Source organism: Eurytemora carolleeae, unplaced genomic scaffold, assembly GCF_000591075.1.
Source record: "Eurytemora carolleeae unplaced genomic scaffold, Eaff_2.0 scaffold37, whole genome shotgun sequence".
In the NCBI taxonomy this organism is placed as follows: Eukaryota; Metazoa; Arthropoda; class Copepoda; order Calanoida; family Temoridae; genus Eurytemora; species Eurytemora carolleeae.
In genome coordinates, this window is record NW_019396242.1 from 228,753 (window position 1) to 300,841 (window position 72,089).

The 72,089-nt window shown below is 31.7% G+C and overlaps 4 protein-coding genes and 1 long non-coding RNA gene across 10 annotated transcripts in view; 3 read left to right on the top strand and 2 right to left on the bottom strand.

Moving 5' to 3' along the window:
- Positions 1-19,374: 19,374 nt before the first annotated feature.
- LOC111699146 (uncharacterized) lies at positions 19,375-21,184 on the top strand. Its single transcript, XR_002764692.1, has 3 exons — positions 19,375-19,736; positions 20,358-20,484; positions 20,898-21,184. It is a non-coding gene; the product is annotated as an uncharacterized LOC111699146 (long non-coding RNA).
- A 1,821-nt stretch (positions 21,185-23,005) lies between these two features.
- Positions 23,006-32,955, top strand: LOC111699142 (histone-lysine N-methyltransferase SETD7). Of its 3 annotated transcripts, none has more exons than XM_023469728.1 (15): positions 23,007-23,111; positions 23,177-23,247; positions 23,300-23,344; positions 23,786-23,859; positions 24,383-24,503; positions 24,803-24,888; positions 26,443-26,484; positions 27,035-27,168; positions 27,828-27,890; positions 28,536-28,626; positions 29,331-29,361; positions 29,688-29,790; positions 30,075-30,235; positions 30,684-30,802; positions 32,492-32,955. In XM_023469728.1, the coding sequence occupies exons 1-15, from the start codon at positions 23,060-23,062 to the stop codon at positions 32,607-32,609; spliced, it is 1,311 nt and encodes a 436-aa protein (XP_023325496.1). In that variant the 5' UTR covers positions 23,007-23,059; the 3' UTR covers positions 32,610-32,955. The 3 variants fall into 3 exon arrangements, with proteins under 3 accessions (XP_023325498.1, XP_023325496.1, XP_023325497.1); XM_023469729.1 differs by lacking the exon at positions 32,492-32,955 and adding an exon at positions 31,299-31,365; XM_023469730.1 differs by lacking the exons at positions 30,684-30,802; positions 32,492-32,955 and having other exon boundaries at positions 23,006-23,111; positions 30,011-30,103.
- Positions 32,956-34,574: 1,619 nt separating this feature from the next.
- LOC111699144 (uncharacterized) lies at positions 34,575-44,425 on the bottom strand. 3 transcript variants are annotated; one of them, XM_023469734.1, is made up of 16 exons: positions 44,308-44,425; positions 43,597-43,653; positions 43,353-43,402; positions 42,838-42,905; positions 42,689-42,777; positions 41,162-41,250; positions 40,286-40,358; positions 40,143-40,187; positions 39,041-39,118; positions 38,319-38,372; positions 37,543-37,647; positions 36,861-36,927; positions 35,924-35,971; positions 35,627-35,706; positions 34,981-35,037; positions 34,575-34,717 (listed from the first exon to the last, which is right to left on the bottom strand). In XM_023469734.1, the coding sequence occupies exons 2-16, from the start codon at positions 43,647-43,649 to the stop codon at positions 34,645-34,647; spliced, it is 1,029 nt and encodes a 342-aa protein (XP_023325502.1). In that variant the 5' UTR covers positions 43,650-43,653; positions 44,308-44,425; the 3' UTR covers positions 34,575-34,644. The 3 variants fall into 3 exon arrangements, with proteins under 3 accessions (XP_023325502.1, XP_023325501.1, XP_023325499.1); XM_023469733.1 differs by having other exon boundaries at positions 44,314-44,424; XM_023469731.1 differs by lacking the exon at positions 44,308-44,425 and having other exon boundaries at positions 43,597-43,982.
- Positions 44,426-45,936: 1,511 nt separating this feature from the next.
- LOC111699145 (iodotyrosine deiodinase 1) lies at positions 45,937-55,634 on the top strand. The gene is made up of 10 exons (XM_023469735.1): positions 45,937-46,046; positions 47,773-47,833; positions 48,421-48,615; positions 49,877-49,953; positions 50,568-50,643; positions 51,280-51,372; positions 51,855-51,947; positions 53,763-53,828; positions 54,955-55,027; positions 55,498-55,634. The coding sequence occupies exons 1-10, from the start codon at positions 45,961-45,963 to the stop codon at positions 55,602-55,604; spliced, it is 927 nt and encodes a 308-aa protein (XP_023325503.1). The 5' UTR covers positions 45,937-45,960; the 3' UTR covers positions 55,605-55,634.
- A 12,270-nt stretch (positions 55,635-67,904) lies between these two features.
- LOC111699140 (uncharacterized) overlaps positions 67,905-72,089 on the bottom strand; it is a 22,425-nt gene continuing 18,240 nt past the window's right edge. For both annotated transcript variants that reach the window (XM_023469725.1, XM_023469726.1), the window contains exons 12-14: positions 72,087-72,089; positions 71,587-71,648; positions 67,905-69,272 (exon numbers count right to left, since the gene is read on the bottom strand). The exon at positions 72,087-72,089 is cut by the window's right edge and continues 199 nt beyond it. In XM_023469725.1, the coding sequence (XP_023325493.1) occupies positions 69,203-69,272; positions 71,587-71,648; positions 72,087-72,089 (135 nt within the window). In that variant the 3' untranslated portion in view covers positions 67,905-69,202. The remainder of the gene's footprint in view (positions 69,273-71,586; positions 71,649-72,086) is intronic.

Here is a 72,089-nt window from a genome sequence, read left to right on the forward strand (position 1 = left end):
TTATTTTTTAAGTTCAAGGAAAGGAATGAAGTGAAATAAAACGATTAATATCTGCAATAACTAACCCAAAAATTGTGTTATAGTACGTTCTGAGGAAGGGATTTACTGGAGGTTGGGCTGATTTATTTTGTGAACATAATTTCAAATATGGCAGTAAAATCATGATGTTTAAGGTAATATCGCCATAGATGAATAACTGATTTTAGATTGTGCTGTAAATCATAAAAGTAAGAAAACAATTTATTTAAAAGGTATTTGTTTTAAAAAGGGGTAAATTGAAGATTAAATTTTAATGAAAAAATTTTTTAATTTAACAATGAATTGAACATGACATCATTAAATGCATAATAATTACCACAATTTATCTTAATTACATTCTTGTTTTAAGAAGCAATAAATATTTAACTAAATTATTATCTCAAAATTAAAAATTTAGGAAAGTGTTGCAGACCACGCTGATCTAAGGTTAAGCCTCTATCGTTTACCAGGTTTAAATGCAGTGACATAACATTAATTACAGGACATAATGTTAATAATTGGGCTTCGTATGATTTTCATAAACTTTGACATAATTTGAAGGGTACACAGAAATGTAATGGTTAGGCAAAACATATAACAGTAATAGTATAACCACCACAAATATTACTGACAAAAAAGTACAAGTAACCATCATTATAACCATTTTTTACTATTAATATAACCATTTCTACTATAAATATAACTGTTTTTAACAATATAAAATCCATCACAGAGAAATTGAAGAATTTAATTTTTGAGAAACTTAATAAGTCAAATTTTTGCCTAAAAAACATCCATAGGTTTTATTTACATCATTGAAATGGTTTTCTTTTTTTTGAAACTTTGTTATATTTTGAATATATATATATATCTAGTTAAAAATGTTTATTTGTTCTATGGTTATACATATGTATGTGCTTTTTTTAGTAGTTAGAATTTTTGATGTTTAATATTTGTAATAAATATTCGATCATGTTTTCCCTTATGGTAGCACTGTTTACAAACTAATAGAAATAAAAGAATTTAATTCTTTTATCCTAAAGAAATTAAAGGCCTTTCAAAATAAAGAAATATACAAATAAACAAAGTTTTAATGGGGTTAACGGTGGTATCATTTAAATATATCCTAGACTAAATTAAATTTGTTTAGGAATGCACATACATGACGATCCATGCACATTAGTTAGGTAAGAATACTTTTCTGTGTTACTGATATGGATTTTTTTATAAAAAAATTCAAATTCCAAAATGTGCTTATTTTAATTCTGTATTTGATAACAACAGTATTGAGACATTTAGATTTTAAGTAAGAAATAGATATAAAGTTAACCAAGAATGACCATGCTAATACTTGATACTTTACCTAAATTTACTAGTAAATTTATTTTGTGATAACAGTGTAATTAAACATTGTTTTTCTTTTATTGGGTTCATATCTGTTATTTTTAACAAAAATGGGAATTGCAATAAAAAATATCCTTCTTTTTAAGGGATATTTTCTAAATCAATTTTTGCAATTGTTTGTTTGATTTTGACATTTTGTATTAAACCAGTTACCCCTTCTAACTGTTCCTTTCTCGTGTTTATCCTCTAGTTTGCTCTTAATACATCCTTACTCATTTTTTCCTCTCAATCTGTCCTTGCAAAATTTTTCTCTCAATCTGTACTTGCCAAGTTTTCCTCACAATCTGTCATTGCAAAGTTTTCCTCTCAATCATGTATTGCTCAGTTAATTTTCTCAATAAATCCTTAAGCAGTTTCTCCTCTCAATCCATCCTTGCTCAATTTCTCCTCTAAATTCATACATGTTAACAGCTTGGTTTCTTATCTCAATCATGTATTGATCGGTTAATTTTCTCACTTAATCCTTGAGCAGTTTCTCCTCTCCACCCATTCTTGCCAAATATATGATGAGGCACAAGGACACGGTTATAAAATGTTGTTACTGAAATAATGACAATAACATATGAATGTAGTTATTTATCAAATGTTTTTGTAATAATTTACCAGGGAGGATGTTTTTTGTATTTGCACACCTAGTTTGTGGCAAAGCACTGGTCTTGAGGATTCTAAAATGCTAAGTCTTGATCCTAACTCATTTGTAAATTTAGATAAAGGACAACTGTGAAGATTTATGCTTTATTTATTTTTCTAACTAGCTAATAAAAGAGATTGTAGATTTAACATATTTTTATATGTAATGTTTAAATATGACCAAATATTATAGAAGTTACGATTATTTTTTTTAGACATGAAATTCTGAGATCAGAAGAAGCACGAGAAGTGCTTGGTACAACTCGGCTTGGTTGTTTCAAGATCCCAGATTGTGAAAAAGAACCCAATTCAAATATTGATTGTCCTCAATGTGTAACAGTTACAAAGCAAAATACAGGAGACCCCAGGAGAGCTTTTGTAATGGGTCTCAGACTACAATTTAAGGGATGATATAAATTTCTTGAATTTTGTCAATAAGCAATAATTGATTATAAACCAGTGTAACAAAATGAATTATTCATTTTTTTAAATTTAAACCGAGAAATAACATATTTTTTTAATCATCAATAAGAATAAAATTGCATAGCTTTTAAAAAATAAGTAAGAATATCATTAATTTAAGGGAAAATCGTTTCATAATGTGGATCTGGCTAAGCAGGGTAATCAAGTAAAAACTCTTTTACAGGAAGCACAACAGAACCACAGAAAAAATAAGCGGTAATTACAAGTATTGTACAAGAAAAATAGGTTGAATGTTGTCATATTTGTGTCTAATAATAATACAGAGGTGTATATTTTTTGCAGGGACGGCCCCCCCCCCCCTCAAGATAGGAGGTGTAAACAAATATATGAGCTTTTTTTTGGTTTAGTCAAAAGAAATGAAGGAAATGGGTAAGTAAATGTGAAAATTGAAGGAAATGAAAAGGTGAAAGAGTGTTGTGGCCAAAAAATAATCTCAGAAGAAATATACAACCCTGCTATGAGCGGGGAAGGCAGGCGGCCATGAGCCACCACTATTTCCCCTTCCGTGCCACAAATTAGCTTTTTTCTCTTCTGGCAGCCATGAGCCACCACTATTTCCCCTTCCGTACCAGCACATTTGACTCTTCCAGGCAAAACTACTTTTTTAAATGGTACATTTAGGGCCTTTACAGTATGATTTTAAAAAAAACCAGCCGCGTCACTCAAAAAAGCACAGCTCAAACCATTTTTTCAATTCTACTTAAGATTAATATTTTGTGTATTGAATTCTTATACTGTTTTACAATGAAATTTTTGACAAATTTGCTTGAGTATTGCATCTTGAAATATCACAAAGTTGGTTAATGAATGATTTTAAGATGGATTTATTATAATGAGTCAGTAATTAAATAATCATTAGTGCTTAGGATCAGGATCCGTTTACATTTATTACACAAGATTTTTGCTTCCTGGATCCTGATCGTGCTCCGCAAAAATATGCGGATTCACGGAATCGGATCCAAGAACCCAAACCTGATGGAAACAAATTTACTCGTGTATGTTCGCAAAAAATAAAAGTGGGTTAAAGGTTTATGCCGATAATTTCTTGCAAACACTCTGTTAAACACAAAATCTGAACTACTGAAAGAAATAGATTATAAATTTTCCACATTCTCAAAGGTTGATCAAGTTTGAGCAGAAAAATAAGAAAATGAAATAGAAAAAAAAATTGAAAATTCTGTTATATTAAATTTTTAAAATTATTAGTTAATCCTAAAGAACTGAACTGGATCCGAATCATTGCTTTCCAGTGCGGATCAAGAATCCGAATCCGCAAAAAAATGAAGTTTATCCTAAGCAATGTTCAGAATTATACGGACACCCTGTAGAACTAATGATTAAAAATATAAGTTTGATATCAAGACATTATGTACTTGATTAAGTCATGTCAAAAGTAATTGTAATATTCAGTAATTGCACTATTTTTATTCTCATAAGGAAATGTATACGTTAAAAATAGCTTATATACTTCTATTACTTTGTAAGCTTATTTTTATTTCAGGGTTCCCAAGGACAGAAAACACAAGATAGAGACATCTTTTGTGTTCAACTTCCTCATGGACTTCAATTTAAACCTATAGAAATATAATGCATTCGTAGCAAATACAAAGAAAAGAGGTGTAAAGATTAAGTGTAGAAATGAAGAAACATGGATGATAATGTACGAGTAATTTAATGATAACTGTGCACCTGATATCCATATGCCTGATTATCGTTAAAGTCACCATTCCTTATTTAACTTATTTAACTTGTTCGATTGAATTTAATGAAGGTTTTAAATCTGCCAGAACCAAGTAAAAAATTTATTTTTATTTCAGTAATTTTTTTTTCTCAATAGCTTATTTTAATTCCAATCGCTTTTTAATGTACATTTCTTAGAATATAGAACAGTGAACCTCTTTTTATATTTTTATATTTAAATAACTGCCAATTTCTGTAACATTTTATATTTGATCATTTTTAAATAACTGCCAAATTCTTCAATTTTGTAAATTAGATCATTTCTAAATAACTGAAATTTATCCAACATGACCAATTTAATCTTTTTTAAATTATTGTAAATTTTTCAAAAATTGTCCATTTGATCATCTTATAACTGTAAATTTCACAGACAATGCCAATTAGATCATTTTCAAATAACTTGTCAATTTCATAATTTTAAATAACTTTAAATTTTTAAAACATTGTCAATTTGATTATTTGCAAAAAATTAAAAAATTTTCAAACATTGTTAATTTGATATTATTAAAAGAACTGAAAATTTTACAAACATTGTTAATTTGAAAATTTTTAAATAGCTTAAAATTTGTGAAACATTGTTAATTTGATTATTTTTAAATTACTATAAATTTCTAAAACATTGATAATTTTCAATTTTGTTTTACATCTAATATGTTTTTGTCAAATTTAAGTTAATATTTAAGTTATTTAATTTGATTTGTTTATTTTATTAAATCGAAATACTTAACCCTATTCCTGTTGGGGTACTTGAAAACTAGGATACAAAAAGGGGGAAAGGTATGTTTAAACCCCTCCCACTCTCTCTAAATGCAAATTAACAAAATATGACAAATGCTACAGCACTGGAAAGCTCTTGTACTCTACTTAGAGAATCTGCAAAATAAACTGAAAATTTTCAAATATTTAAGTTTGTTTTCTAAATCTAAACGTATTACTCTCCAGGGAATTTAAACAGTGTATAAACATAGCTTAGTATTGTCCTATAGGAGGCTGATTTTTTGCATGCGACCTTAAACTAATGTATATTACATGCATTCAAAATACGCCGGTCAGAATGTCTATTTTGACCTCTGAAATGTAATAATTTTCCCACTTTTGCTATAATTTGATAAAATCCCATTTTAATTTAACCCCCTGTGGCAGTAGGGGGTAATGTTAACACAAATTCAAATTTTAAGGAAGACGATTTTACCGACTCAGATGCCGTTGACTATTTTCAAGACGTGTGAATAGCTGTTTCCGCTGGTCCGCCCACATGTCACCCTGGCTCCTTCGTTCCCCCCTCCACCCCTATACACATCCCAGCCCCTCAGTCAGGTTAAGGAGAGTTGGGCTGGTAACAGCTCCGACACATGGAGCCTCTTGACTCCTTTCATGATGATGATACAGATACTCAGCTAACAGCAGGCGTGCTTATGCCTCTGATCTCCCTACTAGTTTCTCCAGAAGCTTACTTAGGAAACATGTACCCGGCTCCGACTGAAGTTTCCGCTATCTTGAGTTGCATAGCCTTAGTTCCATTGATAAGCCCTGTTGTTCCAGTTCCTGTTGATCTGCTCCACCAACATGAAGCTCTACACCACTCCCATGAAATGCACACAAATATTCATCATTAATTCTTTTGTTAATTTCTAAACTAACCAATTTTAACTCCGTATCATGCAAATATTTCCAAACTTCCATTTTTTTAAAAAAAATGTTAGAATTATCCATTTCAGATATTTTTGTTTTATTTTAGTGACTTTTAAAGTCAACAAGGGTAAATTTACAAATTTTTATTACTAAGTGGTGTTAAATATCTATATTTTTGACATCTTTTTAGTTAACACTAATTTTTCTGGGGGGGGGAGGGAAGACCAATAAAAGATTATTTAATTATTGGAGTGATTTCGACAAATTTTGAATTTTAGGGAGGAAATAACAGAAAAAGTGAAATATATTGCTAGTTTTTAAAATTTTCTTCTTTCCTGTGGGAAATCGTGAAATATAAAAAATCCTATCATTTTTTCTTCTTGGAACGGATGCCATCAACATCTCCATGGATGCGAAGAGGAGAGGAGGCCCTAAAAATTCATTGGTTAGTTTTAAGATTTTTCTTTCATTTTTTATTTAATCATTCCATTTCAAATAAAATCTTACTATTTTTATTGCTTCTGATAGTTTTACTACTTCTATAATGCTATATTAACTTAAACCAGAATTGTGGTTAAAAATGATTAAATTTCCGACTCAAAAAAATTAAATTATTTTTAAAAAACACATATTTTCTTAGTCTTTTTTTTCAGTTGGGACCTTAACCTCCGATGCCAACTCTGCCAACTAGAAGGAAATCAAGATGGCCCTCCGAAAAGCAAAGAAAAGAAAGAAGATACCTAAGGAAGTTGAACTTGAAACTGAGCCGGAACCTGGACCAGAAGCTGAAGCTGCTTCAGCTAATCTGAATCTGAATCTGAGCTTGAAGGTGAACCTGAACCTGCACTTGAAGCTGAATCTGAATTTGAAGCCAAATCTGATTCTGAATTTGAAGCTGAACCTGAATCTGAACTTGAAGTAGTGGATCAAGCTAAAGACATAGAGAAAGATTATGAGGAAGATGACAAAGAAGATGATGAGGAAGATGAAGAGGGAGAAGAAGAAAATATAACTCTTCAATGTGATCAAAATTTCAGTGATATGGAATTATTAGACATCTTAAAAACTGCTTCAAGCAAGGAGACCAAAGAAAGTGATGTGAACAAATTTGGTTCAGTAAAAACTAAAAATGAACCTTATACTTGGAATTGTGCAGCACAAGATAAACTTTGACAAACTTGGCTTCAAAATTGCGGCATCTTTCTTAAGGAGACGGGTCTTAAGGTCTTCCAGAATGAGATATACGGCAGATGAAAAATTATTTTGGAATTTTGTTAGTCTTTGCCATGGAGATGGTGTTCTCCGAACCCTTCAAGGGAAAGCAAACCAGGGGACAAACAAGCTAGGAACCCAGCCATCAGAGGAGTGTATGATAAACCTTGCCATACCATCAAAGTTCACAAGGAAAAAGGTAAGGTTGTATATATGTTTATATTTATTTTTATTTATTTTTCACGCTATCTTTAAGGTATTTTTTTCCTCAAATTCCTGCTTATTTTATAAAGTAAAAGTTAAACAATCAAAAACTTCCAGCAAGTATTTATTTTAATTGCCATTTGTTACCTCATAAACTAAAATTCAAAAATGGTATAAAATTTTCGCTGTACTAAAATAAGTCCAAATAAACATGGGAATTCAATGACATCATATTCGATCTTTAACACCTATTAAAGGATACGATGTGCTTTTAAAAAAAAATAATATTGAGATAATTGCAATAAAGACATTTGTTCTATTTTTAATAAATTCTCAATATCGCTCAAAATTTTAATGGTTAAACACATTTTGAAAATCCCTTTATAATTAGAATGTAGTTTTTATTGTTTGACTGTGTTATTAGCATTAATGAATAGATAAATGAATTCATAGTTAATTGATTTTAAAGAATGAATTTCCATATTCCTGGGACAACCTATAATACAATTATGGGGGGGGGGGGGGTTATTTTTTAAAGATTTAAAATCAATTACTCAAACAACACAAAATATACAACCTTGTTACAGGATAAATCTGCCAAACATCACTTCAAAACAGACCCTGGTTTCATATCAATTGGAGTTGAATCACTCAAAGCAGCCAATATTTGAAATCTAAATATTTATTGTCTTTTTAAATTGTACAAAATAGTTTACGTGTAATCGACAAATTCGTTTACATTTTTTTAGATTTGTGAAACAAATACAAAATTGTTTACATGTGTTTACATTTTTTTTGATAGATCTGTATACGGGTTAAATACGTACATTTCTTAAATTAGAAATTTTGGACTTAAGGATACTTGGATCCTGCAAGACATATAAATTGAAGAGTGCAACAGTGAAGTCGTAGAGAATTAAATGCATATAATAAGTCATTGACGATAAGAGTATGCGAATAGAATAGAAATTTTTAATATGAGAATCGTCTGCATATAATTTGGGCATTTTATGAAGAAAATCAATTTGCGCAAGCACTATACAGTTTTTATGAAACAATGGTATAAAGTCAATGTACACTATATGGAAAAAACGATTGTACTAACGAAGAACATTGAAAGTTCTACGTTGGTATGGCATTACATTAGATAAACTATGTAGTCTTGATGCTAATTAGCCAACATAGATATAGAAAACGATATATTTAAGATACATACTGGCAAGGAACATTGATGGTTCCTTCCTGCATGTTCCTTTCTCTCTGTGGTCAAGAATCTACACCACCGACGTGAAGATAGCTGACACCAAAATTAAGCAGTGTTAAATGTGAAATAGCATATTGGAGAATCATTTAGTTTCAATTGGAAGAAAACACATTATACTTAAGAACTAGACTCACGTAGAACATTGATGGTTCTGCGCTATTGTCTAGGGCATTGAAATAAGATTAGGGCTTAATCTCTTCATTTTTCTTAAATCATCAAGGTTTAGCGGATAGATATAGATAGAGCAGATATGGTGCTCGTTTATATTGTGCTACGAATTAGGGATATCGATGTAGCGTAGTTATCCCCTTTTCTTGAGACATCATGGTTTCTCGGCGGTGAGGTTTGTCAGTTCAGGAGGCGTTACAGTTTACTCAGACGTTATTATCTGCTGAGTGATGAAGCTATAGGATCCGCCAGGTCCTCTGAGGTTCTCCGCTCATTCGTCTTCCAGGTTTCAGTTTAACGTTATTTTCTGATGAGAGGTGCAGCTATGGGATCGGCTAGATCCTCTGAGGTTCGCTGCTCATTCATCCTCCGGGTTTCAGTTTAACGTTATTTTCCGCTGAGAGGTGTAGCTATGGGATCCGTCGGATTGTCTGAGGTTCGCTGCTCATTCATCTTCCAGGTCTCAGTTTAACTAGGTAAAGAGAGACCCATGAAGAAAGGAAGAAAAGAAATCTTTCATATCCCTTTGAAATTAAGGCATTCCAGGTTATAAATTCATTTTTTTTGCGATTTAAGCCATATAAAAAGGCGCTTGAAAGAAGTATTTAAATTACATATACTTGATATTACATAACTTCAAGTCTTACTTTCAGAGGCGTGATATTTAAATTGCATATACTTGATGTTACATAATTTCAGAGACATGATATTCCAGATTAAAATTTTAACAGTCAGAGATTAATTAAATTAGATTTTCGCAGTGAAAGAATTTTTAAATTTGATTTTCGTATTTCAGTCATGGCATGAAGATTCTTGGAATATTAATTAGGCATAGCTAAGTGAGACTAGTGAAAAACTTTAAATTCAAATTTAATTATGAAGATAGTAGGGATTCTTGCAACACTATTAGAGAGTTATTAGTTTAGAGTCTTTAAGTCTATTCATGTACAACTTTCTTGACCTCAGAAAGAAAAAATGTATATAGAGCACACTGACATAGAACAAGGTTGGCACGTATTCCCACAGCATCCTGTTAATTCCTATTTAATCTTTTTTACCGTTATTATCTGCATTGTGACTTGCAAATCTGAGATCTGCCGAGATATAGATCCGCATGTCAGCGATCGAGCGATTCCCTGTCTCAACCAGCTCCAGCGATCAGGGTCAGATGGTTTCTCGTCTATCTATATTACAAAAATTGGGATTTAACAATATATATGTGAAAGTTTAAAAATTTTGCAACGCCGGAAAGTATAAAATTATTTTCAATAATGAAAGAACAGTTCTTTTTTTGTTTAGTTCCCTTTTCTTTTTTTTTCCTTCTTAAAAAATAGAAACGCCCAATAATGCTATGAGGAGTATTCGCAACTGGATTAATTAGAGGCATCAAAAATGTGCAGTTAAAGTTGTCAGACATATGTCGGACATTTTATTTTTGGAAGAAATCATTACATTACATTACAATTTTTACAAAATGAAAGGAAGGTAAAAATCTTTTTTTTCCTTTCTCAAAAGAGACTGTATTTTGTGAGGTCTGTTCTTACAGTTTTCCTCAAGCCATTTAGCCAGAATTCAATCCTCATGTGTGAGAAAGTTGAAATATTAAGGCAGTAGGATTACATTGAAAAATAGGATAGTTTTAAGAGCTTTAATACTGACAGATAGTAACATAAGTCAGCAAAAATAGGAAATATTTTAATTTTATGACTATCACTGACAAATAATCAGATAAGTCAGCAAAAATAGGAAATATTTTTGTGTTTAGGAGTTAAAAAAGTAAACAACACTGATAGTTAATGACATGAGTCAGTATTGAATGGAGTAAGTGCTGAAAAATGTATACATAAGTCAGCAAAAATAGGAAATATTTTTATTTTAAGGAATTTCAAGGTAAAATTTAGATTGATTGATTGAAAGAAAAGTATTGGGATTGCGAAAAAGTGATGGTTTGAAGGTAAAGGATAGGAGTAGGAATAATATTGGAATCTAGGATAGGAATAGGGTGAGTTAGGGGATTTAGGATAAGGAGTTGGAAGATGGATGAGGTGTAGAAAAAGAGACAAAAACTGCAAGATTAACCAGGGCTTTGCTGGAAAGGCGGGGGTACCCATGAGAGGGGGGGGGGAAACTGTGCAGGGTTTCAATTTTGTGTTGTGCACATTCAGAAAAATTAGCGTTTTGCTTGTCTCTGATATGACATGGGCGGCTGCGGGCGTTTCGCAGCCCCTGAGGGCTTCAGGTCCTCGAACCCACAGGACTCTCTGTGAGCCTCAACCCATTGGGAGAATCTGGTGCCGCATGGGATGGAGGGGCCCAGGGTTGGTTTAGGTCTGTCCATTACCGGCCTGAAGAAGTGCACGCACTTCTGGACCATTGACCGGACCACTTGGACTCCCTTATCAGTCTGGTGTACACGGTCATCCTTCAACATCTTCCCTCTCGAGACCCGGTCATCACGATGACAAAAGTCTTCGGGGGTAAGCACGAATGCATCCTTGAGGGAATGCATCCGTGAGATGTAAGTCCCCAGTCTTACTACCTCCGTGTTAAAGAGGTTCCTGTCGTATCCCCCGCACAAAAATGGCCTGACTGTGTACAACATGCTGTAGGGTACCTTGGAAAGGGTGGTATGAAAATTGTCCTGGCACCAGTCTGGTTAACAAATCCCATGATTTTGTCAATGAAAACCCCGAAGTTGTCAAGATACTCAGGGTCGTAAGATGCAACGTTGTGAGCATGGAAGACTCTGGATCTACCAGCTCCAAACGTTGAGAAACCTGCAGGTAAGCCGGACGGTGAGTGTTTCTTGAACTTGGGAGTTGACATCCCTTGCAATAGGGAGTTCCCCTGACCTCCGAGTACTAAGACGTCGGCTTTCGTCAATTTGAGGTTGTCAACAAATTCAGAAATTTCAGAAGAATTGGCAAAAATGTTGAAAGGATATTTGACGAAGACAACGGTGTCTTTAAAGGTATTTGCATCGCAATTTAAATCATCCTCCGGTGAGGTGAGCTGGCCGTCGGGGCTAGCAGGAAATGCACTCTCAATTTCTACAGGCAGGGAAAAGCAACCAATATTGACATTGTCAATATTAACTTTGACAAGAAGTCTTTGGCAGGGGCTGTTACCATGGAGGAAGTTGATGGAAACTTTTCAGTGAAAGGAGATATTGATTATGGTTTGCCTGAAATCAACAAAGACAAAATTGAGTTAATCTCAAATCTGAACTACTGGTATAATTGTACCGAGATAGTTAAACCTAGTGTTACATATGAAAGAAAAATGAATCAATACAACTACTCATTAGATCTAATATTCGACGAGTCGGTTTTCTTACAATTTATTATTATTTACAAAGATACAAATACTTTAGGAAAATACTATACGAATCAAATTGCCTAGAGCTTAACCCTAGTTCCCTGGGAGCTGGCCGGCCATCCCACCAGCGCCCGGGCCTCTGGAATAACGGAACAATTGGCGTGGCTTCGGTTATCGGCGTGCCTTGGGTTATTTATAGAATTCACATGCAAACTCAAATAAATCCGTTAGGATTCAAACTAGGATTCAAAAGTCCATCCAAAGGGTAAAAGGGGGGGGGGGCATGATACCCCTAGATAGCTATGATCTCAGCGATCTAAAAAATCCTTGAATCGCTGATCGTAAAAGATCAACAAAATCACACATTGTTACACTAGTGCTTATATTTTTCTTACTGACCTACATGAAAAGCTATGTGAACAGTTGGGAATAATAACAAAATCCCTACAAAGTCTCAGGGGGAAATATTCTATAAACAAAGTTTCAATTGCAAAGGAGACGTCAAACTTTGCAACCACTCAATCCTCTTTAAAAGAGGTAGAGAAGGTTTTTAAGACATTGATAATTATATTAAATCAGTGTCGGAGACAGAGGAAGCTTCACTTGATAACAATGAAAAGGTCACTGTCCAAATAAAGAATATTATTCAATATACTGGTGAAACACAGCAAGCTGGATAACCAATTCAGATAAACTTTATATCTTAGCAGGATTTAGAGGTGTCGCGGACATGAGGAAAGAATGGAAAAAAATGAATTCAGTATCTCAGCTATCTAGGAGCTCAGTCAGTCGTTCAGTAAAGGATCTGGAAAATCTTAAAGAAATCTCTTTATTTCTTCAATTGTATGATGCCACATTGAAGATTAGCAGAAAGGGCAATGATGCTGGTTTACTCTCTGGTCATATGTTTTTAATCACAGATTTAACATACATACAGTCAGATCTAATATCCCAGTATGTTTACTGTATTTTAAAGAACATGGAAGGTTCCAATCTGCTCAATGTGTTCTGCCAAATGTGTATGAATCAAAAACCAGCCATGGTTTCCATAAAGAGAGAAGACTTAGTCTACATATATTTTTGAATACACTGATGTCATCATTAATTTGATAAATATTATTCTTTCAAACCTTCTTGCTCAAAAGCAGTCATCAAAAAGAATATCCGCAATGGTAAACTCTAAACATGAACTCAACTCATTTCCGATTCCTTCTTGTTTGGCAAAAGTTCCTTGTAGTTTAAGTTCTGTGGAGACTCGGGATGCTGTTGAAAAAATTATAATCCATGTACCCAAGCACATGATGCTGCTAGATATTGAAGAAAGGGTGAAAGAAGTTATACCAAAAGCTGTGATATCTCTGCACCAACCTGCTCTACACGTATTAGAAGTAGTAGCTAATTCAGTTTTTGTCAAAGAGAAAGGGCATGTATCAGACATTCCTATCTTTTACTGCCAAACCAGTCGAGGCTGCTGTGTAAAACAAGAGATTTTTTATATTATAAAGTCCTGTATACAGTACCTTGCGAATCAATCTATCAAAGTTGTTTGCATGTCAGCTGACACTGCAAATCATAACATAACTCATGTGAATTGGGATGGCTAGTCAAACAACATAGTTGGATTGAAATTTGCAGGAAGATCAAAGTATTTTTTATCTTCCAAATATGCTGTTGATGAGTTATTAAAAGTATTGCCTAAGTCTGCGGAGGAATTTATAGCTTCAAACATTCCAGGAACATGGACATTTAAACCTAAGGAGCCTGAGGATTGGTCTGATGCACTTAACATAGAAATTTGTCAAATGGGGGATTTCACTGATGAAGAAGTTATAGAGGTCCTGAATGTACCACTGTCAGAACTAGAGGTTCCCCCTCAGTACATGGAGAAATTGTTTCAGGAGAGGACAATCAAACCTATTTCAGTTGATACTAGAGAGGTAATTATATTTCATATGTGTACATTGAACAATAGTAGGGATAATCAACTCTTTAAAATGGAGAGGCCGGTTACTTTTCCTTACTTTGTGTATCTTGAGCACCAATCTAAATTTGTATTTCAATATTTTTAAAATTTAGGACACTAAACTTTTTAATTGAAGGGTACAATTAAACTTTGAATTTGAATGATTTTAGACTTATTTCTGTTTAGTCCTCAAAAGTCTTCGAACGTAAATTTACTTTTATGAAATAGAAAATAAATTCACAGATTTTATAAGACATTCTAAATTATGTCTTTGTTCTAGGTTTCTGTTAAGTCTGTAAAGAAAGTGGAAACATTGCTCACTCTTTCAACGGCAGCTGTATTAAGCATCAAGAATTTGGCTGGAACAATCATGGCTTCAATGAAATTAAGAGAAAAAATACAGAAGTTTGAAGATCTTCATGAGCTAGTTCTGCCTTTTCATGAGTTTGGAGGAAAGAAATTGCTTGTCTTGGGAAAAGTTAGTTGCTCTTCACATGGAAATTATGCAGGTATTTGAAAGAAATATTTTAACCTTCAATTAATTTACAGAAACTCTATTCAAATTTTCTAACCCAGTAAACATTTAAATTTCTAGTTCACTTATCGAATTCCCAAAACCTTTGTTTTCATCATATACTTCTTTATTATGATCATTTAATAAATAAATAAAGGACGAGGAGTTGATCCAACACACAGTGCTTCGCGATCTTGATCAAATGGTCTCTCAAGGGACATTCTTGGAGGAGATTTGGTATGTAAATTCTGATTTTGAACATTTTGGAAACATATGTAGAAATCATAGATATAGTTGGTCTCTAATACAAAATTATCTCACCAGGGGGGCATGCAGTGCTAAGACAGGATCTAAATTTTGAAATTGATCCACTGGATCCCAAAATTTGTTTACTTCTTTTATCCGGATCCCGAAAATCATAGGGAGTGGGGATCCATAAATCTGGATCTAAGAGACAAAATATCAGCCAAAACTTTTATAGAGAACAGTGCACAATAAACTTGATAATTTTTCAGTTGTGCTTCAAGGATGCTGCCTTGTCCCAGACTACTGCCCTAACACTTTCCAATTTTGAGGATAGAAATGATATGCAGGTACTCATAACATTAAAAACATTTCATAACATTTTGGCTTTCTTGAACAAATATTCCAACCCCAAACTCAAAATAATTTTCTCCCAAATACGGTTTTTTAGTTTTTTAGTACTGAATCAAGACTCAAAATAAAGGACTTTCAAAATGACCGCCTAGGTGGTGCGGATGGGGGTAATTATTCATTTAAAAAAAAATCCAATGATTTTCTAAATTATAAGCATTGAACATTAGAATAATAACTACAACACTACAACATTTGATAGACATTTGAAATTGATAACTAAATTTGCGTTGTGAACATTCAAAGTTTAAACTCTGATCTGGTTAATTTTTTTGTTCAGTGAGACCAGAAGGCAGCTCAAATGTTCAGCCCCCAAGTTGAGGCATTTATGCGGCATTTGCTCAATTCAAACCAGTGAGAGGGCTTGTATTTCAAATAAATACCGCTCCTCTGCAGAGGTACAATTTACAACTGTTAACAACAATCTACAATTTTTTGGATTATTTAATAAAAATAATTAATTCAAGCAATATCCCAACTATAGGTTCCGTTCCGGTTTTCTTATTATGTAAACTTTAATGATTTTTTTATAGTAACTCATTGGAGAATGTAATAGCACAATTAGAATTAGAAAATTTCAAGGATTTACGTTTAAACATAATATAAATTGTCTTGTGATAAAATTCAGAATTATTTACGATTATTTTTTCAATATGATATTTTAGGTTTGTAGGCTCATGTGACTCTACCTAACCTGTTTGCAAGAAACTGGTGTTTCCTCAGAGACTAAGATGAAAGCACTTGGATTTCTTTGTATCAAGATACACAAGATGCTAAATATTTACGACATGAGAAATTCCCAGTACGTATTAGGAATACATCGTCATACCTTTGAGGGAGTTAAAATTGAAATAAGGATATTTAAATAAAACATTTTGATATTTTGAAATCAAACAAATGTATGAATGTTTTTGATTTTTATTTACAAATTTGTCAACCATGAAAATTTCTTTTTTCCTTTCTTTAAACTCACTATTAACTCCTATTAACCCAGCGTATAGTTATAAACATATGGAACGCTCTTGTTATTCCTCAGACAATCAGTAATCCTCTTCACCCAAGATGTTTTCTAACATCGCAAATATTGTGAATATTTCTTCTCTTGGGTAATTTTTTTTTAAAGCATCTAAATTTATTTTTGTGATTAGCACCCTGTATGTCAATATTTTCTATTTCAAGGGGGGGGGGGCGAGATTTCTAGTAAAATATGTACGATTATGTTATATTTAACTGAAGTTCTTGAATACAAAATACACATAGTACATACACAACTTACCTCCGGACAAGGCCTACCGTAACAATTATGTACACTCTACCCTAATTCTTCACCCTGAATGCAATTTGTGTGTTCTAATTATGTAAATTCACAATTTTTAATTAAATTTTATTTTTAAATTGTGCAAGTTAAACAATATTTTTTTTAGTTACGATGCTGTCTGATTCTCCAACCGGGGTGCCTCCAGGGTCGAAGATTGATCTGATTGTCGCGAAAGCAATTTTAACAAGAACTTTTCAAATTAAACTTGTCAAGAATTTTTCGTTTACACACTCAGATAACCCTATCTATACTTAGGTAAAAGAAAATCAGGGGTGAAAATTATTTCTTAGAGTTGATTACCCCCCAGCCCCTCCCCTCATGTAGTGATTACTGTCGTGGGGTCAGAGGTCATTAATGAGATTTTTGAATTTTTGTTTTCAAGCATTCGTTTTAATGTTTTAAATCTCATTTTGGGTTTTTTAAATTTAATTTTCTCCAAAACAGAAAAGTTTTTAATGTGGGAAAGCATATGGTCCCCCTCCCCCCTGAAAGGTTATGCATAGTTTCCTGTGTGAGCCAAAATTACCAGATAAAAAATCCTTCCCTATTTCCTTTTTAAGTCCACCATTTAAAATGAAATTGATATGAAATCTATTTAGGCTGTCATGGAAGATTGTGAAGAAGACTCTGATCTAGCTTGTGTAAATTACAACTTAACAAATGTTGTTATTCCTCAAAGGCATCGAGTGGATAAGCTTAAGGTTTGTAACAAGTTAAAAATACTGACCAAATAATTTATTTTCTAAAAACTAGTGCTTGCATCTATTTCATTAATATTCCTTACGCTTACACCTAATTTTTCAAATTTTTTTTTCGTAGTTTACATATTAAAACTCGATGGACTGTTGGACGTCTTAACAGGGGCGGATACAGGGGGGTGGCGGGGGACATTCGCCACCCCCTGAAAGATTCAGGGAGGCCCTGAGATTTTGAGGCAAAAAATGTTCCCAATTTTATATATTGTATGTGTTTTTCAATTTCAAGCTATTTTTATTTAATGGAAATCTTGAATTTCTTTTGTTCAGTTTAATTTAAAAATCAACGACAACAAGTAAATGTTATTGTTAACAATAAATTTAGAATTAGAAATTTGTAAGAAACTAGACTTAAGTTATAATATTGTGCATATCTAGTAATGTTCCTTTATCAATACTCATTTATCATAATTATAATATTGGTCCTAATTTTGATGCATTTAAGTATAAATAGTAATTTCTTTTTGTTTTTAATTTGCTAATGTTCCTCTTATTGTTCCTGTTGCTAATACTGTGTCCGACCCAACTTAAATCCCTGTCCTAATCCAATATTTATGTTCCTAATTCCTGAACAATCTTTTTACTATTCCTAAATCCCTGTCCTAATCCATTATTTTTGTTCCTAATTCCTGAACAATCTTTTTATTGTTCCTAAATTCCTGTCCTAATCCTTTAATTTTGTTCCTAATTCCTGAACAATCTTTTTATTGTTCCTAAATCCCTGTCCGAATCCTTTAATTTTGTTCCTAATTCCTAAACAATCTTTTAATTGTTCCTAAATTCCTGTTCTAATCTGTTAATTTTGTTCCTTAAAGTTAAAAATCTAGTTTTTTAGTCTTTAGTCATTAATTTTGACTCTTTTTGAGTCTTTTAAGTCAAAAAAAATTTCGCCTGCGGCACGATTTTTTGTTCCTAATTATTCATTTTTTTGTTCCTAAAAAATCTTGCCCCCCCCCTCACTTAAATCCTGTATCCGCCCCTGCATCTTAAATAATCTTGCATACAGCATAAGTCAGCAAATTTGAGCTTTGCATTTTTAAAGTAAAAATATTTTGTATTAACCCTTTACCCCTTATACCTAATTAACTTAAAAATTAATGTAATATTATTCCCTAGGAGCAGGATATGAAGTCTGATTGTCGAAATCTCATTCCGGAGACTTGGAACCTCTGAAAGGTGACCTCCGTCGGCTTGATTTTTGATCTCCGGCCTTGCTGGAAATAAATAGCCCATTTTTTAATATAGACTCTCAATGACACCCAGAATACACTAAAAACAGAGAAAAAAATTACTCAAGTTTTTGATGCCAAAACAAAGTGTCAAAAATTGGATTTTTTGATTTTTTATGTTTATGTTTATGTCCAAGGAGGCCGGAGATCAGAGCCGACTGAGGTCACTTTTCAGAGGTTCTAAGTCTCAGGAAAGAGATTTTGACAATCGGACTTCATTTCCAGCTCCTAGGCAATTAAATGAGTCTACATTCAAAAATTCAACCAGCTGCTAATAAAATTTATATAGATATTACAAAATGTCTTACTTTTTACGGTTCTTTGAAAAATTTGGGTTTTTTGTTGTTAAATTCTATAAAGTAAAAAAGTTTGCAAAAGATGTCCATAAAACATTAAAAGTTACATTTTGAAAAGCCTTTGACCATACCATTAAAAAATTTGAAAACATTTTGCAAATTTTAATAATTAATATGGACATAATTTGCAAAGTTTCTTTGCAAAACTTGTCCAATCTGCTTTCCAATAGGCTTTCCAAAAAGCTAGAAATTATCAAAATCTGACAACTTCTTTCACAGTTCCTAGGTTTTATTTTTAAGATTTATTTTATCACAAAAACAAGATTTTGTAATAAATGCATTTATATTTTACCTGTAACTAGCTCATGCTTCTATTTATATTTCAGTTCAAATCAAAATTTGATAAGCCACGGGGTCGGGTTCAGGATCCATGCTTTCAGATCTGACACAGTGACCCTGTTAGGAAAGGATTTATAAATATACTTTGATATATTTTAGCAATTTACTCAAAAACAAGCAATCAAGAAATAAAGTTATTTTTCCTGATTTTATATATCCCATTATACAGATATTACTACAGAATAACAATCTCCAGCCAGCATGCTGAGAGGGCTGGAACCTCAGTGTTCCAATTGATGAAAAATTAAAGGAGTGTGCTGTACTGCTCTCAATATATACTATGCTGTGTTTCTCTGTATTTTACTACTCTTACTATGTGTTGCGATATACTTCCTGTACTTTTATAATACTCTGATTTTTTCCCCGTGTATATAGTTTTCTTTCTTTTCGAGATATCTTCTAACTGTTGAACCAGGAAGGAATGACTGAGAACGTTGAAGTGCTGGTGGCGTAACACGTGGTGGATGAGGGATTGGACAAGAAAGAGCAGAAGGGCCACCTGGTGAACGTGATGGACCTGGTTGGGAATACGGATGTAAGTATATATGGAAGCAAGTACGGTTACTCAAGAACCTAAGTTTTTTTTTCATCTAACATTTGAAACTTAAATTATTAGAGTTTTGAAATTAAGTTTTTTTACACTATACAGTTAGTAGATGTATGTGTCCAGTAAATACATACTATACGGTAGATATATACAAAAACATTCTTCAAAATTATTGACAAACTATCATAAAATGTTAACCAGTAAGAGTAAAATTTCTGATATAACTGCAGTGCTTGCGATTAAATTATTAAATTTTGATTCAGATACGGATCAGGTCATTAGTTTAAGATTCACTGAAAGTTTTTAACGACGCAAAATTTAAATTTTTTTTTCTTATTTTTTTCGCTTATTTTTATGCTAACATTTGATGAACCATTAAGAAAGCAGGAAATTTTCATATTCTCTCTTTTTTAAAAGTTCCGATTTGGGGTTTGAGAGTTAAAAAGTAGCTTTTGCAATTTTTGGTTGATATTTTATTTCTTGGATCCGGATTCATGGATCCCCATACTTTCGCAGATCCAGAACCAGGAAGCCAAAATCTTTCTAAGCACTTATTAACTGAGATGAAAACTGTCTAAATTTTTGTTATTTAACTAGTTTTTTTTGCAGGTTTCTTGTGCAATGTTTGTTTTAAAAGTTTCAAACATAAGCAAGCTTTAAACAGGAATAAGAAATCTTGTGGAGAAGTCGAAGATATGTACGTTTGTTCCATCCTTAACTGTGGAAAATGTTTTGGGTAAGTTATTAAAATTTACAAAAGTCAGGGGTGTATGTTTTTAAAATTTTTTTATCTGAAGTGATGTTTTTCTCTTCTTATTGATACTTTTTACCAAAAAAACAAACATTTATATTCCCCAATTCAGCAAGTAAAATTTTTTTTTTTTAAATGCGTCCTGCTCATGCGTACAATTTTTGGTTCAACATTGAAAGGAATGAGTTTTTGATTAATATATACCCCTGACAGTTGTCTGTACACTTTTCTTATATTTCATAAGGATTTTTATTTTAAACTGTAGATAAATTCGATGACACTTTCAAACAAACATGAAAGGCTTAAAAATGACTAACGTGATATTATATCGAAGATGACACATTAAAAAAATGTAATTACGTTAACAGTCGGAAATTATATAAAGTTTATGTTTTTAGAAGAAGAGATTCTCTAAAACGGCACATAATCACAAATCACAAAGAGGGAGGAGAGGGAGGAACGAAGTTCTCTAAATACACAGAGTTCGTATGTCTTGAGTGCAACAAAGTATTCAAATGTAAATAAGCTTAAACTTTCAAAAAAAAAAAAACAATAAAAACAAAAGTGTTTTTAATGGATAAAATCTCATAAGTAGTAACTCTTACTACTTATATTTGAATGGGTCAAATCATTAAAATGACAATATTTGCTTTTTTAAGTGTTTGAAATAAGAAATAAAAATACTTTTAAAACTTTATTTTTTTTATTAAGAAAATTTTTAAGAAATTGATAAAAAGAATTGATGAAAAGAATTGATAAAAAGAATTGATGAAAAATATAGAATGCACCAAGCCAGTTCCTAAGTTAATGTACCTAGTCACAAGTCAGCAATAATGTGGAAAGGTTCGGTTAAATTCGAGTTTATTTCTGCACATCAAGCCGTATACATTTACACGGATTAAAGGTGTATAAAGAAACATTCATTTTTTCAATAAAAAAATTCTAATTTTTGTCAATAATAAATTTTGATTAGCTTGACAAAATTCAGAGCTAATTGTTAATTTTACAAATATTAAAATATAAATCTGTGTCTTAATTTTGTTTTACTCTCATTTTGTAATAAGAATTCCTTTAGAGAAACATTGAAGAACTTTGAGGATTTTCTAGATATATAGTAAAAGGGACTATAGAGTGCAGACATAATTCTACTATCTTATATTTCAATTTTTAATTGTGGCCTACTGTGAGCATCTTCTCTTTGTACAAATTAATGGAGTTACAAAATCCTATTCAGCTGGCCGGTACAGTACAAAATCCTATACAGCTGGCCATGGTAAAGTACAAAATCCTGTCCAGCTGGCCAGTACAGCACAAAATCCTATCTAGCTGGTTGGTACGGTACAAAACCTATCCAGCTGTCCGGTACGGTACAAAATCCTATCCAGCTGGTCGGTAAAGTACAAAATCCTATACATCTGGCCGGTACGGTACAAAATTCTATCCAGCTGACTGGTACGGTACAAAATCCTATCCAGCTGGCTCGTATGCGTATATATAGCTAACAAATATCTAGTACTAGTACAGCTGTACATTCTTTAAGATTCAGGGTTACCCACAAAAGAATGAGACTGTAAAGACGACTTAAAACTCTCAAAATATGGGTCTACAAATTGTTTATTTAAAAATTTGACAAAGAAAGAAAGAAGTTTTTAGTTGCAGGAAATTATGAATTTAAGGAAACAGACAGCAAAAATTACGTTCAATCGTCTCTGAATACTCATCCTTATTCCTTGTGGGTAACCCTGTATATAATGTTATGCCCGGACCCCAGAAAAGGCAGGGAGGCTTGGCACAACACTTATATGCGTTGTTATATAACTTATATTAACTGTGTTTTCACTGGTCAGTTTTCCGACTATCTAGGACAAGAAAGCTCAGTGTATGCGTATATAAAATGTTATTTAACAATTCTCCGCAAATGCCGAAGACAGCAAATGTAACTGCAACAAACTAGATACAAATGGGAGGGGTAGCAACAAACTACAAAGGGAGGGGGATACATTGATAATTATTATTAAAAATGGGCAATTAAACATATCAATATCTAGGAAAATTTACAAATAGAGAGATATATTTAAATTGTGGTGACGGTCCATTTTCTATAAACCTCAGTCTTTTTTACGCTCAATGAAACAGAGAGGACAATATATCTTAATAAACGTCATAAAAGCTTAAAAATCACAAGATGTTATAAAACACAGAAGATTATATACGTGTAAAAAGTAGAGCCGCAGAGCGTCAAAATTGTATGTATTTATGTTACCAATTAGCTGATCGCTGATTACAAACCGTACTATACTTAATAGAGAGTCGACACAAACATAAAAAATGTCATATTGACGCCCCTGGACTGGGTGACATATCCCTAAGATTAACCGTTTGTGCGAATGAGGTCGTTTAGTGCAGAGTGTTGGATGATTTTGAAAATCCCCGGGCAACGCCGGGTAGCTTCAGATATTATTAATTTTTCAGATGTTATCAATTTTTCAGATATAATCACTTTTTTAGATAAAACGAATTTTCAGATAAAACGAATTTTTCAGATATAATAAAAAAGTAAATGGCAATCACAACTGAGATTAAAGAACATGAAGATAAAACTACAAAAATAGGTAAAAAGATAAAAAAATGTTGTTTCAAGAATTTTTTCAACAATTAAAAAAATATTCTTTTGTAGAGGGGGAGATAAAAAAGTGGTTGGAGAAAATATCAAAAACTTTGGATTTTATCTACAATAACGAACCTGAGGTAAAAATAAATAGTTCCAAACTAAAACTAAAAACTAAACATTTTTCTGTAGGAACTTTCTGTATCTGACGCCCTTTCCGGAAATCCTAAATTTAAGGTAAAAAAAATATCAAATAAATATCGAGTAATAAATTGAGTCTGTGCCAAAATCTCAAATCTACTAATTACTATATCTTTGCAACTTGATGAACTTAGATATTCAAACTAAAATTATTTGATCTAACAGAATTCATAGTTTGAAATATCTAAGGTCTAAAACATTGTGTTGCAAAGATATGAAAATTATGAAACCATCCAAGGAAAATAAACCAGAATGGGATCCCAATATATTTGTTTACAAAAAAGTTTTTTTTTCAGTTTTTTCGGAGGAATAAAAACAAACCTAGTGCTGCTAAAACTGTTAAGATTTAAATATTTTATTTTTTAAAACGGTTTAAATGTTTGCCAAAGTTTTTATTTATTACTATTTAAATTCATACAATCTCATCAATTATTCACAAACCTAATAAAACTAGTTTATTTTATATTTCTGTTGTAGGTTTGTGACCCGTATGGTGCTGTGTATGAACCTCCGTTAAAAGACAAGATTGAATATATAGAAAACTGTTCCAGGAAAACCATAGTACTATTAATTAGAAATTTTAAAAATCAAACCAAATCACCCTTCTCGTTTTTGTACGTTCTGATTAAAATATGCACAAAATATTCATATTTAAATTGCAAAAATTTCTTTTGCGCTATTTTTTTGTATGTTATTGAATTAGACTTTATTTAATTTAATTTTAATTTTAATTTTAATTTTAAATTAAATTTTAATTTTAATTTTAAATTAAATTTTAATTTTAATTTTAATTTTATTTTTTTCATTTTAAATTATGAGTTATTAATCTGTTCAGGTAGTGTAACATAAGTCAAAGGAACTGAACACTTGCCACAAACATAAACTTAATAATCTTGATATCTACATAGCTATCTTTGCAATCTTTTGTTGTAGACCTTTGTAATTTCAAACGTTGACTATTGGAGGTCTTTACTAAAATGTTAAAGATCTACGCTATCAGATTGCGAATATATGGAAATTTCCGGTTTGGTGTAGTCAGGTACAACCCTGAAAACAACCATGGACTATGGTAAGGCCGGAGAAACTTTACGGACAGACCTATATAAAACTGAAGAACGGAGAGGAGATCCAAGCTTTCTGGAGAGGAGGGAGAAGAGAAGGATGGGGAACCATCCTGGGACCAAGGTTTGAACAGGTACACGGATTTCTAGTTCGGAGTAATCCCTCCCTTGTTTCTAGTTCGGAATAATCCCTCTCTGTTTCTAGTTCGGAGTAATCCCTCCCTTGTTTCTAGTTCGTAGTAATCCCTATCTTGTTTCTAGTTCGGAGTAATCCCTATCTTGTTTCTAGTTCGGAGTAATCCCTCCCTTGTTTCTAGTTCAGAGTAACCCATCATTCCTTGTTTCTAGTTCGGAGTAATCCCTTATCTTGTTTCTTGTTCCGAGTAATCTCTATCTTGTTTCTAGTTCGGAGTAATCCCTATCTTGTTTCTAGTTCGGAGTAACCCATCTGACTGGAGAATACAAGGACGGAATATTGTCCGGGCGTGGGAAGATTTTCATGCTAAATGCATCTTTAAGGAAATTCAAGATTATGAAATTATTAAAATTAATATTTTGATTCTTAAAGGCCTTTCCAACCTTTCTAATATTTGCATACTGAACTGTACAGGAAAACCAAAGTATTCTATTTGAGCATGTTTATCAATATGACACACAGCTTTTTCCCATCGCTTACACAATTCCATCCTCTTCCTATCCTATCTCCTTTCAACCCTTTTTGGTGGATTACATGCATATTTCGAGAAAGATATTACAACTTTATTATTTTTAAATTGAATAAAAAACGACCATGATGATCTTGAAGATGTGAAAAATTATATAGGTTTCCTTAATAAAAACGAGCAATAATGATTATCTAGATCCAACAAATATGATGGGTCCCGATTTTTTTTTTGCAAACATTGAGCTTAGAAATACATATCAAAGTGAAAACAATTTCGTATCAAACATTAGAAATTTTACCGGATTAAATGTCCTTAGTTTAAACATTCAAAGTCTGCCATCAACATTTGAGGAATTGAAAATATTTCTTGATAGAATCGAAAAATCAGGAGGTAATGTATCAGTTTTAGTTTTACAAGAACTATGGGATGTCTCTATACCTAACTTATTTTTTATCAAAGCTTTCAAACTATTTACAAATTCACGAAAAACCTCAAAAGGGGGAGGTGTTGCAATATATTGGAAAAAAAATTTGAATCGTAGATACTTGGCTTGGTTAGACAAAATACTTTTAATTGGGTCTTATTACAGATCTAACAAATATTTCAGTATCACTTTGAACCATTTTTTAACGAGTTATTATCTTTCTTAGAAATTTTCAATAACAGTAATTACAAATCCTATATTTTCTCAGACACTAACATAGATCTTCTTAAGCAAAACAATGATGTCAATGAGTATAATATGCATATATTATCTTCAGGCTTGTTCCCTTTAAACTTCGCGGCCTCGCGATTTGTAAATATACAAAGTTTTGCATTTCTAGACCATATTATAACCAATGATAACCCAAAAGATACAAACATTTTCCAAAATATCCAATCCATTTCAGACAAAAATACAATATTTCTACCAATTATTCTTGATTTAAAACACAACGAAAAGGACAACTTGTTTTCGAACATTCCTAGAAAATATGAAAATGTCGTCTTCATTACCAAAAATCCTCGAAATAGGAATAAATGTTTTTAAAAGTAACTCTCAGATCATAACAATTAAAACATATTATGAAATATCAAATATATATAAATGCGGCGAAAGATAATCGATGACTATAGGTTGTAATATCTGAATGATTTGTTTGAAATTAAATTGATTTTTTACGGTCTAAGTCGTATGTTGAAATTTTCTAAATTTATATGGGCGCTAAGTTATTCGGTATTAGACGTCTTTAACAATTTTCTCCTTATAGACGCAACAGATACAAGTAAGATTAGTAGTGATCAAAAGCGCTTTTTTATCGCGTTGAGCCTATACCCCCTTTCATTTTTCGCTTACACTCCCTTTAAGTCGGTTTCCTATTCCAGAGTTTTCTAGTTCGTAATGTTAATTTGAAATCTTGTATTTAAGAGAGGGTTGGTTCCAACATGGATACTTTCATGGTCCTGCCAGGTAAATATTTATTCAAAACAACGACCCTTTATTTCAATCATAAATACAATTCTTTTCAATTAAGGTATTTAAATATTAAACTTGAAATTAGAGATGTGTTTCAAAGGACTCTGAAGTGACTCTCCATTTATAGAGTAGTCTGTCTGATTTACAACCGTACAAAGCGTTGTCTGATTAAACATGAATGAGGTATTAATATTTAAATCTTTAAAATCAAATATTTTCAATTGTGGTTTCTCTACAAAAATAACTTGCGTCTTACTGCTGCAGCTAAAATGGGAAGAAATCATCAGAATTAAACATTTTTAGATAGAAGAAGGCGATATATTTCACATTATTGATCAGATAAAGAAAAAAAGGGTAGCCTTTATAAATATGGCATCTCCCTTCTTTAAATGGATTGTTATTTACAAAACCCTTCAGTAAACCTTTAAATTCGAATGAATGAACACAAAACAGATTATAGGATTTTATGATATAATTTTACAACGACTTTCAATTTTATGAATAGTTCTCTTCGATCTGTCAGTCTATCTCTGATAATATCTAGAGGAGTAACACTGGATGGAAATCTAGATTATATTGGTTGGTATAGAGCTGGAACTCCTGCAGGGTTCACCTGGAAGAAAATACGTGGAGATGGCTGGCTTGTCGGTAACCTGGATAGTACTGGACAGTTTACAGGTAGCTGGAGGCCAACTGGATAGTACAGGACAGTTTACAGGTAGCTGGAGAAAAACTGGATAGTTCAGGACAGTTTAGATATATCTGGAGGTCAACTTGATAGTACAGAACAGTTTGTAGGAAGCTGGAGGTCAACTGGATAGTACAGGATAGTTTACAGGTAGCTGGAGGTCAACTATATATTCCAGACGGTTTATAGATAGCTGGAGGTCAACTAGAGAGTTAATTGGACAGTTTACAGTTACCTAGAGGCCCTCTGGAGAGTACATGACAGTTTACAGGTAACTGGAGGTCAACTAGATAATACAGTACAGTTTACAGGTAGCTGGAGGTCAACTAGATAATACAGGACAGTTTAAAGGTAGCTGGAGGTGAACTTGATATTTCAGGACAGTTAGGAGATAACTGGAGGTCAACCGGATAGTACAGTACAGTTTACCGGTAGCTGGAGGTCAACCGGATAGTACAGTACAATTTACCGGTAGCTGGAGGTCAATTGGAGAGTACAGGAAAATTTACAGGTAGCGGGAGGTCAACTGGAAAGTGCAGGTCAGTTAGAAGATAGCTGGAGGTCAAGTGGATAGTACATAAAAAAAGCTTAATAATAAAGAACACGGATTTAGGAGATAAAAGCATAATTTTATTATTTTATTTTAAAGGAACTGATATTGCTTATCTCTTCCCCGATCTCAAAACTGCTCTGCTGGGAGAATTTATCCAAGGTGAGAAGAAAAAAAATTAAATAATATTTTTCAATAAATGAATTGTATCGGTACTACTCCAAAAACAAAATATCTTCCTGAAGGTTAAAAACAAAGCCAAGATAGCAATTTGTAATTCCTAAAGTTTGTTAAAGCAATTGTGTTCAATGATCTGAGCAATTGCAAGTCCGTTTTTTCCTACTGTACTACACTGTATACAGTGTCCAAAACTTAAGGCAGGGAATCGTTATGAAAACCAGTTTTGAAACCCGGGTTTCCCGAATGGGGTTAGGTAATTTTGTGGATATCAATACTTTTTTATGAAACATTATTTAACTTTAGTTTCTTCATATTCTTCACTCTTTTAAAATTTCTTAAATCAAAATCTACACAAATGTTATGACCCCAAAAAAGAAACTCTGGAGTTTCGTTCAACGATACTCTTTTAAATTTCGGCTCTGAACCCAAAACTTAAGACAGGGTATCGTTATGAAAACCAGTTTTGGAACCAAGGTTTCAGAAATGGGGTTAGGCAGTTTTGTGTTTAGCAATATTTTTATTATGGACTATTATTTTATTTAGTTTGTTTATATTCTCAATTTTTTTCAAATCTTATAAATAAAATCTACACAAATGTTAAGATACTATTTTGAATTTCGGGCCCAGGTGAACTAGTATCTGCGCATCCTGCTGAAATAAACGGTTTCAAATACATCAATGATGTCTTGGTTCCATCCTTTGAGTCAACATCAGATAAGTAAGAATATTTTATTATTTTATTTAGGTACAGCGGGACCCATAAAACTGTGGAATAGAAAAACCACATTTTAGCATATTTCTTTTGTTGGCGTTGAAAATCCCCTAAACAATTACAATTTTTATACTCATTGGACCATTCAAACTCATGATTTAAATCTGAAAGTCGGTTCTCATATATTACAGTCCCACTCTTCTAAGTCTGAAAGTCGGTTCTCATATTTTACAGTCCCACTCTTCTAAAAGTCTGAAAGCGACTGTATAAGCGTGATTTCAAGTGATGGTAATGCCAGATTTACGACTGTACTCTTGAAATCTTGATCTGATCAAAAATGTGGAAAATACCGTCGTTTTCCTGATTCCAAAAATGCTTAACTCTGATAATTTTCCATTTTTTCTTAAAAGCATAAAAATGCAAAAATTACTCATGCAGAGAAGTTACAAATGAAAATAAATCGTTTAAAGCCGAATATTTCTGACAAGTTAGGATATAGTCATCTTTTATTATCTTCTTCCATGAAAATTTGAGTTAAAGAAACAAAAACATGTTTTGAATCTGTGCACATTAAAGGATAAAATTGTCGTTGTAAAGTAAAAAAACCTTTCAAATTCTCTGAAAATAAAAAAATCGTTTTAAGAATATGATAATTTTCTTTTCTTTTATAAAATTAATTTTTTTATATTGAATCTAAATCCCTTTTTCAGGATTTACAAAAGATGGATATCCACAAACAAGGAATCAGTTTATAGTACAATAAAAGCATAAGCATTTTTTTAATTCTTTGATCAAAGATTGTGTATGTGTACTCACAGTACATTGTATTTAAAATTAGCTATCAATAACTTAGACTTGAACATGCCAACCTACAATAAACATGTTTTAGGGTTGACTGTTAAAAGATACAGTTTAAGATTATTTCTGTTATATATATTTTTAGTTTTAAAGAACTGTCTAATGTCTGGCAAAATCCTGTAAGATTTTCGCGTTAGAGGGTGCACTGGCCATATTTTAGTAGAAACTCAGAGTGTAATTTTTAATTTAATAAACTGGTTTTCCTGAAGGATTTTAGCTGTCCATATCACCTAGTTGACCCATACGAATCCAAGGTTGTTACGGTCAAGGCATCAGGGATGGAAGGGGCAGGGGAAGGACTCTTTGCCAAAGGTAAATAGTTTCGTGTTTATTCACTGAAATTCACTATAAAAGTTTTTAATCATGCAATCTATCTAAGAGATAGTGATAAAATATCTATCTATCTAGTTAATATTGATGCTGGAACTATAGTGAGCTACTATAACAGACTAAACTATCTATCTATCTAGTTGATTTTGATGCTGGAACTATAGTGAGCTACTATAACGGACTAAACTATCTATCTATCTAGTTGATATTGATGCTGGAACTACAGTGAGCTACGTTATAACGGGCTAAACCATCTATCTATATAGTTGATATTGATGCTGGAACTATAGTGAGCTACTATAACGGACTAAGGCTCTGTGTTGGTGAAAGTATTGATGGGGAACTGGATGAGACCGGATATGCAATATACCTTGAATCTAATCTAAGGAAGGATAAAGATGCGAAACATCTAGATATACCAACTAAGGTACAATGCAGCGGAATTTTTTTTTTTTTTGTTAATATGGAAAACATTAAATGATAAATAGATAAAATAGAACAAAAATCGTTTTTTGTAGGGATAAATTTGTTCTTGCAGAAAAACTCGGTTTTTTTTTTGCAAAAAGAACAGTGAGAACCAAAAAACTCTGAAGTAGAAAGACGACTTTTAGGCACAAATTATGTTTTAAATGGTCTAACGAATGTGAGACATAACGATGTGCACGTCAACAGACCCATTTCACTAAATAAGTGAAAATATAAGTTATTAGTCAAACTATTTGCTTTGTAACTGCATCAAAACCACTAAAATATTACTTTAATGCCGTCTTCCTTTTGCAGTGTTTTATGGTTCTCAATGTAGATTCTTTAAATCTTATTTTTTGCAAAGAAATCCCAATAAGTTGAAGAGTTGAAAAATAATATTAATATATTAGTATCAGAGCTGTAAAACCTACACCGCCTCATTAGCACACAAACTAAACCATAGTTTTAATCCAAACTGTGCATGGGATAATGCAGAACATCCTGTACATGGACTTGTACCAGCTGTCAGGTAAATCAACTGTATTTGTTTGCGTATATTTTGTAAATTTTTAACAAAAAAAGACCAGAAAAATTTTAAAATATAAAAAGTTTTTTAAGTTGTCGATATCTTTAAAACGTCTTAATGAAGTTCTAAGAAATTATATGATTACTACAATGTACACTGTACAGTGTACAGAACACAGTGTACAGCACCTTTGAACCTGTACATGATAACTACTATGTACACTGTACAGAACCCTTGAACCTAAACATTATTACTAATATGTACACTGTACAGTACCCTTGAACATGTAAATAATATCTACTATGTACACTGTACAGGACCCTTAAATCTGTACATAATTACTAATTAGAACACTGTACAATGTAAATCCTTGCACATATAAATAATATCTACTATGTACACGTACTGTACAGGATCCTTACACATGTACATAATTACTAATATGAACACAGTACAGGACCCTTTAATCTGTACATAATTACTACTGTACACTGTACAGGACCCTTAAACCTGTACATAATAACTACTATGTACACTGTACAGGACCCTAAAATCTGTACATAATTACTGCTATGTAGACAGTACAGGACCCTTGAACCTGTGCATAATTACTACTATTTACACTGTACAGGACGCTTGAACCTGTACATAAAATCTACTATGTACACTATACAGGAACCTTGAACCTGTATATAATATCTATTGAGTACACTGTCAAGGAACCTTGAACCTGTACATAATTACAAATATGAATACTTTACAGGAATCTTGAACCTGTATTTGATATTTGCTATGTACACTGTACAGGACCCTTGCAAATGTACATAATTACCACAGTACACTGTACAGGACCCTTAAACCTGTACATAATAACTACTATGTACACTGTACAGGACCCTTAAATCTGTACATAATTACTACTATTTATACTATACAAGACCCTGGAACCTTTACATATTATCTACAATGTACACTGTACAGGAACCTTGAACCTGTATGTAATATCTACTATGTACACTGTACAGGAACCTTGAACCTGTATATAATATCTACTATGTACACTGTACAGAAACCTTGAACCTGTATATAATATCTATTATGTACACTGTACAGGACCCTTGAACCTGTATGTAATATCTACTATCTACACTGTACAGGACCCTTGAACCTGTACATAATATCTACTGTGTACACTGTTCATGACACTTGAACTTGTACATAATATCTTCTATGTACGCTGTACAGGACCCTTGAACCTGTACATAATAAGTGCTATGCACACTGTACACTGTACAGGACAATTGAACTTGTACATAATATCTACTATGTACACTGTACAGAAACCTTGAACCTGTATATAATATTTACTATGTACACTGTATAGGACCCTTGAACCTGTATATAATATCTACTATTTACACTGTATAGGACCCTTGAACCTGTATATAATATCTACTATGTACACTGTACAGGACCCTTGAACCTGTATTTACTATCTACTATATACACTGTACAGGACCCTTGAACCTGTCTGTAATATTTACTATGTACACTGTACAGGACCTTTAAACCTGTTTTTAATATTTACTATGTACACTGTACAGGACCGTTGAACCTGTACATACTATTTATTATGTACACTGTACAGGAACCTTAAACCTGTACATAATATTTATTATGTACACTGTACAGGACCCTTAAACCTGTTCAAGCTGGTGATGAGCTAACTATCCACTATAACCTGGATATGGAGAAAGCTTCTGAATGGTATAAAGACGAATGGGAGAGACACAGTCTTCTTTATCTCTAAATCTCGGATTCTAAGATACAGGGTGTCCCATAAAATATGACGGTTTAGGGACGACTAAAAGGTCGTCGTTTATCGAAAAAAAATCGCACTTTATTAAAAGCTTTAATACAAATGTTGTCATTTAACAGCTACCATGGATTGAAGACGACCTTCGTGTCGTCCTTCAAATGTCATGTTTATTGAGACACCCTGTATAAAATATTTTGATGAAGGAACATGTTTTAGTTTTAACTTTTGTGATAATCATTTAATAACAATATAAAAGAAAGAACACCTTTTCTAAACTATAGATAATTATGATAAAAATGTTAATCTCTGGTCGGTATTTACAATAATTATGAAAATATACAAAAAATAAAAAAAAAGTTGTTTTACTATGATTTTAAGATCTTTTAAGAGTTTCGAATATTCAAAGATCAATTTCTTGATTTTACACTTGATTTAAACCTAGTTTTGTAACGGTGTTGGGACATATCATCATAGATAATTTCATTAACAGAGAAGAATTTTTAAAGGAAAGGTTAGGGTTAATAAGAATTATGAAATGTCCTATCTATGAAATGTCTTACCATGAGATCCGCAACATTTTAGCTCCCTGGATTTTAAAAATCACGTGGATCTAGTGACAACATAGCAACCAAATCATACAAATGAGCTGTTTGTTTTCAAAACAAAACCGTGAAAACGTATTGAGAAATTGTTAAAACCATTTGATCCATGATATAACGAGTTTTTCCATAAAACAAAGCTAAAAAAGGAAAAAAATGTCCGAAATTTTTATGTTGAAAACGAAATATAGTTTACTTTTATGTAAAAAAGTCTAATATAACATGTTCCTAAGTTGAAAGATTGTTGAACTAAAACGCGAATGAATTCAAATATCAAGAAATCGAACAGAAACATATCGCCCTGGTATAGTTGAGGGTGAGCTAGAGCTCAGAGGACAGATATCGAGATCTAGCATTGATATCTCTATCTTGTGCAGATCCCGTGGTAATTGTACCCCACAGGAATCTGAAATGAAGAGATAAAGCATCAATACTCAAGTTAAAAGTGCCCAAAGTGGATATCGAGATCAAGCGATCGGGACAATAGGTATTTAACACAATAGTTTCCATCTCTGGTCCCATTTTAAATGAGGTGTTAACATCTTTGCAGATTAATTAATAACTTAGTTATGATTCATTTTTCATGAACACTCCCTTTAAATATCAACCAAAAAGCGGGATAAGGCTAATAACTTTTATCTTGCTCTACCAGAATTCATAATGTTTTCTTGAAACAAGATTTAAACAAAAAAATCCTTTTTTAAATTTATTGTTTCACCGAATCACCATATCAACATCTTTTGAAATCATTATGTATCTTCTGAAATTATGAATTTGGCAATTATCATTATCATCATTTATTTACTACAGAGTGTCCTAAGAAACATGACAGTAGCAAGACGATTTGAAAGTCGTCTTTGATCTTTGGATTTCTTTGAGACCTTCTTTCAAATGTACGATTTTTAAAATAATAACCACAAAATTTGTCCAATTCTGAGATTTCCAAAAAGTCTTTTATTGTGCTGACAATATTACCAAAGTTATTGAGAATTTCGTTCAGATTTTAATTTTGTTGAAAACCAAAATTTTTGAAATCTGAACAAAACTAAACATATCTCCGGTTATATTGTGAGCACAAAAAAGACAGACCACATTTGGAAATGCCAACACTAGGGATACTTCTAAAATTTGGGTTACGAATAAATGACGTAAATTATTTCGAAGATAAAAGACGACCTTAAAGTCTTATTTTGTGGGACATCCTGTAAGTTTACATAACTCTTCCTTCCAATTTTTCTGGTAATTCATTCTTTGTTGCTCTTCTATACTTCAGACCTTTAGTACATTTTGAAATAAAAACAACAAAAATTTTGCTAATTTTTATGTTTACTTAGGTGTATTTTAAACATTTCAAAAATATTGTTTTGACGTTTATTGGATAAAATATACAAATTATCATTATTATGGAATCCTGAAAATGGAACAAATCAGAAATTAGGATCCGTTGACTTAGGGAATACAGGAGATACAACCAGTACTTCGGTTCTTCGATTTATCTTCCTAAAATTATTGTATATTATCTTATTTCTGATATTTTTTCCCTTTCTATTTACAATATTTTTAACTTTTTCTTTTATTTAACTCTTTTATTCAGCTCTAAAATGGAGTTCTATCTTTTAATCTTATTTTTCTCGAATAACTACACAAACCATGAAACTTAAGTAGAAACGTGTTTCAATCACCCCACATTGTATTATAGGATATGGCTTATATATCAGACTAACCATTTAGAAAAAATATTGGAAAACTTTTTTAAATTGTACCTGTTGGGATAGTTCAGTGTGTTTACTGTTAGTCGCTGGCTCCATCCTAAGAATCCTCTAAAACCAGTTTTAATGAAAACCAACAAAAAGATTTAAACTGGTTTAAACTGGTTTAGATTGGTTTAAGCTGGTTTAAACTGTTTTAAACAGGTTTAGATTGGTTTAAGCTGGTTTAAACTGGTTTAAACAGGTTTTAACTGGTTTTAAACTGGTTTAAACAGGTTTTAAACTGGTTTAAACAGGTTTAAACTGTGTGAAACTAGTTTGAGATGGTTTAAACAGGTTTAGACTGTTTTAAACCAGTTTGAGCTGGTTTAAACTGGCTTAAACACTGATTAAAGGAGCACATACCTTTTACTAGGGTTTGGTTTGGAAACTGAAAAGAGACAAGGAGAGGGAGAGGGGAGTTTGGGGTGGGAGGGGGGGAGAGAAGGAAATATGCCCAGTTATACCAACAAAAACTTATCCCAATGACTTATCCCAACTTGGGATCATTTCGCAAAGATGAGGGTAGGGAGTTGGGAGGGAGAGGGGAGTACAAGGGGGGGGGAAATCTTGCCGTTTTTTTATTCTGATTATGATATCTTTAGGGTTTTTTTTTCTATATTTGAACATTTCAATTTATTTAAAAATCATTAAAAACTTCCTAAAAATTGTCGGTAGCAAATGCTGAGGTATCTCAAGGTAATCATCTTCAACTTTCTGCGGAATTACCAAACAGGTTTTCTGAAATAAACTTCAGGTCTGAATTATTGTAAAAAAATGGACGAAAAAAAAACAACTTAAAACGAACTCTCCTGACGTAAGAGCATATTTAGTGAAATATTTCACGAATAAAGTTTCAATAATCGAATTTTAAAATTTCTAACGGCGTGCATTAGAATGCAATTAAGATGTCTAAAAATTGCTCCAAGCTTTGGATAAATAAAAAAAATTAAATTACCTGGCTCCATTTTTTCGCTGTTTGTGGTAAATGCAGTGTGCTCAATTCCTTAAATGTAAAGCACAATGAGAATAATATTCGTATTTTAAGAATATTGCAATCATATATTAATAACAACACAGATAGAACATTAGAAGTAGTCTTTTCAAGATTTAGGAGTTTTTCGTTCACAATAATTCTGAGGCAGCGCTTCCACAGGAGTTACGCGCATGCAGCGTAGAACTCTCTGCCTTGTAATTCAACGCAGTATGCGCGTAACTCCTTTTGGCTTCTGCCTCAGGGCTCTATCTGTTATTAATATATGCTTGCAATATTCTCATGAATAATAAATCAATAAATGTCACAAATAATTGCGCATTTTAAAAACGTTTTTACCATTTTTCTATATAAATATTCTTTGCCGATCCCATGGTAGAAAAAAATGTTACCAGAACCCATGGAATGCATCTCATTGTTAGTTTTATCTTATTTTTAATGCTAAACAAAATTGTTTGTTTTTTTAGCTTTTAGTAATTTATAAAAGTGAGATATACAGGGTTAGCGTAGCCTCTAAACTTCATAAAAAAGAATTAAGTCTTTACCACAAACTCTGATTTTTTAATCCCTTTATCTTTGCAATCCCGTGCCGTAGACCGTGCATATTTCAAACTATGGTTTCTGTTAGATCAAATAACCTAAGTTTGTAATATATTAAAGGTTTACATCATATTCCAAAGATAAAGGGATTTGAGTTCGTGACAAAGACTCAATTTCTTTATTCAAATCTTATTTCTAAAATGCTGCAAACCTTTATTCTTTTAACGTCAATTGGTATTAGTGTAATAAACGCATTGAATCAGTCTTCATCTCGTCATTGAATATAGTCTTTTGTGGATGTATTATCTTACCTTGATTTCCAGATTTAAACTATAATCTGTACGTAGATATATTATCTTACCTTGATTTCCAGATTTAAACTATAATTTCCCAGGCTTTTCATAATAAAACCATTTATGAATTCTTTCCTGTACATCACAGATGTCAAAACATACTTATAAAAAGGAATTGAGTCTTCGCCACAAACTCAAATTTTTTATAAAAAGAGTATTGTTTATGTCCAATTCTTAAAAAGGTTATAAATACCCCTCCTTAATCAAGCCGCTCGCCCTCCCCCCTCCCACCGATTTTCGTAAAAGTTCGTTAATTAGATCAATTTTGATGGTTATTATATCGTTAGAACTGACGAGGGTCAACCCAGACCGAAATATATTTTCATGAAATGTGGAACTAACAACTCTTTTTACTCTACAGAGGTTTGGTCCATCAAATCACAGAATTTAAAATCAAATTTTCTTTTCCCTATATCTTAACAACCTTTGATAATGTAAACCTGTGATATTTCAAATTTAGATTTGATGCAGCATAATTCATAGTTTGAAATATCTAAGGTCTACGACATTGGAATGCAGAGATATAGGGAATAGAAAATGAGAGTTTGTGGCAAAGACTCCATTTCGACTCAGTTCCTTTGTATGCGCAAAGTATAATCTTTTGAGGTTAAGATTGAATTTTTTTTCAAATTGAAAGTTTTGATAATGGATAAAAATTTGAAATGTGGGTTTGTTTTGTTTTTGTGTTCCCTGATTCTCTTGAGTCCATGAAACCTCTGTTTGGATCTGTATAGGCTCGGAGATATATGAGAATATGTTACAAAATTAACTCCAGAAATAGTTATACTACCCATCCTTCATACATTAGAAATTCTTCAACAAAAGCTGGAATTTTTACTTGCCTCAAACTCTAATTTGCTAATCCTTATAATTTGATATTTATATTAATTTGAATAATCAAAGACCTAAGAAATCAGATTGCAAGTGTTTTTGGTCTTTTACAATGTTCGACACAAATCTAAAAAAGGAATTCATGAGTCTTTGACACAAGCACAAATTTTCTCATCTTTGTATATCTTTGTAACCTGATAGTGTGTACCTTTGATTTTCTATCTAAGATAATTTGATGTAAAAGAGTTCTTAGTTTAAAATATTTACAACATTGGGTTGCAAAGATGTAGAAATTAGAAATTCAGAGTTTGTAGCAAAGGCTCAATTCCTTTCTCAATTTTTCATTTCTAAACATTTGCTTTTCTGCTTCCACAAAACCAGGGAGAAAATAATTTCCAAAAACGAGCCAAATGTTAAAAAACATTAGGTATTTATTGACAGGGAGTTTTGAATTATTATAGTTGGTATTATCAAAGATCAGGTTGTAAAATTATAAGAGTTACACCATTAGAGCTTGAGTAGTGTATTCCATGTTCATTTCATTTGGAAAAGTTCTTTGAAAAACATTTGCTCATTTTACAAAATAATTCTTCTTCTTTTTTAAATTTAATACAAAAGAAAATAATGAAGTTTCCCTAGTTGTTCTGTCTACCATCTCCTTGGGAACTTTAACAAAACAGGCAAAGGAACTGGACAGAATAATCTTTTCAAAATTATAAAATTTAAAAATTTCATAGAATATCTTAGTCAAGTTTTGACATGGAACGTTTCATGCAATGCCCCCGAAAGGTCTAAATAATGAGCGCACAATGTTTTTTTTTTCTCAAATAATCGCTCAAGAAAATTCTGAATCAGAAAGTAAAATTGACTTGAAATTCCATTAGCACTACACAGTACACATATAAGAAAAATTCATTTTCATCACTCAGAAGAAAGGGGTGGTGCACACTAAGAGAATTGAGTCTTTGTCACAAACTCAAATTTTCCAATATTTTTGCAACCTGATGATGCAAACCTTTGATATTTCAAATTTAGATTATTTGATCTTACAGAATTCATAGTTTGAAATATGAAAGGTCTATGACATTGGGTTGCAAAGATATTTAGTGATTAAAAAATCAGCGTTTGTGACAAAAAATAAGTTCCTTTGTAGTCTTCAATTGCGGTTCTAACTAAAAGTAATTTTCGGATTTATTCAGTATGAGAGAAAAAAGAAAACTATCAGAATTCAATACTTTTGCAGATAGCAAAATGACGATATTTTTCTGACCATTATTCGGAGAAAGGTTTAAAGGGTACTATATACTCTATAAAGAAAGGGTCACTTAAAACCGTCCCTTTAAAAAAAGTTTTGTCCCTTAAGTTGGTGGATTCTTCTAATGGTTTGGTTTCTAAAACATCTTCAAGGTTTCCATTCGTATGCAGAAGAAACTGACTTAACCAAAACTACTTTAAATGTTTTCAATTGGGATTATTTTCCTTGAAAGGTAAACACCTGCACAATTCTTATGATTTCTTCTTTTTTTCGGTAAATTGGGTCTTTGACATATAAATATCAGGGTACTTTCTAGATATACTAACCTTTATATATTGCTAAAATCAACTAACTATTTAAACTAAATTGAAAACCTTAGAAATCTTAACTTTCAAAACGTTAATTGAACGAGAAATACAAATTTGCAATGTTGGTTCAAATTGGTAACTAGCACACAAGTAAGTGCAAAACTAATGAATTAAACAGATTTCTACTCCCTTTGTCTTTTCAACCTGATAGTGTAAACTTAAATTATTTGATTTAACAGAAATTGAAATATCTAAGGTCTTTGACATTGGGTTGGAAAGAGATTGGGATTTAAAAAGATCTGAGTTTGTGTCAAAAACTCAATTATCTGAAGAATTACAGAATTATAATTACAGTGATTATATAGAATTCCAGGTGTTATTAAAGAGTTCCAGGTAATCAATAAAGAGTTCGGGGTATTCATTAAATTGTTTCAGGTAGTTATTTATGAAGAATTCCAGGCGGTTATTAAAGAGTTCCAGGAAAACACTAAAAGTTGCAGGAAGTTATTAAAAAGTCCGTGGTAATCATTAAAAAGTTCCAGGTAGTTATTTAAGTGTTCCTGGTATTCATTAAAGAGTTTCAGGTAGTTACTTAAAAGTTCCAGGTAGTTGTGAAAGATTTAAAAGTAGTTTTAATTAAAGAGTTCCAAATAGTTGTTAAAGAGTTACAGGTAGTTATCAAAGAGTTCCAGGTAATTATCAAAGAGTTCCAGGTAGTAATTAAAGAGTTCCAGGTAATAATTAAACAGTAACAGGTGGTAGTTAAAGAGTTACAGGTAATTTTTAAAGAGTTCTAGGTAGTTGTTAAAGAGTTCCAGGTAGTTAAAAAGAGTTCCAGGTAGTCACCGGATGATAAGATGATCCGGTATGTATTTTTAAAGAATAGTTTTCAGTTCCTGGTTGACCCATCTTCAAATTCTCTCAATAGAATTAGGGAAGTTCTGAGAAAAATTATTCAAATTTTTTTGATTAAAATTTTTTTTAAAGTAATTGTGTAAGTTTTAAGAATGCATGGCTTTTTCTTAAAATTTGATATTTCCTGAAAATATTGTTGTCGAAAACTAAGAGAGCTTGCATGGTTAAATCCTTATCTCCAGCGCCTAATTCAAAATCTAGAAAAGAAATAAATGAACAACAATGATATAGAGGACAATATTCTCTTAGATTTGTGTACATTAAGAAAGAGCTTTAAAATAATAATATAGACATTTTTCTAAACTTTGTTAATGTATGTAACACTGGACGTAAGGGACCAATTAAACGTAATATTGACTAGAAAAAATTGGCCTGAGCTAAGAACTTTGAAATTAGATATCTTCCGATTGCTTAATCTGAATATCAAATGTGGACCCTTTTAATTTCCTACTTAATCCGATCTTTTTCTCTACCTGCCATTTTTCGACCAATGATAGTTCCCTCATTGAATGGCGCGTAAAATTTCAAATTTCCCGGCTTCTCTGATTAGCTTAACGGTTTCTCTAAACGCCACTCGATTGGTTGAGTTAATTACACTATGTTGATACAAACTTGAAATAAATTTAATTTTGAAATTAACAAAAAGAGAAGATCAAGCATTGATCTCGATATCCACAATTCTAAATTTGTCCGCTCTGCTACACCAAAAATGCAAAATTAACCAGCTTTATATATTTGGACAACATTAATGTAATGTAAGTCGCAATTCACAATAAAACTACAAATTCATGGAGTTTGATGGTAATTTAAAACTATGATATGAAATTTACTTTTGTCATTCTAATTTTCACAAAGTTTTTAAAATCTCGCATAGTTTATATATGTGTATCTTAATCGTTGGACATTTTTAATTTTTATTAAGTTTGTAATCAGGATCGAAATTAACGTTAAAAATGTCGTCATCATTGTATTATTTACACGCCGGCCATAGTAAGTTTACCTGTAAATATTCTAAACTGTAGTTTAATGCCTGAGACAGAAGAAGGAAATATATTCTCAATCCAAACCCTCCTGCTCCGATCTATCTCTCTAGGGTATATTTGAATCATTAAATGGGATATATTCACATCTGAATCCAAATCTTATCAATAATCTGGAAAATAATGTCTTTTTTTCTGGTTTAAAAAGTATTTCATTCTGATAATTACTCCATTGTTCCTGAATCAAGAAATATGCTGGTTACTTTTGCAGAGAAACCACACATGAAACATGAAAATAAACATAATTGTGAATCGAAGTTTATTTAAAGTCTGCACTTGATATACTTTTACCGGCTTGGTAAGAATCAGCGTGTGTTTAAATATCCAAGAAAACGATGTAACCAGATAAGTTTGCTCTTGTTATACGTAAAATGAAAACTAGATGGGCTATTCGAAGTCATAACAGTGATGTCACATAAAGGAATTGAGTTTTTGCAACAAACATAAATTTTCTAACCCCAATATCTTTGCAACCTGATAGTGTAAACCTTTGATATTTCAAACTTAGACTATTTGATCTACCAGAATTAATAGTTTGAAATATTGGTAAGAATCAGCGTATTAAGTTGTGTTTAACTACTATGAACTGTTAAAGGATACCTACAAAGTTTGAGAGTTTGACAGCCTAAAACCCTTTCGATGGGGAAATCTAAAGGTTGAATTTAATTTAAAAAATTTCAATGTTATATTAAATCATTCGTCGAAGAAAAAAACTCAAAGCAACTGAGACTTTGCCACAAACTCAAATTAACGATTCCCAATATCTTTGCAACCTGAAATAAAAAACTTTAGATATTTCAAACTATGAATTCTGTTAGATGAAATAATCTAAGTTTAAAATAACGAAGGTTTAAGGTTGCAAAGATATAGGGAGTAGAAAATGGTAATTGAAGTAAACTTGGGTGGAAAGGAAAACAAAAGAAAATTTTAGAGCTAGGCTAACGAAAAAAATTGGAATGTTTTTGGATTGTTAAACAAATAAAAAGATAATTTTTCTTATCATTTTGAAAAATGTTACATCAGAGAATCTTAGGTTTCATTACCAAGAAAAATAGTTTTATTTTATCATAAATTCAAAACATTTCTAGCTAGTCTAAATCTATACTTTTTCTAGCATTTTCCTAAAGAAGACGACATCTTTACTTAGCATTAGTTTGCAGGCACACACCACTCTTCCAAGAAAGTAATATTAAGGTTTATTTTGAACAATTCTCAGACCAATCTTGTTCTTTATTTTGTTTACTTTGCAGAAATATCCAAGAAAACGATGTAACCAGATAAGTTTGCTTTTCTTATACGTAAAATGAAAACTAGATGGGCTACAAAGTAACAAAGTCATAACAGCTATGTCGCATAAATTTGTACTTTTTCCCAGTTCACACTCACAGTGATCCAGCTGTATAGTATTGAGGTGGATTGGAAATTAATAAATCAATGAATACAGGGTGTAAAGAAGACGACCTGCGGGTCATATTTAATGGTATCACCTGGGCACATAAATTAGAGCTAGAGAAGGAATGAACCACGAAATCTCAGTCAAAAAGGTTTCAAGCTTTCCGTCAAAACTATCTCCTTCCTTGGAAAAAAGCTTGGGATAAAAAATCTTGCATTTCAAAACAAAACATTTTTTTATTACCTTGATGAAGGTTTGAATAAATTTAACTGGTTCGTTATTATCGCCTTTTCTTCTCTTGTTCAGATTATCTAAAATAAATAAGAAAAATTTACTGTAAGAATCCCCCCCCCCATTAAAGAATTTTGACTACTGAGGATCGTCATAAGACGTGAAACATTGTGTTTAGTATAATTCTTTTTTATTTAAATGTGAAGTTTAAAAACTAAAATATATTTATATATATAGAATATGTATATTTATATATATAGAATATACTAGCTTAGGAACTCAGCGCTGCCCAGGTTACTAAAAGTTACTCCCGCCGTTTACCCGCACTTAAAAGATTTTACCGGGAAACAACATTTTCGCTATTAAAGTCGACCCACTCAAGTTAGGATCTCAAAACTAAGCTAAGACCATTTCAGTGGTTCTCCCGAGTTCCCCACAATAACATCCATAACTGAAAGGAAAATCGAATGCCCGAAATATCTATTATTCCTATGACCGCAAAATCTACCCTATGACCGTATGTTTACCTGTCACATCATCGAACCAACAAACTTGTGCTAAGGCCTCAAGATCTTTACTTCAAAAAGAAAAAATTAAAACCATAACAAAAACTTTTTTTACACATTCAATCAGTATTCAAAGTTTCTGTAATATAGTAGAAAGGGTGTTTACAAATATTCTTTAAAAACTTAATTCTTTGAAATTTTGAAAGCACAAAAATAGCTTACAAAGGTAAAAAAGTATTTTTGTTATATTTTTTATCAAACAAACCTTGAGAGATGATAGAATATCCTTCTTCTTGGAAGATATGGAAGATTTTCCATTTTTCTTTTCAAAGTTAGAAAATGCAATACTTTTCAAGTGTGGAAATGCAAGAACGTTACAATGAACTGAACTTGTGTAGATTCTCTAGAAACTAAATTCAATAACATTCAAGAAATGAATAAAGTATATTTTTTTTGACATAACGATAACATCAATTTACTATTATATGTATTTGTCCAAAGGTTTGGAAATATTTACAGAGATATTAACGTCGTAATCGTCAGGGGCGTATTGGAGGTTTAGCCTATAAGGAGGTGAACTTTTTTTAAATAATTTAAATAATCTGAGCTGGAAACTTTAGAATGGTGGATATCGGGATTAATGCTTGATCCACTCTTTTTCTTAATCTCCAGATTAAATATTGCTTGTTCTACTCATGAATTTAATCTCCAGATTAATTTACAGATCGGGATTAAGGATATCACATTCTAAAGTTTTCAGCTCTGATAAAATATAATAAAATGGACAAATTGTCAATTGTTAAGAAAACGAATATGTGTATATGGAAGTTTATTATATAAGGGTTTGGGTCAGGGGGGTGACCTGGGTCCCCCCCCCCCCTCCTAAATACGTCCCGGTCATCGTTCAATCTCTTAATTAGAAACGTAGCTAAAGATTTCGTAAATTTTGAACTATCATGATCCAAATATACAAAACATTTTCCAGGGTTCCAGGGTAGAGGGACATCTCCAAGCAAGACTTTACATAGTTGTTTTTGCACTATTTGGTTGGGTAAGTTCAGCAGACTACCTTTCTTATTCTTTTCTATTAAACAACTGGTATCTTAAACATACAGTTTTCATCCTGGCAAACTGCCAAACTTTAGTTTACATACAGATAGACACAAACAACATGAGTTATAAAGATACAGGTAGTCCCAAACAACATGAGATATAAAGATACAGGTAGACCCAAACAACATGAGTTATAAAGATACAGACAGACACAAACAACATGAGTTAAAAATATACAGGTAGACCCAAACCACATGAGTTATAAAGATACAGGTAGTCCCAAACAACATGAGATATAAAGATACAATACAGGTAGACCCAAACAACATGAGTTATAAAGATACAGGTAGTCCCAAATAACATGAGTTATAAAGATACAGGTAGACCCAAACAACATGAGTTATAAAGATACAAGTAGTCCCAAACAACATGAGTTATAAACACAGGTAGACCCAAACAACATGAGTTATAAATATACAGGTAGTCCCAAACAACATGAGTTATAAAGAAACAGGTAGACCCAAACAAAAAGAGTTATAAAGATACAGGTAATCCCAAACAACATGAGATATTCAGATATTCTTAGTCCAAAACAGCATGATATATTGAGATACTGTTCGTCCCAAACAACATGAGATATTGAGATACTGTTAGTCTCAAGCATTAAGAGATAAAGAGATACTGTAAGTCCAAAACAATATAAGATATAGAGATATTGTCTGTCCAAAACATTAAGAGATAAAGAGATACTTTTAGTCAGAAACAAAATGAGATATTGAGATACAATTGGTCCCAAATTAAATAAGATACAAAGATACAGTTATTCCCAAATACATAACAACAAAAGAAATACAATTACGGTTAATCTCGACAACTACATGGGATACGGAGATACTTGTAGTTCAAAACTGCATGAGATACAAAGATACAGATATTCCAAAACAACTTCAGAAATAGAACTACGGTTAGTCCCAAACAACATGAGATCTAAAGCTACAGGCATTCCTAAATCACATGGGATACACAGATTATTTAACCGATCGAGATTAAGGATATTTCATTCTTAAGTTTTCAGCTCTGGAGTCATATGAATCCATATTTATGTAAAATTCATAAAATTTACATTGCTATAATCAGTTTCTGCACATTTGGTTGAATGTTTCATTTTCATCAGTTTACTTCGCGAAAGCACCAAGTGCATACTGCAACCTCTGTATGAATCCCCCTTTTCATAACATTTTACGAATAGAACTTGTCATGGAAGGGGGAGGCCTTCAGACTGTTTCTTATCTAACTTATGAAACATGTGTGAAATAATTTGAGCAAAGAAATCCATCTCTCTGACCTATTTTTTTTTTATTTTTTTTTCATGCTACGCAATTTTTTGCTGAAATGCGTAGTAATTTTTGATGCGTTTATATAGAATTTAGATTTTTCTCCCACCATAGGCAAGCCATTATAAGGATAAATGCATCATGACTCTCCCCGCCCCCCCCCTTGCCCCATGAAATCCATCTGTTGATCGGGTATATCCCCCTGCAGTTGTGAATTAGTCGCGCTAAGAGCAAGTTGTGTAATGGTGTTTACAAAGATAATCTTCCCGTTCATTGTGGACAATTTTTATCTATTCCTTCCTCTTCTTTTACCCTTAGTTTACTTGAGGTACCATATTAATGTGCGGATTTTTTCTGATATATGAATATATGACTATACAGAGCGTCCCACATCATATGGGATTATCTTTAAGTTTTAACGATGAATTATTCACATAATACTCGAAAACCCTCGTTTTTTTCTGCCGGAAAATTCTCAAATGATATGAGACACCCGGTTGTATATATTTGTGAATTTGGAATCTTATTTTTGTGTTTAAAGGTTATTTGATCCGTTTATTTAGAAGGTATTGAGAATAAAAATATTTTCAATTTATAATATATGTATCCGGATAATACGAGTTTCTTCATAAACTATACAGTTTACCTTCTCCCACTGTCTATTATACTTTTTCACAGCAATATCTTATCCGGTTTTCTTGTGTGTATTATATTAAATAATTTAGTATATCGAGTAATTGTCGTTTAAAGTTGTCACAGTGGTTATCGAGATCGCTGTTTCTTACAACAGTTTTTAATTTATAATATAATTTATAGACATGTTTTTGCAATATATAAAAGAGCAAAATACTGTTCTTTATTAGAACTTAATTTTTTTACTTTCACAATATTCACATTTTTGCATGAATACAATTACGTACACTAATTGTTTTGGTGAATCGACAAAATTTTGACATTTCTAAATCTTTGAAAATAAATGGTGAATATTTCTACTGCTGTATATAACTATGCAAAAAGCCTAATCTTAAATAGAGACGGGCGGGTTCGACATTTTCATTTCGTACGTTCATTGGTCATTTTGTTCGTTTTTTTCAATCGTTCAAATAAATTTTTATTTCGTTCGTTCTCAAAATTATCGTTAATTCGGTAAAATCGTTCATTTAATAAAATCGTTCATTCAGTTAAAAAGGATAGTTTTTTTAATTTGTTTAAAAATCGTTCGATAAAAAAGAAAGATGATAGTTTTTTTCAGGTTTGGTTCGAACGATTTTTAATTCTTTGTTTTTTCGTTTGTTTTAAAAAAAATCGATGATTTTTTATTTCTCTGAAACGATCCATTTTGTTCGTCCATCGTTCGTTTTTTTCTGAACGACACCTTTTTTCACGAAAAATTTTGTTCATTCATAAAAATACCGTTCATTAAAAAAACGATGCCCATTTCTAATCCTAGACTGGAAGATTTATTACTATCTAGTTGTTTCAAGGGATCTAGGGACACAGAGGGGAGGTGGGGGGGGGAGCTTTACCCCTCCATTCTACATTCTACATAGCTTTCAAGTTGCGCTTCGTGCAAATATTTATCTGATACTCCCATAGAAAAAGATAGATTGCGCATAAGACGACATTTTTCATCTTGAAAGATATAAATGTACAGCGATTTAAAGATATTCCTATTATATAGATTAACTAGGTCGGTTGTGAACACTGTTTGTTCTTATGTCATTGAGTACTTGTGGTGTACATGAGTTCTGTAGAGAGAAATTTAAGTTAGTTTAGTCCTTCTCATGTCCTTATTCAGATCTCGTCAATATGATGTATTGCTCAGTGAAATATTGGTGTTCATAAATAGTTAAATTAAAACACCAAACCACCCCGCTTATCATTGAAGTACACTTTGACCCCTAGAAGTATGAGTTCGCGGACTGTACAATTCTTGGTGATTTTGCGTACATCTATCTATGTTTATTTATTTATCTATGGATACTCCCCCAATGTCTCCTCATGAAATATCCCTTGTTTAAAAAAGTTTATGATTTTTAATTTTATTTTTCTAGAATTTTTTTCAATAAATCCGAGCTTCAGTCAGATAAAGAACGAAGTAAAAAAACAACTAAGGTAAAATTGGATAAATTTTATTTAAAATCAATAATAATAATAATCTGAACAACGCGCGTATAAAGTGTTTTGTAAACTTGATACAGTAAATTCAGTAAAAAAAATGATTTTTTATGCATTTCTATGAACAATACAAATCATGGGGACAATCAAAAAAGCGCCCGAATAACGTAAAAATTGAATGATGATCGATCATCTTTTTTGATTTAAAGAAGTCCATTTTTTTGTGAACATTCCCACATTTGAAATTGTAAAGAAGAATCTCAAGGGACTTTCAATTTCAAAGGAATCGAGTCTCCACCACAAACTCAGATTTACTAATCCTATATCTTTGCAATTTGATCTAACAGAGTTAATATTTAAAGTCTACGACATGGGGTTGGAAAGATAGGGATTAGAAAATCAGAGTTTTTGGCCAAGACTCAATTCCTTTCAAATTGTTACTAAGAAAGAATTTTAAAAGATATCGTTAGAAATCTGACATGTCACTCTTTCAATAGATGGTTATTTTGAAATTGCGTCCAAGATACAATTTACTTAATGAAACATATATTCTTATAATATCTACATGTGAAAACATTATTTAGTTCGCGCAGAAAGAAAAAGAAGCTGGGAATAGAACCCAGAATGAAGATGCTGATGATGAGGTTGAAGAAGTAGATGATGATGATGAACTAGAAGATCCTGCTGGTCCTGCTGTAGAGGATGTTGATTTTATTTCTTATGAGTTTACCCAGTATACAGAGGAGGAGATGATTCTTAGATCTCAACAGTTCTTTCAGGTTTATATTGTATAGGTTAGTATCCAGGATATTGTATAGGTTAGTATCCAGGGTATTGTATAGGTTAGTATCCAAGATATTGTATAGGTTAGTATCCAGGATATTGTTGAAAGAGAAGAGATGATCAACTATACACAAAGAATGGGTATTAAATGGACAAATGATCTTAAGTTTTTAAAGGTAACAAATATTTTGATAAATTCATGGATTATTCGTCTCAAACTCTAATGTTTATCTAATCCCTATATATTTACAAACCCTATGTCAAATTTCAAATTTTGGATGCTTGATCTAGCAGATTTAATAGTTTGAAATAGAAAGAGCTACACCATCAGGTTGCAATAATATTAGAACATTAGAGTTGGTGGCCATTGATAATTTTCGTTTTTCTTTTTTGATTGTAGATCTAACATATTTCATTAAATTGTTTAACTAAATTCCCAAATTTTATTCAGACTGATTGAAATAAATCATATATAACATATTTATTCTAGTTTAAAATATAATTCCTAAATTCGATTAAGACGGATTGGAATAAACCATATCTGAAATATGTATTCCAGTTTAATATTTAATTCCTATATAATACTAAGACGGATTGGAATAAACCGTATCTGAAATATGTATTCCAGTTTAATATTTAATTTCTATACAATATTAAGACGGATTGGAATAAACCGTATCTAACTGAGGCTCCCTATCTAGTTCTTCTCTTCAAACAGGTTCATGGTTATACAAACACTGGACAGAAAAAGGTAATTCAGAATATTTTTCCGATTCATAAAAAATTTATCTTTAAAAAGTCCTTTGAATTTATAAAACTGGGATTATAGGGCGCTTCCCGCCCATCTCCTATTTTAACTTTTAATTGTCGGTTAATCTCTGAGCATCTTCTCGTTGTACAGTATAAAACAAAAACAAAAAAAGTTTGCGGATTTGATCATTCATAAACCTTATATATTTTTATATAGATAATAGAAAAAGTTATCTATAATGTATCTTATTAAAAGGCGGTCAGGAAAAATATCCTCCTTAAGCTTAGAACTAGGAAAAAAATATTTCTTTAAAAATAAAAGTATTTTCTTTTTCACTAATGGTGGGTTTACAAAACATGACGTTTTAGAATGTTGATTGTTGAATAGTAAAAAATTATTTACAATTAATTAAAAAAAATAATTTTCGCAGATCTGGGGTCGACTTTCTTCTTCTGTTGCCAGCTTTTTGGCATCTAAATAAAACAAATATATTTTATGATGTTTAGGAAATGAACAAGAGGCGAACTATTCGGGTATTTAGCGATAAACCTGTTCCTAGACAAGTTATTGAGAATATAATTAGGTATCTTGACAAAAATTATTTAAAATCTTTCAACAACGAGTACTTTAAATTAGATTTATATTTTCTTGATTTACTGATTAGCTTACGTTTGTAAATTCTTCTTAATTCAAATCAAAAATATTTTTTTTTTATGAAATCAACGCCAAATTCGACAAACTTTTAAGTAAGTTTCCTTGCATAGTTGCAAAGATCCGAGCCATGGAGAACAATTTCCTTAAACATCTTAGACATACACAAAAAACTAAAATATGCCAGCATTCCTTCATAAAAAGCAGATTTTCGGTATGCAACAATTTATTGAATCCCGCTAATTTAATTTAACTTATGTATGCAGGTCTACGCCCTCGGGTTTATTATTGAATCCCTTGTGGGTTTTAATTTTTATTGGTTCAAATTGATTTCAATAGTTTCAAAACTGTGTAGATCGTTGAAATCATCATGTTTTGAAAAAAATGCTAATTATTAGTTTTTGATTTTTCAATTCTTTTTTTTAAGAGATTTTGCTTCTAATTTGCTACTGTATAATTGACATTTTTGATTAAGTAGTAAATTCTTAATGTTATTATTATTGTGGTTGGATAGCAAAATATATCAAAATAATTATCTGTAAAAAGGACTGCGGGGACAGCTCCTAGCGGAGCCCATACTGAACCCTGGACCTATGTGGTTGTATCCGATCCTAAACTTAAAGTAAGAATTTTAATCAATTTTTTAATTAATTCTACAGGGTGTCCCATTAAACGTGGAAATAATGATGTTAAACTGTGTTTGATCTGTATTGTAATGTTTTATTTGTTACATTTATTGTAGTAATCCACTTAAAACAAATATTATCGAACCTTCAAAACTGACAGATATATGAGATTCTTCTTAAATTTTCAAGATGTGCAGAATGTGGACCACATTTTAGAATGCTCATCTGACTTTTTATAAGAAATCAAAGACAGTTAAAATCGACCCTCAATATCCATGTTTATTTGGACACCATGTATGGTAAAGTGATGATACATACGTTGAATATACCTTGATAATTGATTATTATAGATTAGGAGCATGGAATATTAGAATAGATTATGGATCATTAATCATTTAATTATTGTACTATTATACTTTTTGTTTTAGAAATAATAAGAATATTATTCATGTACTGTTGCATAGGTTGGTATACAGGATATTGTATAGGTTTGTATCCAGGATATTGTATAGGTTAGTATCCAGTATATTGTATAGGTTAGTATCCAGGATATTGTATAGGTTAGTATCCAGGATATTGTATAGGTTAGTATCCAGGGTATTGTATAGGTTAGTATCCAAGATATTGTATAGGTTAGTATCCAGGATATTGTTGAAAGAGAAGAGATGATCAACTATACACAAAGAATGGGTATTAAATGGACAAATGATCTTAAGTTTTTAAAGGTAACAAATATTTTGATAAATTCATGGATTATTCGTCTCAAACTCTAATGTTTATCTAATCCCTATATATTTACAAACCCTATGTCAAATTTCAAATTTTGGATGCTTGATCTAGCAGATTTAATAGTTTGAAATAGAAAGAGCTACACCATCAGGTTGCAATAATATTAGAACATTAGAGTTGGTGGCCATTGATAATTTTCGTTTTTCTTTTTTGATTGTAGATCTAACATATTTCATTAAATTGTTTAACTAAATTCCCAAATTTTATTCAGACTGATTGAAATAAATCATATATAACATATTTATTCTAGTTTAAAATATAATTCCTAAATTCGATTAAGACGGATTGGAATAAACCATATCTGAAATATGTATTCCAGTTTAATATTTAATTCCTATATAATACTAAGACGGATTGGAATAAACCGTATCTGAAATATGTATTCCAGTTTAATATTTAATTTCTATACAATATTAAGACGGATTGGAATAAACCGTATCTAACTGAGGCTCCCTATCTAGTTCTTCTCTTCAAACAGGTTCATGGTTATACAAACACTGGACAGAAAAAGGTAATTCAGAATATTTTTCCGATTCATAAAAAATTTATCTTTAAAAAGTCCTTTGAATTTATAAAACTGGGATTATAGGGCGCTTCCCGCCCATCTCCTATTTTAACTTTTAATTGTCGGTTAATCTCTGAGCATCTTCTCGTTGTACAGTATAAAACAAAAACAAAAAAAGTTTGCGGATTTGATCATTCATAAACCTTCCCTGGGGTCACGTGAGGTCCCACACAAAATTTGGGCCCGATCGGTTCAGCCGTTTTGACGTTTATTGGATACAAACAAACAGACCTGTATAACAACATTGTACTCATCAGCTGAAATTGAAACATTAAAAAAAACGAGAGTGTTATGTATTTACAATTCATTTATCACGTCTAATTAAACCTGTATTTACCTGTGTTATGTATTTACAATACATTTATCACGTCTAATTAAAGATCAAATCAAAATAAGAAGAGCTACTAGGTCACAAAGTCGTACCATTAGTTTGCATGAGTTTGACCTTTTTCCTAAGTCTAGATTAGATTGATTTGATTGAAAATCCGCGATTAGAAGGTTGGTTTTCGGGTTCCAAATTTTGACCTTGAAAACACTTGACTCCCCCTTTTCCCCCCCTGCTGTTTTATATCTCTAGAATTATCTGTAGTGTAAGGAATATTTTAGCCTTGAACTAGATAAATTGTATAAATCTTGAAAATATACATTTCAGTAAAATATGACAATAATTTGTAGAACAATGGGAAATAACGAAATTGAGGTTTAGCCTTCAAGTTTTCTTTTCTAGTTTTAAACCAACCTTTTCTCAATCTTAAATTAGATATTTTCTAGTTTTCTAACAAACAATTATCAACCTTAAATTAGATATTTTCTAGTTTTCTAACAAACAATTATCAACCTGCCAAAAGTTCCGTAAAGTCTTTTCCACAAACTCAAATTTTCTAACCGCTGAATCTTTGAATCTTTACAACCTGATGGTTTACACTTTTCATATTTCAAACTTAGATTATTTTATCCAACATAACTCATAGTTTGAAAAGTCTACAACATTGGGTTGGAAAGATATTGTGGCCATGACTCGAATCCTTCTGACACTTAAAAATAACATTCTATAACTGAAAGTTTATCGTTTTTAAAGCTGTCAATGTATACAAGGTTACCCAAAAAAAATAAGATTTCAAAGACGACAATACGGAATTCATTTAGCCGTTTTACTGTTATTCTTGGTTCATCGCAACTCCTTTCTTTATATTTGTCAATTCAATTTTATAATCTTTAAAAACTAATAAAATGTAAAAACAAAAAATGCAATTCAGAAAAAAATCCGCCTTCAGATCGTTTAGAGATTTTTTGGTTCGTCATTAAAGTTTCATCCTTAGTTGGTAACACTGTATTCTCTTAGTTGGTAACACTGTATTCTCTTAGTTGGTAACACTGTATTCTCTTTTCAAAAATGTCATGGATATTAAACATGGATATTAAACAATATTTAAAGATTGACCGATCTAAAGCTTACTGTAATTTCTATCATCTATTTATAAATTTGGCTTGTCTGTTTGTTTGTCTGTTTGACTTATGTTTTCTTATAATTTTATACATATGTTTACATGTAGAAAATACACACATTCTGAGATCAAATTTTATAAAAAGATAGAATTTTATAAAAAGTATGAAGAGGTTGAACTAGGTTAGGTTAGAATAACTACTTTTTAGTGCTCCCCAGACTGCACTGCATAAAAATGCAGTTGAACCTTTCGTCCTTAGTTTAATTATTTTCTCTTGGATTTCATTAATTCAGACCTAAGATCTTTAATTGTTTAGGTTCATTATTATAATGAAATTTCCTGCAGTATATCCGCAGGGTTATTCCTAGCAGCAGTTCAACAGGTAACAGTGGTCGGCGATAATATCATTACAATGAAGACGGGTGTTTTATTAAAAGGGAGTGTTCGCGAAAAATGAAAGGGGTTATAGGCTTAATGCGATAAAAAAGCGCTTTTGATCGCTACTAATCTTACTTCTATCTGTTGCGTCTATAAGGAGAAAATTGATAAAGACGTCTCATACCGAAGAGCGTAGCGCCCATACAAGTTGAGAAAATTGGAACATACGACTTAGACCGTAAAAAAATCAAATTAATATCAAACAAATCATTCAGATATTACAACTTATAGTCATCGATTATCTTTCGCCACACTTGTATATATTTGATATTTCATACTAGTTTTGATTTTGTTTTTTTAAATAATATTTAGCTTACGACTTGTTTTCGAACATTCCTGGAAAATATGAAAATGTCGTCTTCATTACCAAAAATCCTCGAAACAGGAATAAATGTTTTTATATGTAGCTCTCAGATCATAACAATTAAAAAATATTGTGAAAAATCAACTTTATATAAATGTGGCGAAAGATAATCGATGACTATAGGTTGTAATATCTAAATGATTTGTTTGAAATTAAATTGATTTTTTTACTGTCTAAGTCGTATGTTGCAATTTTCTCAATTTGTATTAGGTATGAGGCGTTTTAACAATTTTCTCCTTATAGACGCAACAGATAGAAGTAAGATTAGTAGCGATCAAAAGCGCTTTTTTATCGCATTAAGCCTATACCCCCTTTCATTTTTCGCGAACACTCCCTTTAAGTTTTGATCGTTTTTTTCAAAATATAGGTTTACAAATAAATACATAGAAGCTTTTTTGATTGACAGCTTCTTTTTGTTTCCATATTTATGTGTATTCATACTGTTTAAACGCTTGATATCAATAAAAATTCAGTTCGAAAGTCGTCTTTATTGTATTGATATATATCTATAAATCCGCATAGTGGGCCTCATTTTGATCCCTTTTAAACATTCGAGATCTTTGCAACCTGATGGTGTAAACCATTTGACATTTAAACGTCGACTACCAGATGTAGTTTTAAAAATCAAGATACAAACCATTGAACTGCAAAGATTTTGATTTTGTGGCGAGTAATCAGTTCATATTTACAAATGTTTTCTGTACAGGCCGGGTTGGTGACACTAACCAGCACTCCTCTTAACTGTGGTCCTGCGCTTAGAAGTTTACTTAATAGACCAGGTAGAATAGAACTTAATAGACCAGGTAGAATAAGAACTTAATAGACCAGGTAGAATAAGAACTTAATAGACCAGGTAGAATAAGAACTCAATAGACCAGGTAGAATAGAACTTAATTGACCAGGTAGAATAAAGAACTTAAACGTCCATGTAGAATAAAGAACTTAATAGACCAAGTAGAATAGAACTTAATAGACCAGGTAGAATAAGAACATAATAGACCAGGTAGAATAATAACTTAATAGACAAGGTAGAATAGAACTTAATAGACCATGTAGAATAATAACTTAATAGACCAGGTAGAATAGAACTTAATAGACCAGGTAGAACAAGAACTTAATAGACCAGGTAGAATAAGAACTCAATAGACCAGGTAGAATAAGAACTCAATAGACCAGGTAGAATAAGAACTTAATAGACCAGGCAGGCCGGATATATTTATATTTATATCTAAATAATATTATATTGTAGAGAATGAGAAGCTTCTAATGTTGCTTCCAGTAGGATATCCTGGTCCTAATTCTACAGTTCCAGCTTTGAGCAGGAAATCTCTTCAAGAGTTTTCTAGTTTTCATTGAACAAAATAAATAATGTTACAACTTGTTTGATACTACAGTATATTTTTATTTATGAGCTACTGGGCGTCCCAAGAAGGATGACAGAACTTGAAGATCGTCTTTGATATGCGAAATTATTTGCTGAAATTGTTTGTCAGTTTGTTTGTTTATGTCCGATGTCTGATTTTTCTCAAACTTGATTGTGTAACTCTTTAAAACCACGGGAATATTGTTAGCTTGGTGTGTTGACTTTAATAGAAAGAAATAGTTTAAATTCCAGACAAAGGCGGGTTCCAAGATAGTTATGTGTATGCCAGTTTTGGAAAGGTTTAGGGAAGAAATCTACAATGGAGTTGAGTCTTTGCTACAAACATAAATTTTCTAACCCATATGTCTTTACTATTTCAAACTTCGATTATTTGATCTAACAGAATTTATAGTTTGAAATAACTAAGGTCTGTACTAAATATCCTACTCCAGAATGGTTTCCCTAACCCGTATCTATCCAGGTACAATCCAGTTTCTCTTAGCTATCAATGTCTAAACCCGTATACATTCTGGTCAACAAACAATGTCAACCAGGACACGAAGGCTTAATCATTCAACGCCACTACCACTGGGCGTGATCTCGTTAGCTATCGATATCAACACGGACACTAGCAATTAACAATCAATGTCTCAACTAACGATCTTGAGCTATCAATGCCCCAACTAGAACACAATCTCGTAAACTATCAATGCCTCAACAGGGACACGATCTTGCTCTATCAATGCCTCCAATAGCTCTGTCTGCAGAGCAGTGCAGTCACGTAAATTTAGGCGAACAGAGACAATTCTTTCTCCATATCTTTCTACTCCTTGGTCATCAAAAAACTTTAATCTTAACAAAATCCCTCGATGAAATTACGCCGAAAAACCGATTCTTATTTTCTTATCTTTACTTTGCAGATTGAAGTTCTTTATAAGATTGTCTGTATAATGGGGATGAGAAGGAGAGGAGACCTGGTTTGCATTTTAACTGTTAAATTTTCTAGTTATAGCTCAACATACAACAATACAACAAATACAACTTTATTTATTCTCTCTTATACTCCTTACGTAGTCTTATACATCTAACCAAAAATACATCTTTCTTCCATAACCCAAATAGATTCTAGTACAATAGATGGCAACGTAGAATTTGTACACTCTCAGTACAGTTGTATTCTGTCGTCACAAGTGTCAATTCAGTTTTTGTGTCGGACAAAATCATCAATAATAGTGATAGTTTTAGAATAAAGTGCTTTTCTTACAATAAAATAAGTGCAATTTTATGTGTTCTTTAGTTTCTGTTTTTACACTTTTTTATTTAATCTTAGAAAACATGTCAAGTAATGTGAGAAAATTTCGCTTTCCTTGTTATATTTGACACTTGTGACGTCGTGTATAATTGGTTAATTTCTCTGTTGCCACCTATTGTACTTGATAATCTATTTGCCATAACCGAATATTGTTGAAAATTAACAGAAAAAAATTTAAATTTTCGAAANCTTAATCACATATTAAGTTAATAGTATTTTAAGCTTAATAGTATTTTTGTTATTAAAACTGGCATATTAGCTTGATTTTTATTTTGATGTATTTTTAAAATCTTTATCCTGATGCCTGTTAATAAACGTATACATTTTTTAGTTCACTTGTCTTTACCACAATTTATTTTAGCAGAGTTTTGATGTCTTCTAAGTTATAAAACATCAACTTATTTTAATTAGATCATTGCGGATCGTTTATGGCTCTAAATTGCGATTTTCGGAACTAATCAGAAAATTTAAAGAGAATAAATCATTTTACAAAGTTGAATACGCATAATATACAAATGTACTTGCAGGTTTACGAGTATTATGTGCGTATTTCAGAGTTAAATCTTGGAGATAATCCAATATGATATGAGACGCTCTGTAGAAAATTCATTAAAACTTGATTTGGTTGTTGAACAGTAAAAACTACAAAATTACTCTAAAATCAACTATTCTGATCTAAAATTCACTGGTACTTTCTGTACAAAAATTCGAAATTTAGAATTGTACTTTATAATAATCTTAACTCAACTTATCAAATAGTTTTAAACATTTAGTTTTGTTTTAAACTAAGTTCCAAGAATTGTTAAACGCAAAGTTTGAATTACTTATTAACAAGAATTAAATCACACAATTTGAATTAATTAATTTCAATTTCTAGTTTGATTAAAGACGAAGGCCAAGTAGAGCATAGTTACAATTTGATTGTGACTGATTATTATTAAATTAATAGAACGGAGAGCGGAGCCTGAATTTTTATGAATTTGAGCCGCGCCTCAAATTTGAGACGCGGGTCAAACATGGTTTGTTTCACTTGATTAATTGTATATAGTGTTTCGAGAATTAAGCCGGTTTTCAATTGGAACCGGTTTTTGGCGGTTCGGCGACGGGGTTTAAATTTTTGAAATTCGGCCACGGGGTTACCAGTGCGACCTTGCTTTAACTAATTACTTATTTTTTGTATTCAAGTGCAGTGTCTAAATAGATAAAAAATCCAAAGCAATTGAGTTCAACCACGTTGCAAAGATATAAGGATTACAAAATTAGAGTTTGAAGCTAGAAGTATTCAGTTCCTTTACTGGAGCTAAGTGTGGAAGCCTCACTATTTGATTTTTACTCTGGTTGTATAAAGTTTATGTTGTTTAATAAAGATAATTCTCAGTTCTTCAGAATTGAATCCAGCAAAATTTAACTTCATTTATTTTCCTAAATATACTTCTCAATCTAGTACTAGAGGTAAGGAGAAGACAAGAATAAAATATCGTACTTAAAGGGACTGTAAGCATAATTTCAAGTGACCCTACATGCAAAGAGGACAATGCCCGATTTATAACGGTACCCTTTAAGCTTTTTCTGGTTATTGAGTATAGAGATCTCTGTGTGTAAATCTATTAAAAATCTCGAAAACAATTAAAGTTGTATACACATATGTACGTTTTGTATAAAGCAAAAAAATTATTTAGATTTCTTCATTAAATGTTCAAAATGGCCTCCGTTCTCATGGGCGAGAGGGGGGGGGACAGGGTTTTTAACGTTGTGACCTCTTTTTTTAATCGATCTGCAGATGTAATTTATAGGGCACCCTCGTTATGACCAGGCTTAGGTCGTCTTAAAATTTCAAAAAGATTGGAGCATTATTTCTGGTCCGCCCCTCCAGAAAACATGATTTTTGGTTAAAATTTAAAGTGACGGAAAATGAAATTGCGAATTTACATATTTTTTATTTTCCGGATTTTCTTTTCGAATAATAAGACGTTCACTAATAAACTATTCAGAACTTCTTTTAAAATCAAGAATATTTTTTTGAATGGGTGATATATAAGCATTTTAAAAATTACAGAATTAAAAAACGCCCTCTATAATACAGCTTGCAAAGACAGTGTTAAGTGAGGAAAACCTTCCGGCAAACTTGATCAGTTAAAGGTATTAGGGCCGGCACCGCACCCATTGGAATCAAGAATGCTCCTCATTTATTAAATGTCAATTGAAATTAAGTCTACAATTTTTTTAAAAAAAATTTTGTTGCACAAATCTTTTTGAGTCTAGCTCACTAAAGGGTCCATTGCACGATAATCTTTCAAGAAGGGGATCATTTGATACACTTCCCGTGTATAGTCTGTTTCTGTGTACTGAAGTAAGGACTTATGTTTTGTGAATCTCGGGATCAAACAATGATCTCCATCTGCTTTTATGCAAACCTACGGATTATTTTAATTCCTCTCCGTTATCCGTTGTTGTAAGTAAAACTGTAAGTAAAACTGAAAGGAATGGATTAAGCAATCCTTTATAAAAAAGCTGTTTTTTTGGTATGCAACAATTTTCATTGAATCCCGCCAGGTTTTCAATGGTTTTACAACTCTTCTCTCGACAACGACAAACTAGCTCCATTTTCCCCACGCTGATTCTGTTGCTGCTGAGCCTTGAAGAGTAAAAGGTCGAATTTCCACAAGGTAGAGTTAAATTCATCTTGTTCCAGCTGACCGCAGAATCTCTTTTATTTAAATACATACCCTTCAGGCTCACAAATATTTCTCATGAATAATCTCGTTCATTTTGACGTATGGATACCAGGAAAGTAATGACTGAGGTGCGACTGTTTATGTTTGATGTTGGCGGGGAACTGACCATTTGAAGAAGAATAAATTATCAGATTTCCATAAGGCACAGTTTGGTTCAACTTAATCCATCTTGTTTAATGAAAGAGAACTTGGTAAAAGCCTTTGAAATTGTTCCAGGCTCATAAATATTTCCCTAAGATCATCTTGTCGTGGATACTGGATACTAATGTAATAAACTGTTCATGTCGGATGCTGAAAGAGAACTAACTGATTTAAAATTGGAATTTGTGAATTTTGTAAAAAAAATCGCGCATTTCTAAGATTTTCAATGCAGTGTTTAATGAAAAATCCCGCCGGGTTTCAATGAAATTTTTTATTTATGCTTGCACAGGTGAAACCCAGCTTTTTAAAAAGGAATGTCATTTACTCTCAGACAAATTAGAATCAATGGAAATTTAACCCCCCTCAGGATTCAATGATAAACCCTTGGGCTGCGCCCTCGGGTTTATCATTGAATCCCTTGGGGTTTAAATTTCCATTGATTCTAATTTGTCTGAGAGTAAATGATACATTTAAAAGTGGCCACATTGGATATCGAGATCGAGTGTTCAAGATTAACAATATCCACACAGTATTTCTGATCTCTGTATAAAACTATAATTTATATCTTTCTTATAGTCAGGTCTGTATACTGGTCACGTGATACAGACGGAAATCACGTGACCAGTATGCTGCACTGCCATTCGCTGAAGTTATGGTGACGTAATTCGGACTATACGGACTATGTGTAATAATATTATCAATTATATCTATTAAAAATGCAAAATGAAAATCAAATAATTATAACATGGAGCAAACCTGAGATTCTCAGGTTGCTTTGAGATATACTCGTTTTGAGATTGGTTTCGTATTTGTGGAATATGATCTGTTTTATGCTACAAATTTTATACAAAATTGCATATATATATGAATTTTCGTATAAATTTGACACAGTTTTATATCAATTTCTTGAGACAAAAACATCAGATAGATGCCTTATATGTATCGTTCAACGCCTGAGATTCTCAGGTTTCATCCTATACCCCCTTTCATTTTTCCTATACAGTCCCTTTAAGTCTTAACTTAAGACAGGGTATCGTTCTGAAAACCAGTGTTAAAACCAGGGTTTCACGACTGGGGTTAGGCAGTTGTGTGAATATCAATATTTTTGTTATGAAATATTATTTTATTTAGCTTGATTAGATTGTCATTTTTTTCGAATCTCTTAAATCAAAATCTAACAAATGTTAAGACCTCCCCCCCATCTCTAAGTATATTTAAAAATAGACTACTAAATTCTCTTTTTGAAAATTACATTACAATGTGTTATAAACCGAATTGCAATTGCTAATTAGATATATTTTAATATGCTTTGATATTTGTTGTGTATACATATGTCAGAAAATTACTTTAAACTCTAGTTATTCTAATCAATGTATAAACTATTTTGCATAAGATAAAATCGCATCCTGATCTTTTCCTTAAATCTATTTAATTGAAATGTGTTGTTATCATTATTGAAATTAGGTGGAAAAAATAATCAAAACAGCCAAGAGCTATTTTCCACCTAATTGCTTTATACTTGACTGTTAATATAATCATCAATTTGAAATTGTAAACTCGTTCTGTACACAGATACATGTATTTTAGCAATAAACGTTATCTATCTATCTATATATCTAATTAATTATATTCTTGTGTTGTGTGTTAAATTCTTGTCTTGTATGTTATATTCTTGTGTTGTGTGTTATATTCTTGTGTTTTATGTTTTATTCTCGTGTTGTATGTTTTAATCTGGTGTTTCATGTAATACTAGCTGAAGGGCCCGACGTTGCCCGTGGAAAAAAATAAATTTTGAAATTTTTTATTTTAGCCTATGTAATCCCCAACCTACCCATGAGTGCCCACAAAAAAATCTCTGCCCATTCTGTCGGCCGGCTATAAGGAGCATATATACGAATGTCTTGTTTTATTATATTATAGATTTGTGTTATGTTAAATTCTTGTGTTGTATATTATATTCTTGTGTAGTATGTTGTATTCTTATGTTTTATGTTATATTTGTGTTGTGTGTTATATTCTTGTGTTCTATGCAATATTCTTGTCTAATAAGTTATAATCTTGTGTGTGTTATATTCTTGTGTTCTATGCAATATTCTTGTCTAATATGTTATATTCTTGTGTTTTGTGTAATAATCTTGTTTTGTATGCTATGTTTTGGTGTTGTATGTTATATTCTAGTGTTGTATGTTTCTATTCTTGTGTTATATAGCTATATCCTCGTGTTTTATGTAATATTTTGTGTTGTATGATATATTCTTGTATTATATAGTTATGTTCTTGTGTTTTATGTAATATTTATGTTGTATGTTATATTTTTGTGTTTTATGTAATATTTATGTTGTCTGTTATATTCTTGTGTTTTATGTAATATTTATGTTGTATGTCATATTCTTGTGTTTTATGTAATATTTGTGTTGTATGTTATATTCTTGTGTTTTATGTAATATTTTTATTGTATGTTATATTCTTGTGTTTTATGTAATATTTGTGTTGTTTGTTATATTCTTGTGTTTTATGTAATATTTGTGTTGTATGTAATATTTGTGTTGTATGTTATATTCTTGTCCTCAGAATGTAATTTTATAAACTGTTTGTCATTAACCCTAATTGCCTTGGAAAGAACCACTAAATCCCTACCCCCTCCCCATTTTTTATTCCTTAACCATGATTAAAGGGACTGTAAAGGAAAAATTAAAGGGGTATAGGCTATCACTTAAGCTCTTGATCGCGACTCATGCAAGTTATATCTGATGTTCTTGTCTCGAGAAATTGATATAAAACTGTGTCAAAGGAATTGTGTTTTAGCCACAAATTCTGATTTTCAACCTTGTAACCTGATGGTGTTAACCTTTGATATTTCATACTATTATTATTTGATCTAAAATAATTCATAGTTTGAAATATCTAAGGTCTCTGAAATTGAAATGCAAAGATACAGGGATAAATAAGAAAACCAGAGTTTTTGACAAAAACTCAATTCCTTTTTATGAAAATTCATATATATGTACAATTTTGTATAGAAATAGTAGGTTTAAACAGATCATATTCAGCAAATACGCAACCAATCTGAAAACGAAGATATCCCAGAGAAACCTAATTGTAACTTAGGGTTTCTCCAACTAGTATTTGATGATTTTTATGTTAATATTTTTATCCTGAAAGAATGAAATTTTTTAATTTACTCTGTTGCATGATAATTCACGATGGTATTTTTAATGAGACATTTTAGAATAAGACTGGTTTTCAACAATAAGCTTAAAAACCCTAAACAGACTGGGGGGGGGGGGCGTTAGGCACCCACTTGTAGTTTTGTTGTCCCAGCACTCTTATTTTTGACACTATCACCGTGAAATTTTGTGACTTTTAATGAATAGTAATTTGAAGGATTTTTTGTTAATAAAATATTTTTTCAATTTATAGGGTAGGGTACAAGGTGGAAAAAAGTCCGTCCTGTGAAAAAAATCTAAAAAAGCCCATAACTTTTTTGTGACTAAAGCTATAGTTTTGAAATGCCCTTATTTTCTACCCTCCCTAGCACCCAAACTATTAAAGCTATCGGTCTAATTTTTTTCTTTGAGCTGGCCTTAAAAAATTGGGCTATGAACATGCATTTCAACCCTAGAACTAGGGAGGGGGGGCACCAAACGCCCCCTCCCCAGACTACACATAGATTCAGACCCCCTAGCCTGTATAGGGTTAAACATCAATGTTACGATTGAATAAAAACAAGAAAAATGAAAATTTAAAATTCAATTTTAATTGTTTTGAAAATTTGTAATTTAAAATTTTAAATATGACTTGTGATGAATAAAATTAGATATTTATTAAGTTCTCGTATTCAGTATTTATTAACTATAGTTGATAGAATACTTTTGTGATAAATATTTCAGATATTTCAAGTCAAATTTTATATTAATTTAGTCTTTCATTGTTTTTTTTTTCAGAAACTATTTTTGTAATTTCGAATGTTGTTTTATTTAATGAAAGGCGGGTCCGATTTACAAGGGTAAAACTTCTAATAGCATCGTGTTTTCTAGCTTCAACATTGTTTCATTCTGGAATTTTCCTTTATATTGTTTCAAAAGCAGTAATGCGCAAATCACATTATATAGAAACCACAAATAAAAATAATCAAGTTTCAAAGAGAAGATGATTAAGTGCTAAAGGGTTACAAATATATTGAGATTAAAAATAATAGTTTTTGGAAAAAATTCACTTTATTTCAGAATGAATTTTCAGGATATAAATATATTTTGATCCGAAAACGTTATTTAAAATGACGATTTTCTTGCCAGGTTGAAATTGCCAAATAGAACCAGTTTTTATATATTTAAAGTTAATTGTATAATTCACTGATGTAAGCGAAAAATACATCAGCATTAGTATCTACAATTTCGTATTGATTTCAGACATGTTTAAATCGTAAAAGCCTATTGCTAGTTCAACAAAATAGAGTATATATCTGACTTTTGAGACTAAAAAATCCACAAAGCTGTTTTTTTTTGGCATTTAAACTATGCAACAAAACAATTTGACAGAATTTAGCAGCTTTAGACGCATACTGATTTTTTAAGTTTTACAAATTGGCAAAATCTCAAAAAGAAAATTACAAAAAGTTAATTAAATTTTTTATTGTCATTAATTATGATTGATGTATAATTTTACTCTACATCGTGATTTTAAAGCAGTAAAAGTTTTAACTAAAAGTTTTAGTTTAAATTAATAAATGAACACTCAGGCCTGGAGGACTAAACCACCTTTTAAATGATTAACAAAGTTTTAATCAATATTAAAAGTTTAAAGATGAATACAAGTGAATAAATTAAAGGAAAGGTTGACGTAATTTCTAATGACCCTGCATTTGTTGCAGGGTCATTAGGGTCCATTAAAATCTGCGCAAAAAGATTATGCTATACCCGTAATTAACCTTTCACTCTGAAAATAGATAGTTTTCATTTGCGGTTTTTTGACTTGCGGAGTTAAATACAGCAGAGACGATTATTGAAGAAGTTAAAAAATGTATATCTTTTCAACACAGAGCATCGACGATATCTTCCTGTTAAACCCGAAAAAACTAGAAAAATTGAGAATGCCTTGAAATAATGTCACTAGTCTCTTTAATGCTATATGGAACCATTACGATGAATATCTACTGAAAATGGATGTTTTGTAAACACTGTTAACGCTCTAAACTACACAAGTTTGTAAATTTAAAAGTATTTGCCAAACCTTTAAAGAACATTTTAGTCTGGAGACAGGGGCGGAAACAGGATTTAAGTGAGGGGGGGGGGCAAGATGTTTTAGGAACAAAAAATTCATAATTAGGAACAAAAAATCGCGCCGCAGTGGAAAATTTTTTTGACTTAAAAGGCTCAAAAAGAGTCAAAATTAATGACTAAAGACTAAAAAACTAGGTTTTTAACTTTTAAGCATGCTATTGAGAAGCTATTCTGAAAATAGGAACAAAAAATTCCAAATTTAGGGGGGGGCGAATGTCCCCCCCCCCCTGTATCCGCCCCTGTCTGGAGAAAACTTAATAGAATACAAGATCAGTTTCATAAAACCTTTGTGTGACTATGTCTTGTGTTTTATCTAATGTGTCCGAAGGGGGGGGGGGGGGGGGGAGGGGATTATTCAAGTTTTTTTTAAAGGGAAGATTAATAATAAGCAGAGAAGAAAGAGAGATACTAAACTAATAAACAAAAGAGGAGACTAAAGTAAGTGAGACTAAAATAATTATTAAGAAAGTTCAATTGTTTGAAAGAATGAATCAAAAATTGGTTTGAAAAAAAGTAATCAAATTAATGATTTTGGAAAAAGAACTAATCAAAAGGCAACCAAAAAATGATAAAAATGCATTATTTTGTTAATAAAAAATACCTGTTGTTTCTTTGTTGCAGTTATGAATGATATCTTCCTCTTGAATGAGAATAGAAATGAAAACTTGTACACAGCAAAACACGATAGAGATAATAGGTTGCATCATAGTATCAATAAAACATAATAGAGATAAAAGGTTGCATCATAGTATCAATAAAACATAATAGAGATAAAAGGTTGCATCATAGTATCAATAAAACATAATAGAGATAAAAGGTTGCATCAAAGTATCAATAAAACATGATAGAGATAAGAGGTTGCATCATAGTATCAATGAAACATTTCATCCAAATATATTACAAGGTAGAATTTCGAAGATAAGCAACCATTTTATATTTGACCCCAATTGTCATATGTATCTTCTAAAATATCAAAATTAGCAGATAAAAGGTTGCATCATAGTATCAAAAAACATTTCATCTCAATATCTAAGTATTTGTAATACTGAGCATCTTCTCTTTGTACAGTATAAAACAAAACCAAAAAAAGTTTGCAGATTTCATAATATTTTTTCGCGCATTTTCAAAATTTTATAAAAATAAAAAAAATTTAAGCACACATTTTAAATTTTGATCATTCATAAACCTTCCATGGGGTCACGTGAGGTCCCACACAAAATTTGGGCCCGTTTGACGTTTATTGGATGCAAACAAACAAACAGACAGACAGACAGACAAGCCAAATTTATATAAAAATTAAGAGTTTTTTTTACTATTGTTTATTTTAATTTATTTCGATTTCCATATCAGCTTAAAGCTGTTCAAGTTCTTTGAATTAAAATCCTGAACTTTTAATCTAAATATCTAAAGTCTGCTCAGGCTTCGAAAGGAATTTATGTAAAAATATGAAAAAGTGCATCTGGACTTTTTTTCAGATGTCTTATGATTTAAACAACTTATCTAATTTATTAAAAGATTTATTATTTCTAACCGAGGAACCCCTTGATATTTCTAACCGAGGAACCCCTTGATATTTCATGATATAAAGATACTTTACAAAGAAAAGGTTTATGTTTGGTCGAAAACTTAATCACTTAAAATATTTAGATTGAAATTATTTTTCTTAGAATTCTGCCGATGTGAACAAAAAATTCGTGAAATATTTTAGATTTTTGATTTCACGATAATCACGAAACCTTTTGTAATACTTTTATATTCACGCAACCTCGCAAGAGTCCTGAAATCCAACTTAACAATTATTATAATAATAATTTTTATTTTGCATAATAAAAAATATGTGTTAATCCATTTTTCTCTGGTTGGTCAATACTTTTTGGGGAGCTATGCAATCATTTTATTTGATCTGGGACCAGATTCATTGAATAGAAGAAGTAGCTTAACTAGATAGAAGTGGTTCAACCACTTCTCTTCAGCTTTAGTGAACTACGTGTGCACGGTTCAGCCACTTCACGCTATTTATGAAATCAAATTTTAGTCTTAATATAGTAGCACTTCCACAACGTACGCTATAGATATCATAAATGGCTAAACATTTTACACCCCAACAGTGAAACCCAAATTCACTTTGGAGGACGACATTCAAGCAATCTTGTGAGTAATTGATGTTGTTATATAGTTAATCATAGTTATTTCCGCCGTTTACCCGCATCACTTGCTATTCAGGCATGGTTTTAACTCAAGTGCCCGGTGTTGCCTGTGGAATTTCAAAAATGGTCTAAAATATTTTGCCTTTTTACCCACGGGAAGCCCAAGTGTTTCCTAAAATAATGGATCAGCCAATTTGGTCCAGTCGTTATGAAAAAATCGATTTTCTTTTAGCCTTTAACACCCCCCGGCCACCCATGAGTGTCCACAAAAATGTTAGCCCAATCGGTCCAGCCGATGAATGTCTTGTATTATTATATATATTGTATTATTATATATATATGCGAAGAGCCGAAGATCTTTCTTTTAGAAAATTTTACCAGTGGCTTGAATATCGAACTAACGTGGAATTGTGTACACTGCACAGTGAACATTGCTGTATTCCAAGATCCTGGTAAATTTAAGATCATAATTTAGTAATCCCTTTCCTATTCCAAGTTTAAGGGTCTTGCACTGTATATAAATTTGACGCGTGGCTTGCAAAATAAAACCCTTTACTAGCCAAATATAACCTTTAATTTACCATGTTGACATGTTCAAACAAAAATCTAGATTTACAGTGATTAATGAATCACGACATCAGTTCTACTTTCATTAAATTAAATTTATGTAATAAATAAAACAGCTTATTAATTTTATTTTCGAAGAATACATTTTTTAGTTAGAAACAAAAAGAAACTATTATCATATTAAAAATCACATGAAGATAAGAGCAGGGTAAAAAATACAAGAAATAAAAAAGGAAAAATTATAATAGCATTTAAATGATTTTTTATCCCTTGAGGAATGAGGCCACATTATTTTCATTCCTCGTTCTTCAACAATTACATTATTTTTTTATTGTCCCGGCTGGTTTTACATTTTATTGCCCCGGCTGATTTTGAGTCGACACTATAAAGTGAGGTTTAAATCAGATATAACTTTATTATCCCCGGCTGGTTTTGAGTCGACACTATAAAGTGAGGTTTAAATCATGGATAACTTTATTATCCCGGCTGGTTTTGAGCCGACACTATAAAGTGAGGTTTAAATCATGGATAACTTTATTGTCCCCGGCTGGTTTTGAGCCGACACTATAAAGTGAGGTTTAAATCCGATATAACTTTATTATCCCCGGCTGGTTTTGAGCCGACACTATAAAGTGAGGTTTAAATCAGGGATAAATTTATAGTCCCGGCTGGTTTTGAGCCGACACTATAAAGTGAGGTTTAAATCAGGGATAAATTTATAGTCCCGGCTGGTTTTGAGCCGACACTATAAAGTGAGGTTTAAATCATGGATTACTTTATTATCCCCGGCTGGTTTTGAGCCGACACTATAAAGTGAGGTTTAAATCAGATATAACTTTATTGTCCCGACTGGTTTTGAGCCGACACTATAAAGTGAGGTTTAAATCAGGGATAACTTTATTGTCCCGGCTGTTCATTTTTTTATCCTGATATATTTTTAAATTAATAATACTTTATTAAAGATTGCTCGTCCACGCAAAGGGAAATATTTTTTTTCAATCCTAATGATGTGTCCACATGGGATAAAAACGGTTAATGTACCAAGTACAGGGTTAAGTTTTGACATGTTAAGATTTTATACTGATCTCAATCATTAGTTTTGGTTCAGGTCAATTTACTGTTCTTGTATCTGGTTCATGATCATTTTGGTTTAAATTCTGATTTTCGATCCAGTGCTCAAGAAAAGTCTGGTTCTGGTCCAGGTTCTGCTTTGGCGATTCTGGTTGTGTTCTTTTTTTGGTTTTGGTTTTGGTTCTGGTTCTTGCTCAGTGTATGCTTCTGATACGGGTTTGGGTTTGGATTTTGGTTCTGGTTCAAGTGCGGATTTTGGTTCTGTTTCTGGTTCTGTTTTAATTTAGATCCTGGTTCATAAACTGGTTTTGATTCTTGATTTGATTTTAATTTCTAGTTTCAGACCCAAAGAGTTTCTATATCTGTAATGTTTAGTCCAAACATTTCTTCCTCCAGTTTCAGAAGAATTCTAAAATATAAAATTACTTTTTTAGTCACAGATTACAGAGATACGACAAAAGATATCAAATATTTTCTAGACTTTTCATGCAGATCAAACATGGTAGTATGAAAAAATAGTTTTGAACAACACTTGTGATAGATACATATTTTCTACAGATTAGGACCATCATTATCGTTTTAACAAACTTCTTTGACGTTAGTGTAAAGGTTTTTTTTTATAAAAAAGTTTGCAATTTTTAAAGAAAACACTTTTGTTTTCAGTGAACAATGTTTTTTTTGTTAAATTGTTTCCGAAAACCATTTGTCTAGCTGAGAGCGTGAAGTTTATCAATTCAGATATTTTACAAGTGATGAAGCAGAATAATGATCATGTTAGATGATGTAAACGTAATACTCAACATACATATTCATGAACATCGAGATAGATAGATAGAAATATAGATAGATAGATAATTAGATAGATAGATAATTAAAGACACAAAGAGATAGAAAGAATATATTTTATCTCACTAAAAGAACTGATTTTTTTGCCACCAATTTAAACTTCCTCATCCCTACATCTTTGCAACCTGATGATGTAAACCTTTGATATTTCAAAGGAAATTTATAATATGAAATATATAAAGTCTCCAACATTTATTTGTAAAGATATATGGATTAGAAAATTAGGGTTTGTGGAAGAAGGCTATAGTAAATAGTATATAGTATATACTATATACTATATAGTATATAGTATATAGTAAATAGTATATAGTATATACTATATACTATATACTATATACTATATAGTAAATAGTATATAGTATATAGTATATAGTATATAGTATATAGTATTGTTAACCATTAATTTCAAAACCTCTATAAAATGTCGTCTTCTACTGGAATCTCCTGTCGGAGACAGCCAAACCAAATTTTCAGCCCGCAAATTCCATTGTCCTCCTCCGACGGAGCTTAAAATATTTTCGTTGTTGTGAAATCATTAAAGTTAAGCAAAATATTTTCATAAGAAGCATAAGTGAATTTCGTTAAATATTCAACTGTAATTTTTCAGAAGTTAAAAACGNATAGTATATAGTATATAGTATATAGTAGTATACTATATACTGTATACTATATACTATATACTATATAGTATATAGTATATAGTATATAGTATATAGTATATAGTATATAGTATATACTATATACTATATACTATATACTATATACTATATACTATATACTATATAGTATATAGTATATAGTATACAGTATATAGTATACTACTATATACTATATACTATATACTATCTATATACTATATAGTCCCTTTTCAACCTAGCTGAATTCTCCGGTTTAGCGGAGATAAAAACTTTAACTTAAAATAAAGCTAATATTGCAATACTGTCACATATTGGCAGGTTCTAGAGAGAGATAGAAGGAGAACTAGGATGCATCCTTGGGGAGTTTTATTCAACATTTAGATACAAACCTTTCAATCAATTAAACCCAAGAAATACAAAAAAAGAAACCTGAGCCTAGTGCAAAATGTAAATTATCTATTTTAAATCAGATAGAAAATTAGATAAAGAAGGTATCAATGTGACATACAGTTTTTAGTATTTAAAACACGCAGAAACACCAAAGATGTACGAACTTAAAAATATCCTCGAAAATAAAGTGAGCGCTAAGAAAGCTAGAAATCATAGAAAGGGGGGGGGGGGTAACTCTCATGAAGAAATTGAGTTTTTGCCACAAATTCAGAATTTTCTAAACCCTTTTTCTTTGCAACCCATGTCTTAGGTTACTCCATCAGGTTGCAAAGATATAAATATGAGAAAGTTTGATTTTGTGACAAAGACTCAATTCCTTCACAGGAAAAAAAACCAGGGTCGAGTGTTGAAAATATTTTCTTAGAAAGATTCAAGTCCTATAATCAAAGGCGTATACAGGGGTGGGCGGGGGGTTAAGAGGGGAAGTGCCCCACCTAGACCTGTAAAGGGGGGGTGTATTCCCCCCCCCCCTAGAACTCATAGCTATCACACTTTTCAAATCTGAAACTGAAGGGTGAAGAGTATTAAGAACATTAATTTGCTGTTTTTTTTCCTGCTAGTTTTGCTTGATGGAGTAAGTCCTTGTAAGGTAATTGGACGACTGCATAGTGTATGTGTACCTTTAAAGTATCCAAGATGTCAAATATTTTGAATTTACGGTTCAAATTTTGCCCCCCCCCCCCCTAGAAGATCTTAAGGGGGAGGGGCAAAAAACTGTTTTGCCCCCCCTAGTTTATTTCTGTATACGCCCTTGTCTATAATATTTTAATATTTGATTTTCTTATTTACCTTAACCAAGGATTGCTAAGACGAACTCCTGGTCTACTGTTCTCTACAAACCCCAAACTGTCCTGAAGTCGAGAAACATTATAATCATATTTACCAAATATATAAAAATAGTGTTCAATCAAGGAATAGTTGACATAATTTTTAATCTATCCATTAATAGAATGGCATGTATGATTGACTACAGAACCCTTTTAACCTTTTACTGATCTACTTTAAATCAGATATCCATGTATTTCTCTTTGAAACTTGATTAAAGCTACTGTGCAGGTTTCCTTTAAAAGAAACAATTGAGAAAGTATTTAGAGTAAACACTAAACAGTATTCAAGTCATAAAAGCCACAATACCTTCCACATTATATATTATAGAGCAGCTGAGGATTCTGGCATGCAACTCTATCTTTTTTTATAGAGGGTTACTGGAAATTACAATGATAGTCCTTTTTAGAAATCAATAAATTATGAAAATATTTAAAATTAATTGACTGTATAAATCCGTTTACCTC

What these genes read in the sequence shown, in the direction of transcription:
- LOC111699142 (XM_023469728.1), top strand. Translation starts at nt 23,060, where the DNA reads ATGGCAATCACAACTGAGATTAAAGAACATGAAGATAAAACTACAAAA. An exon ending in CCGGAAATCCTAAATTTAAG is followed by an intron (nt 23,345 to 23,785) that starts GTAAAAAAAATA and finishes TTTCTGTTGTAG; the next exon opens with GTTTGTGACCCGTATGGTGC. An exon ending in ATGCTAAATGCATCTTTAAG is followed by an intron (nt 24,889 to 26,442) that starts GAAATTCAAGAT and finishes CTTGTATTTAAG; the next exon opens with AGAGGGTTGGTTCCAACATG.
- LOC111699144 (XM_023469734.1), bottom strand. Translation starts at nt 43,649, where the DNA reads ATGGAAAATCTTCCATATCTTCCAAGAAGAAGGATATTCTATCATCTC. An exon ending in ATATTCTATCATCTCTCAAG is followed by an intron (nt 43,403 to 43,596) that starts GTTTGTTTGATA and finishes TTCTTTTTGAAG; the next exon opens with TAAAGATCTTGAGGCCTTAG. An exon ending in ATGGTAGACAGAACAACTAG is followed by an intron (nt 37,648 to 38,318) that starts GGAAACTTCATT and finishes TAATGTATGAAG; the next exon opens with GATGGGTAGTATAACTATTT.
- LOC111699145 (XM_023469735.1), top strand. Translation starts at nt 45,961, where the DNA reads ATGGTGTTTACAAAGATAATCTTCCCGTTCATTGTGGACAATTTTTAT. An exon ending in GATCTCAACAGTTCTTTCAG is followed by an intron (nt 48,616 to 49,876) that starts GTTTATATTGTA and finishes TATGATGTTTAG; the next exon opens with GAAATGAACAAGAGGCGAAC. An exon ending in AAGTTTACTTAATAGACCAG is followed by an intron (nt 55,028 to 55,497) that starts GTAGAATAGAAC and finishes ATTATATTGTAG; the next exon opens with AGAATGAGAAGCTTCTAATG.